The sequence below is a fragment of the Parambassis ranga genome, chromosome 19 (assembly GCF_900634625.1).
Source record: "Parambassis ranga chromosome 19, fParRan2.1, whole genome shotgun sequence".
Taxonomy (NCBI): Eukaryota; Metazoa; Chordata; class Actinopteri; family Ambassidae; genus Parambassis; species Parambassis ranga.
Window position 1 is genome coordinate 13,302,998 of NC_041039.1, and position 58,923 is coordinate 13,361,920.

At 41.3% G+C, this 58,923-nt stretch overlaps 3 protein-coding genes across 4 annotated transcripts; all 3 read right to left on the minus strand.

Moving 5' to 3' along the window:
- Nucleotides 1-16,104: 16,104 nt before the first annotated feature.
- morf4l1 (mortality factor 4 like 1) lies at nt 16,105-19,980 on the minus strand. The gene is made up of 12 exons (XM_028430957.1): nt 19,848-19,980; nt 18,999-19,045; nt 18,854-18,921; nt 18,674-18,760; nt 18,472-18,549; nt 18,363-18,388; nt 18,178-18,269; nt 17,898-17,999; nt 17,714-17,802; nt 17,440-17,612; nt 16,689-16,773; nt 16,105-16,600 (listed from the first exon to the last, which is right to left on the minus strand). The coding sequence occupies exons 1-12, from the start codon at nt 19,885-19,887 to the stop codon at nt 16,516-16,518; spliced, it is 972 nt and encodes a 323-aa protein (XP_028286758.1). The 5' UTR covers nt 19,888-19,980; the 3' UTR covers nt 16,105-16,515.
- Nucleotides 19,981-20,242: 262 nt separating this feature from the next.
- On the minus strand, nt 20,243-29,484 carry pias1b (protein inhibitor of activated STAT, 1b). 2 transcript variants are annotated; one of them, XM_028431762.1, is made up of 14 exons: nt 29,445-29,484; nt 27,228-27,660; nt 26,988-27,072; nt 26,723-26,770; nt 26,033-26,123; nt 25,732-25,866; nt 25,525-25,630; nt 25,023-25,096; nt 24,738-24,898; nt 24,222-24,355; nt 23,964-24,129; nt 23,722-23,861; nt 23,176-23,213; nt 20,243-22,631 (listed from the first exon to the last, which is right to left on the minus strand). In XM_028431762.1, exons 1-14 carry the CDS (start codon nt 29,466-29,468, stop codon nt 22,284-22,286), a joined length of 1,983 nt encoding a protein of 660 aa, XP_028287563.1. In that variant the 5' UTR covers nt 29,469-29,484; the 3' UTR covers nt 20,243-22,283. The 2 variants fall into 2 exon arrangements, with proteins under 2 accessions (XP_028287563.1, XP_028287562.1); XM_028431761.1 differs by having other exon boundaries at nt 20,244-22,631; nt 23,964-24,144.
- An 804-nt stretch (nt 29,485-30,288) lies between these two features.
- On the minus strand, nt 30,289-35,855 carry skor1b (SKI family transcriptional corepressor 1b). The gene is made up of 8 exons (XM_028431345.1): nt 35,698-35,855; nt 33,637-35,372; nt 33,251-33,344; nt 33,054-33,161; nt 32,870-32,929; nt 32,317-32,391; nt 31,088-31,162; nt 30,289-30,767 (listed from the first exon to the last, which is right to left on the minus strand). The coding sequence occupies exons 2-8, from the start codon at nt 35,353-35,355 to the stop codon at nt 30,670-30,672; spliced, it is 2,229 nt and encodes a 742-aa protein (XP_028287146.1). The 5' UTR covers nt 35,356-35,372; nt 35,698-35,855; the 3' UTR covers nt 30,289-30,669.
- Between the last annotated feature and the right edge of the window lie 23,068 nt (nt 35,856-58,923).

Sequence of the window (58,923 nt, forward strand, 5' to 3'; positions counted from 1 at the left end):
TAATTTCAATCCTATTTTCATATCAATGGCTGAGTCAAGCCAGGCAATTATCTTTTATCCGTATACTTTGCTGTCAGTGGAGAGAATAATAAAGTTTTCCCTTGTGAGGAGCTAGAGAAGGGAGAAAAGAGAGAGAGCCAAAAAAGGAAGAGCAAGATGCTGGAGATGCTATCTAAAGACATTAATGCAGCGATGAATTATTCAGTAATGACTACAAGATCCGTCATAAAGAAAAGCTCTGCTAACATCTGCACTGTGTTCTGAGGGGGCTGAGCAGAGCCGGGCACTGACGCCAGAACGCCTCTGAAGATAAACATGACAAATTGGCAGATCATCTGTTCAATTAGGATAGCAGAGCAGGTGTGCCGGTGAGGTGCCTGTGCCACAAGATGACACAGTTACCAAGCCAAACCAGAGGCATGATGGGAAATACCTTGTTTGTGTGACAGTGATTTAGAGCGATGCAGCAGAAGGATACCCCACGAAAAAAAAATAGGATATTCCCCTTGGTACTCATTAAAATTCGACTGCAGACGGCACCCTGCCCCTTTCCCCCAACATTTCATCGCTTCATCCTTCTGCTTTTGGCTCCTCAGCTGCCTGACCTTCCAGGATCATTTCTTATTAATCCATAAAACATACTGCACTGGTGATTGGATTGAAGAGGGCAGTGGAGCAGCAAAACATGAGATATGGAAAAATATCACACATTTTGGCGAGCAAGCAGGCAGGTTGGAGTGGGGGTGGGGGTGGGATGGGTGGGGGCGATGTAGAGAGGAGAATAAGTGGTGAACAGGGAATGGGCTGCATGTGTGAGAGATGATGCTGGGAGGAGGTGGGAGGATCATGGGGGCAAAGGAGGGAGGGGTGCGAGCTAGAAACATGTTTTGAAATATTAATCCGTGGTTCTGGCCGTGGGCTGGTGCACAGAGATGAAAAAAAAAACGCAGGGGAACCTTTGAAGCGAGGGAATGCTTTCTGAATTTGTGAAGCAGGCGCTGCACAGACGGCCATGTTGGTGGAGAACAACTGGGGCAGGTGCAACATTTCTAAGATCCCCCCGTCTCTACACTGTATCCAGTTTGGCTTATTGGAGTGTGTATTTAGAGTGCTCCCTTTTCCCAGCCCTGACACAAATGAGATGAGTGTGGTACAGTCTCTTAATCCCCTGTGCCTTGTAAAGCCTTTGAAAGGAATACTTACTGTGGTATGAACTATCGTTCAGAGTCTTAAAGCTAACACAGGCCCTGTGCTCTGAAAAGACGACTTCCTGCACTCAGCATCCACCGACTGGAGCGTCATCAGATTTAGATGCAGAAGAAAAGTGTATAACAGGATATCACAGGATCTTATTGAACCTTAATGACCCAGTGAAACCCTACGGAGGGACTAAATAGATTCTGCACTCTGCTGTGACCGCCCTATGTGCTGGTTATAACCACGGCTCACTTATTCACAGCTCTGTGTAGCTGAGCGGCTAGCCGCATCACCTCTCAGCCATCTCTCAGTGGTATCACACATGTCACTGTACAAGAGCCACAATACCCAAGAAGCAGCATGAAGATGTGCAAAGTGGCAAAAAAAGTGAAGGCTCATTAAACATGAAAGAAAAAACTCATTTACGTGGATAACTTAATATGCAGTCCTCGAATTTACCACAGCAAACACATCCGCTATGAAGACAATACATTAAAACACTTTGAAAAATCACATTGGGAAAAGTCATCATCATTAAAGCACACTCAGGCTAAGTATCTTAGATGAATTATGCTCCCTGCATCAAAAGACAGCAGGAATAACATTGAGAGTGTGTCCTTTCCTCTTCTGTTCTCTGGCAGCACCCTGCTGGGAAACTTGAAATTACCCTCTGTCTGGCTATTCTCTACTAATAATAATGATAAAGTTTTTTCTCCCTAATTATGCAAAGAACTCTCAATTAGCATAACTCGTCCTCTGTGTCAGTACAAACAGTAGAACACCCCGCGGGCCCATGATGGGTTCATTCACAGCCTGTTTCTTTCTTTCTTTTTTTTTTTATTTCTGCCTTTTGTGTCTTCCTCTAGTGAGCTAATGAAGATGTACGTTAATGAAGAAGCTGCTAAGGTGGAGGTGGTGGTGGTGCAGGTGTAAAGTAGCTGCTGGAGAGGCTGAGGCTGTATTTAGTATGCCGCCCTCTGCAGGCCTCCCAGAGGGAAAGCAGCCTGCAGCCTGAGTAGAGAGACAAATGTGACACACACACAGACACACACTGCCTCTCACACAGCCGCCAGCGAAGATTAAAGATGTATGTTTAGGGCAGATCAAATAGAATGCAGAATCCACGGGCCTACAGAGAGAAAACAAAACATTAAAAAAGGTTTTAAATAAAACCATACATACTGTATGCTCCAGGCTTCGTCTGAGCCCGGAGTCATGGCAGCTGATAACGTCCATCATCATGCTCGCTACCAACAAAAGAAAGCGCGCTGTCCTGAAAACCAAAGCTGCTGGTTGGGATTTTAAGGACAATGTCGTCCTGAGGGGAAACCATGAAAGAAACTGGGAACAAACGACAACGGGTGTGTGATCCTCCTCATGTGAATGTATAAAGGGAGTGGGTTGCTGCTTAGAGATGGCAATCAGACACATAAAAGTGACCCCTGGGATTTGAAGGTGTCATAGTTTTTTAAAATGCACAGGAGTGTGAATAAGACAGAATAAGACATTAAAAGCAGAGCAGGGAAATGTGTATTATATTCTGCTGAGTGCTGATGAAAGTGCCTGTAAGTCCTTAAGGGTTTCGCAGTAAACACTACAAACAGACAATCCCCAGAGAGCCCCATCACCACCTCCTCCTCCTCCTCTACCCCCCCCCCCCCCCCCCCCCTTTCTCCTTCAGTCTCTGATGAAGTGCTCTTCTTTTTCAGAAAGAACCACATTAAGGCCACACAGAGACTGGAGACACAGCATTTCCCTAAAAACCAGATGCCAGTAACCCTCGAATAGATCTCTGCTGACTCTGGCTCTATCAAGTATCGTCTACACTGAAAAAAGTCACAGCTGAAGGTGTGAAGTGGACACCCAGCCATCCACATGACGCAGTGATATCCAATCAGCGAACATTGTTTCGACACATCAGCAGCTCTCCAGAGGGCCTGTGTCGACTCAAGTGTCCACATTTCTGCTCAGTGGGCGTGCAGCCCGGACTGGATCACACACACACGCACACACACTTGGGCGTGCACAATGCACAACGTGAAGAACTGTGTTCTGTGAGAAGTTGGAGACGTAAGGTCACATTATGGTGTCAGATTAGATGTGGCTTTCTGAGGTCCGGGATTCTCTGGGATCGGTCAGACACATTAGAGGGACATGTTTTTCCGTCGCCTCATTTGAGGTGTGCTTGTGAGCCTTGTGAAATCCTCTCCCCTTCTTATACTTCCACTGCCTCAGGCACTCACAGAGAGAGACAGAGGGAGAGAGAGGCAGGCGAGAAAGAGAAAGAGTGTGTGAAAGAGAGAGAGAGAGAGAGAGAGAGAGGATTTCACAAATGCCTTCATCATTTAAACGGCTGTGCTGTCACTGGAGCGCAGCATGAATAATTCAGCGAGACTGCTCCTTCTTCAAACAGACAAATAGAACAGGATTACGCCTCCACAAAACAAACGGTAAACACCACAATCAAAACAACAGAATTAATTAGGTAATTAGGGAGACAAAATAAATGTGAAATAATGATAAACTCTTCTGAGACCACAGCTGCAACTCTGTTACAGTATGCAAATATGCAGATTCAAGAGTTCAGAATATATTACAGGCACAGAGAGGATTGTTTGGAATGAATGGCACTCAACACAAACCATTTTCAAAATGATGAGATTCAACACATAATCCACCGCCAAGCACACAGCTGAGGAGGAATTTAAAAAGTGTATTTGCAAGACAAGCTTTGCTCAAATCTATATGAAGCCAATCAATCAGTGTTGATGAATATTCAAAGCTGTTTTCAGTAGATCATCAGCAGACTGTATTGCTTACTTAATGTTTGTTGAGCTTTAAAAAAACCCCAAGAAATACTGACTCATGCTCTTATTAAAGGCCTGTGCTCGAAGGTTAGAAGAGATTATAAGTTGCGGCTGTCAAGAACATATTTGTATACACACAGTGACACAGATGAGTGGGAAAAAGCAGATGTGGGGCTTACATAATTGAAGAATGAACAGCAATCCAGCTCAAGGATTTGTAGTTCATTTGCAGTCTAGAGTTAAGAAGGCCTTTATCTGCTCCTCATTCCAGCTGAGTATTTCAGCCGATTAAAAGTGTAAGCAAAGAGAATCCCACTCATCTCTGAGAAATCCAGCCATGAAGAAGAAGTGATAAAAGCGTACGCAAGAAGCAGGCCTGCAGAGAATTTTGTTTGCCTTGTGATCTGGAAAGGTCAAGGCTAAACTTCCAGCTAGCAGCAATTAATGTCTTGGACTCATGCATATACGAAGTACAGTTGACATCCTCAGCTTTCATCGCATGACATGAGTCTGTGCCGAGCGGGAAGGGCGGGGCTTAGGTAAATATGAGCTGTCTATTTCAGGCAATATTTAAATCACATTTTCAAATTGCAGCCCTTGAAGAGAAGTTTAGCGCGGGATGAGGAGGTTGAGGGATAATGACAGCTTCTCTGGGGTTTATTGAAAGTGATGAATGCTCAGAAGAGGGGATTGCTCAATGTGAATTCATGAATTTGAAAGAGATTATTTAAGCAGAGATCAATTTAAAGTCCTACAGCAGCTTAGCGCTGATGCAGTGTTTCAAGGGCAAAAAAAATTACTGACGTGAAAAAAAAAGGCATCCCTTTAACAGCCTGAGAAGCCCATTTACCGCTGGAGAAAAATTAGCTCTCTAAATCTGATAATGCTTCCATCCAAGGCAGTTTCATCAGCAATATCAGGGCAAGGGGGACACTACATGACACACTACACTGGAGAGACACTGTGCAGATTCTGTGCGGCCTAATCTATCTACAGCATGTGTATGTATGTGGCAGCAGTGATGGATAAGGATAAAAACATAAGGACCAAAGCAGCAAGGTTTACAAAAATAAGGAACAATCAGTAGCTGTTATGCCTTAGAGTGACTTCAAATTTACTACTGAGCTGCCTCTAAACTGCTGGGACTAACTATATTAGCCACTGCAGAATACAAACCCCTTAAGACGGCATTAAAGGGTCTACAAGACAGGCTCGAACATAGTGGTGCCATCAAAAGACTGCAGAAACAGATCCCCTGTGTGACAGGAGAGAAAAGAAAAAAAAACATCACTAATAAATGAAGATGAGATACAAAGCAAAAGGAAAATCTGGGACAAAAAGAATGTGCTGCACATATTTCGTGCGAGTCAAATGGAATAGTGAATGAGGAGACGCTGCTGCTGTCCTGCAGGGGCAGGGCGGCTGTTTTTTTTTTATACAGCAGCACATCCCCATCTATGCCAGCACTCATTTACTGATCTCATTAATATCCCTACTCTGAGGAGGAGAGAGACAGCAGCCGTGAAACAGCCTCCCCCGTCTCCTCCTCCTCCTCCCTGCATCCTCCATGTGCCTGTTCCACTGGGCTCCCCCCCCCCTCCTCCTCCAGATCCTCTCATCTCCGCCTCTCTGTAGTTCAGTAATTGGGCTCAGCTCATTGTTATTCAAAACCCTGTAGAACCAATTAGCAGCAGACCTCCTGACCCTGGGTTGCTATGTAATGGTGAAAGCTAAAGACTCTAAGTGAGGAAGCCAAGAGCAAAGGTTTTAAATTCCTTTAGTTCCTGATTAATAATCCTGTCAGGGCGATCAGAGACATTAAAGAGAAACTCTGGTTCAGCTCCTGCTTTTATGGCTTCTCCCTCATTTCTAGGCTGTCCATTAAAGCTTAATGATGCCGGGGGTCGCTCTCTCTCCTCTGTCTTGTCAGATAAATGTACAGTTAACAGGATAATGAGGGATCCTGATCCTCCAGCAATCTGGGACAAAGCAGCCCTGTGACCCCTCTGAGAGGAAGTATAGCAGGGGAGCGGGGAGGATGAACAGAGAGCGGTGAGTACAGCATGGGCAGCGATGGCGTGGATGGTGGACCGAGATGTCCAGCTGCCCAGGAGGATAGAGATGAAAGAGCCAGAGCGGATAAAACCTGGGGTGGAAGGCAGAGATGAGAGAGATGCAGATAACACCCTCATGCAACATTGATGAGGAGAGTGAAGGTAAAGGAAGAGTACTGGTGGAGGCTGCCTACTGCTACAACTGATTTGTTTAGCTGGGTTACTGGAGTACAGTTGTTGCAGTGCAGCCACAGAGGAAATAATAAGCAGTCATCTACCCAGGGAAATTGCTTGTTTATACCTGATTATGTAATATGATATTATAGGAGTATGCATCCATCAATTGATTAGTGTATGCCTATCAGATCAAACTACTAAACACCCTTTAATGGGGAACACTCACTGTTATCATAAGCTCACCAAAAAGTGCACCAGACACACACAGGTATAGCTACAAGCTAGTGAACATAGCCTAGCATCGCAGCAAGATACAAATGTTTCCCTTGAGAGATGGTAGAAATTAAAACCAGGCATAATAACAAAGAGGTAGTTAATATACCCAGCATGGGTTGGATATGCACAAATCAACTGCCTGCTAACCAGTCGACCATATGACAGCTCACCCACACCCACTTTCACAACATTAAACACATGTTGCAAAGTAAACCTCCTTTTCACACACTTTCACACATTTCATACATTCACACAACCGCACAAGAGAAGGGTGCAGGCTGTGTGATCAGTCATCACATGTACCTTCAAAATTTGCTTTCCTGGTGAAAGCTTAGCTTAGCTTAGCATAAAAACAGTATAAAAGAGAAACAACTGTCTCTGTCTGACGACAAAGCTGTGATGTTGTAAGTATTCGGGGTGAGGGTTTCTGGGAGGTTTAACTTGTGTTACAAAGGTTTTGTATGAAAGGTGCTATATAAATAAAGCTTGATTGATTGATTGACTGATTCTTGGTCATCTGACCCATGACAGGAAAGGACATTGATCATAAAAGACCACTCAGATTCAGAACTTTTCCTTACCCCAGAATGTTTGTATTAAATGTCAGTCTTTCTAGCCTTATGTTTATAGGGCGAATAATTGTATCAAATCCTCACAAGGCACACAAAGTCCATAAAAGGCCTTGACTTGACTTGTTTGTGAGTCATCCCTGCAGGTGATTACAATTTTCAAACCAAGACGATGCCGAGCTCACACCTGTTTTCTGAAAGCTATTTGGAGCAGTGGTGGTGTTTGCATTCCTGATGCTGACATGCTTATTTAGTTCAGTTCTCAAGGCTTGGCTGGGAGTTTTGGGAGGATTCACGTTCGATGCTGTAAACACTGGCTGCTTCAAGCACTCTGACACTGATGCATCGCCTCCCAGGCTGCTATAAATCCTTTTACAACAAACTCCATAAAGCTCTTTGGTGCCTAAATATTTATGGTTGCCTGAGTTTCCCTTGAGGGTTGTTTTCTGTCAAAGTACCAAGAGCACTAAGTCATGTGGAGCGACTCCAGACATCTTATCTGGGAGTCAGGGTAAAGGGCCTGGTGGTCTGGCCATCTCCACCAGAAGACGAACACACAGGGAGGAAGGGGGCACTAATGAGTGCTTCTCCCTCTATCACTTCTCCTCACTGGCCTCCACACTGTTAGTGGACTCAATTGACCCACCAAACAAACATTGCGCTGCGTGACCTCTGCTGACCAGACAGACAAACAAACAAACTTTTCCGTGTCAAAACTACCAAGCACGCTTCTGCCAGGAACCACAAGGCAGTCAATGTAGGACAAACATTCTGGAAATATCAATGGACACAAGACAATAACGGACACGACAGGCTGTAACCTGACCTACCAGCCGCATGACTCATGGATCAGGAGGTCAAATTGTGTTTTTGCAGTACACACAGTCAGCGTGTGTGTGTGTGGACATGATACGCGGGGGAGTAAATACAGGTGTGCTGACGGAAGATCTCATAGGTGAATGCCTTCCTGAAATGTGTAATTTTGCCCATTGCAGTGTTGCTGTCAGCTGCTAAACACTGTGGCTCCTTCAAACAAGTGTCTCTAAAAAAGCAGCAGCGGGGCCTTGATGAGTTCTCAAGCATCCTCCCAGTGCTGTGATTACTGACGTTTACCCTCTTTAATATGTGTAATTCCCATTTTCTCTGATTCGTGAGTAAGGGCCCTCAGGGGGACCACAGTAAGTGGCAGTCTGCCAAAGCCCTCCTGTTGGAAAGCCTCTAAGTCAATTCTCCCTCAGCAGTTAGATGCAGCGTGACAGTTATAGGTTCTACCTTTATTATTGTTGTTTGCATCTTAGAGCACTAACAACAGCCTCATTATACAATGTCTAATGTTTGCAGGTGTGACACCATTTTGGTTCATGACTACATACCTATAAAAGGCTCTGGAAAATAGCAACATGTTCTTTTGCAAACACTAGAGCAGTGTCATGAAGTGCTACTTTGGTCTAAATGCACATTAGAGCTGATATAATGACCACTGCTTAGTATGGCTAGAATAACTGCCCACAGAGGACACTTCAACATGTATTTTCCTGATCCATTTTCCAATTGTCAGAGATTTTAGGTCATAAACACATCTCAACGGTCCTGCATGACTATTATATGTGTGAAGCTTGTTTACTGACACTGTGTCAGAAATCTGTCACTGCACTAACTGAAATACTACATTGCAGTTGTGTAGATATTACTTGTAGTTTTTACACTACATCATTTTTTATCTGCTGCACAAACTGTGGTCAAAGGTCACTAACTCAACACTCCCCACTTAAAAAACAACCAATGGATGATTTACCAGTGACACCTCAGTATTAAATCTTCCGAAGGACCCCAGAAAAACAAACCTAATTCTAGTGCCATAAACTGCAGTTCCTCGAGTGGCCACTTGAGGCTGGTGGATCTTTTTTTTTAGCAACTATGAGTGACTTCTCTGAAGGATTGTCTGTCTTCATTCAGCAGCTGATTCTAATCTGATGCTGTGTGGATGGTCATTACTGCCAAGGTTACATAGTTTTGGATGCTAAGTATACTAACTGTTGGCTGTCCATTGTGGTTATGTAAACAACTGAACACTCAAAGTCAAGGCTTCAGTTGATTAATTACCAGCCGCTTGCTTGGTTAGCATTAGCTCTGTTTTCAGGTTACTGTGCCAATGACTACAAAACTGTCATCAAGCAAGCTGCCGTCTGAATTTCACTACACACGAAGTAGCCCCGTGTCATGATGGCCAGTATAACTTAGCATTGCTAAGATACATTAAGTCATAAGGCTCAGGTTAAAGGGGTGAGTATGGAGGATGGTTTGGACCAATAGAATGGTCCAAATTGGCCTGATCAAATAAAATTACATGAACATTACAAATAAAAAGACATATAAAATTGATTTGAAGTGAATACCCCTTTCTGTATTCATGTATTGTGATTGGCAGCTATGACCTGCTTTTCTCAGCAGCACATCGCTGCAAACATACAACAACCTGCTGTCAAAATCATATTTCCAGGCTGAGTTAAACTAAACTCAGCGGCTCGTCAATATAATATTGAATTTCTCCTGCTTCCTGGCAGGAGGTACTCTTCATCTTCACCAACAGAGAGAATGTGAGAGGTAGTGGTTTCATTTAATGTCTAGTTAGTATATTCTTTTCATCTCCAGGCCACAGAGAGAGCTACAGGCCAAACACAGAAGGCTCTCTGTTGGAGAACTGCTACATGATGACAGACCCACCAAGAATGTTACCCTGACCACCATATGTAATACAGCACCAGAGTTCCCTTATTAAGGAGCGAAATAATTTCCACCAAAGTGGTTGGTGGTGCTGACAGCTCAGATTAATGCTCTCTGTAAAACAGCCAGAATAACAACTGCTCCTGCACGCATCGTGAAAATCAGTACGTTTGGCTGAGGGAAGCCTGCCAGCTCTACAAATTCATGCATATTTGGGTCTGTGAACATCTGCCAGCGCAAATAATTTATGCTGTTCTCTCAGCTAAGGGGCAATGAATCCCTTCTGAAAAGTTTTCTCCAACTTCTACAGTAAGTCTGCACACCCCCACCCACCTCTTCTCCCTCCCTCCCTCCCTCCCTCTTCTCCCTGGTGTGAAGTGGTGCAGACACACGCTCCTACCACAGACCAGGCTGAATGAGGAGCATCCTGAGGCGTGTGGGAAAGTCCCAGGCACCACTTCAGTCGACCAAGAGCCAACTGTTTCCTGTCCCTCTTCGGGCCTCAGGGTTAGAACACGCTGTCAAGGCCATATCCACAACATCCAGCACACTGCAGTATGAATGGAGCCTTGCCTTGGGCGAGATCTCTACAGCAGCCCCAGACACACAGCAGATATATGCATGCACGCCTCACTGTTGGGGCCCTGTAGACATGTTTCTCCACTGGAGCGATGAATATCTTATGATATCGTGGAGGTGGATCAAAACATTTGAGCTCGCTGACACTACCGCACTTCCAACAGCTCTGTTGTTGTGTTCCAACACAATAGAATCAGGTGATTAAACATCCGAAGGGAGTCGTATTGATATTCAAAACGCCACCACCAACAGATGGCATATTAATCATTAATTGATTCTCTGCCATTTCTGTTTGATGTACAGCACAAAATTCTGGGCTAATTTAGCTCCTCTATGTGCTGCTCCATGATGATAGCTACACTATTTATGAGCAGAGGAAACCTAACATTTTCCTCTGAAATGATAATAATACACTGCTCTCTGTTCTCACAGTCAACAAACCAGCTTGTTCCATGATATCCATTATATCAGCTTGCAAATTAAATCACAACCTTCCAAATATTTGTGTCATCTTACACCTGACAAGTAATTATAAGATGTAAAAAAAATACCTGGAAGCAAAAAGTAAGTAGTAATTTAATAAATTATCATGTTGCCCTTTGACTCACACTGAGAAATGCGTAGGAGGAAAGAACCTCACATCAACTCTGCCAAATATGTCTGTGTGTATGTGTCAGCCACTCCTCTCCCTTCATTACTCCTCTCATCTTCACCCTCTCCTTCCAGTCCAAACCTCGCTCCTCACTCTCCTCCAGCAGACTGGCAGGAGGTCAGCGGAGGGCCGATCCCCGCAGCCCCAGAAGGGAGCTGCTGTCAGCAAGCAACATGGATAGTTTGAGCACTGAGGGCAACACTGTGGCATGCCGAGGTCAGGAGAAATCACTCAGCCTAGAACTGACCAACAGCACAGTTGGGGGAGACGTAACTGTCAAGGTTCAGGCCTCTTAATGAGATATCACCCTTACATTCCTACAAATCCAAACCACAGCGTGTGCTGCTTAGACAAAACACACTGTATATAGACCAGCTGTTACTACATGATTGTCCAGTTTTAACCCAGCATTCTGCAAGAGTTAAATCAAAAGCTGATTATTACACCAACATAACATGAGAGGAAGGTACCAATAAGGCAGAACTGCTATATTAAAGTAATAGATTTTAGCTGGATGTACCAAATAAACTGTGTTGGTTAAACAGCTTATTTTGCAGCCAAGTCTGCCCTCTGCAGGCCACATCATTAACTCCACATGCATCCTGGTTAAGTAGGGAAATAATTTAGCTTTTTCTCCTGAGTTGCAGCTCTGTTTATGATCTATAAAGCCAGAGCACACACACTTCTACTTTTTATGCAAACTATTGCAATGTTACATGTGGATCCTGTGAACGCATCCCGGTCTAGAGAGGTGTCAGAGGTTAAATGACACCTCTGAACTGCATTTATAGTGTGAAGGGCTTTTCAGATATCTAAATTAACATAGAGACAAATCTACAGTGAAGAGGTACAATCGTCCCCAGACACTCAGGCGTGGATCAAAGCTGTGGGGGAGACACTGGGGGAGCAGCAGATGAAAGAGCTGCACATTAAGCTGTTTACTAAGGTGACTTGAAAAGGTGTTTTAACACAGTGTTCAGCCTAATGAGGCAGAGAGATGGAGGGTTGTCAGCTCTCAGCATTTTACATCGCTGCTCAACATCAAACGAAAAACTCCATTTTCTGGCAATGTGATGTCTGATATAGTGAATTCCCTGTAGATTAAATTAGCATTTAACTATTTCAATGAAGGCCTCATTTGCACCTGGATACTAAGAAACAGAGATGAGGTCTTCACACTGGGGCTTCGTGTTGTAACAGGGGCAGAGCGGTTTCCCACTTAGGACCTCAGGCACCATAAGACATGTCACGCACAAACAGACAACAAACACAAGCACATAATTACAAAAATTCACCTCAAAGTTCCAAATCCCAGCGATTTATTGAGCTCTAAATAAATACCAAGGAGAAAACCTAACATGCAGCTTTCAGCTGCTGTCATAAAGGCTGCCCTCTGGGTTAAAAGACACCTTTATCAAGAAAAAATAATTTGCTCTGACATCTCCAGGAATCCTGAAATTAAAGGTGCAGCCAGCCTCACTTGTAACCCTGCTTGTAAAGTAATATGGCAGTTCACTATATGTGTGCTTTTTGTATGATCATCACACATGCTATAAACCCAGAGTGCAAATTGAGTAAAGGCCTCAACAGGCTCTGAAGAATCCACAATTTCTTAGACTCCCACTGAGCGGAGATACTGCACACAAAAACCACTACTACGCCACATTGAAAACAGATGGATCAAATAGTCCTTCCCCTTCATTTGGACCGCTCTCTGTTATTGGAAAGAATCTCAGCAAGAATTACCGAATCTGGCCGCCTTTCAGGAAAACAAATGGACACAGATGTAGTTTTCCATTTTACAGGCTGTTTATGTCTTGCAAATTCCTTCTCCAGAAGAGCGGGATAGCTTCTTTCATGTTTTAATGGCTCGGAGTGACCGCAGCCCTTTGTGGCAAACGTTCTTTTCCAATACTAATGACATACAGTCACACAAGAGCCTGGCAGCAGTGTGCTACTGAGGCTGCCTGCCCATTGTGTAATTAGTCTACCACTAAGTCCTAGTCTGGGGAAACATTCACAACCACATTAAACACTGACAGTCTTTCACCTCTGAGAGCTTAAAACAGATGGATACGCTCTGGAGGAGTAATGCGGGGCGCAAATGGCTTTCATCAGTCAGTTAAACTGATAACATTTGTTGTGTAGAAGGGGGTGTCCTTCCATTCTGCTGTCCCTGCAGGAGTTTGTCTTGAGTTTACAGTCTGGAAGGATGGGATGATAATCTTTTTATTGGCATTACATCTCCACAGTAAGCTAATCGTTGTCTGTGACTAGTTCCTGTCAGAAGAAAAATGGCTTTGGAAAAAATATCAAAGATGTCAGCAGGGTTAGTAACAACACCCCACAAAAACACCACAGCATCCTGCTGGCCAGGATGGCCAGATGCAAAACAGTACAGCTTCATACACAGTTTAATGTAATCCTGCCACCTGGTGGCTCTCATGCAACATTACAGCATATCAAAGTGGTGGCAAAAGTAGTGAAGCAAAACATCGAGCATTATTATCATGTTAATGACCTTAGCAAATGATCAAATTATCAATAAATGATTTTATCACACACCACATCTTACCTGTAAGAGATGCTGTGAGGGAACAACCTCTAAAAAAACACACAAAAACGATGGACACAACTAAAACCTGCAGCTACATTCAGACATTCACTATAGTAGAGGTAGTGGAGGAGAAAAACAGAGCTAAAATAATTTAACATCATAAATAAAACTCACACTTTCTCACCTTGTAAATTGTCAAGCATGGCTGGGTCTGATCATGGGTGGTTCTGACATCACATCACATTGCGCATTATACATTTGAAATCAAAGTACTATATTTAAAAAAGAAGTATAATGTACTGTACTTTCCCTAACTTGTCCTGATAGGTAAAACACACACCACACCACACATAGCTGTTAAAGTATTCTTTTAAATCCTCCCTGTGATGATCCCTTCAGGGCAATGAACTCAGAACATTTCTGATCCAAGCAGACCTGTCTGAAGTGTCTCCTTTGGTCATGAACAGACACATGAGAAGGAAAACCTGCTGAAACCATCACCCAGAGGTGAGCCAAGCCTCATTAGTGGTGGCCAGATCCAGCATGTGCACCTCTCATCTATCAGGTAATGACAGCAGTCAAGCCGCTGGCCACCTCGGTCACATGAAAGCCCTCACACTAGACCAAACCTCCAGGTGACCCGGTCTCTAACACGGACTGTAAAGTGTTAATCTCAGCAATGTGAGTGAAGCCAAGCGAAGGAGCACTGAAGTGTCTCCCTGAGCGGATCTGCAGAGAAGTCCTGTGTGCGTGTCAGTCTTTCTGAAGGGCTGTTAAAAGCCATCAGGGCGCTGTGATCCGAGAGCTCACTGCAGTGAAAACACATATGGTCCTGTTTAAGGCTGGGGGAAATTGGATTAAAGAAATTCTTCTTGAAACTGCTCTGAATTGTTCTTGCCATAATAACCACAAGCAGTTGACAGATGAGACCACAAATCAGCCTGAAACTAATATTTAGCTTCTCTTTTTCTTGTCAAGTCAGTCACAACAGTGGAAAAGAAGCTGTCTGGAGGGGATTGTGCTGCTGAACACATTCTAGCATTGGGAGGTGGAAGTAAGAAGGCGCTCTGGCCTGGCTTCAAAAGAATATTATGTTTCTTTCTTCAGAAAAACTGCAGCACATGCTTTCCATCACCAGGAGACTCAGATCTGAAGAGCTCACCTTGTTTTTAACCATCGGAGCAATAAAATGAAGACAGGTGTCTGTGTTACCCCACTTAGTCTGAAATGATTTTTTAAGTGGAGTATTATGAGCTTTACAGCTCAGGGCCCAGACTGCTGCTTTAAGTGTTTAAATTAAACCCATCTGTCCAATTCAGGCTAAGTAAGTCATAACTTTAAATTCATTTAAATAAGGAAAGAATCTTGGCTGCAGTTGCTAAGCGGTGATTATCTGAAATAAAGCAGGTGGTATGCTAACACTCAAACACCCCTGATTAACTGAACACAGTGGACAGAGACGGCACACAGGCAGATCATTTAGAAGACTAATCAAAAACTCATTAATCCCAGCAAAGGAAAAAAAGTGTTTTTATAGTACAGGTGTTGCTAACAATTTGGTTATATGCAATACGTCATGACATTTTTCAAACATGCACAAAACCATGACCCTGAAACTGCAGCCGCTAACTGGAATTCAACCAACAATAACTGGACCATTTACACCTGTGATTTGTCTGCTGTGACATGTCAAAATATATTCTGTCCTCCAGCACAGCAGAGCAACTCTTTTCCCTCAGGTTAGTCTTTTCCTCTCATTAATTATCTTAATTACCTTAATTACCTTTAAGAAGCAGCAGCAAAACAGGACCGCAACACAGTCACTCTCTCTGGGTTCACATTAGTCCTGCCCACCAGCCTCACAGCTGGTCCTCATACAGCACACCTGAGATTCAACAACACGAATAAACAAGCTAAATGTGACATGAAAAGAATACTATCATAGATTTAAATTGACTTAATCACAGAAAAGAATGTGATTTTTTTTTCTCAAATATATATATATAAAAATCTGAAATAGATATATAAAATAATATTAAATAAAATAAAATATATACTATATACTTTTTAGGCATTTGAGGCATTCATCCATCCATCTTCTATTAACCTGCTTAATAGAAGAGCCTATCCCATCTATCTATGGGTGAGAGGCAGGGTAAACCCTGGACAGGTCACCAGTCCATCCCAGGGCAACATACACATACAAACAAACTTAGATCATTCTTTGTTCAAATCACAAGCTGTTGTTTCTGCATGAACACAATTCATTCAAAAATTGGACCTTTAAATAAATACTCAGTTCTTGCAAGATTAAATTACAATAAATTATTCGGCCCTGGAATGTGTGACCTGTGTAACCCAGTAATCTGGGACTCACACTAATAATGTTTTTCTAGGATGTTTATGAAAAGGAAATCCCAAAAGGCTACACCAGCATGTAACCAGCAACAACAGCGAAAAGGAATTCTGGTCTCCTTTACCATTGCCTGCAAAACAAAGATGGATGAACCGCTGAAGAGTGAAAGACTTTTATTAGAAAATGATGACAGCCTACAAGACAAATTTAGCCAGCATCTGAATCAAAACAAAACAATCATGATGAAATCCTTTTTCTAAGATCTTGGTGGATATCGGACAAAAAAAAAAGTAAAAAAAAATAAAAAGTGGTACTTAAAAACATACCAATACAGGAAGAGCGTAGTCAGCAGCTTTCCACATGAAAGAAAATGAACTAGTCCTGGGATTTGTGTGACATCTTGCTTTGATTCTTCCTCAAAAAAAAAACAAAAAAAAAACCCCCAACAGATCTTGCACAATCCGATCTCCAAAGGCGTCTCGTGAAATCACATCCTTTCAACTGGTAAGAAGGTTGTCTCCGAACCTCCTCACACTAAAGCTACAGATCCTGGAATAAAAGAAAACCTTAAACGGCCTTGCGGTGGTACTCTGGAGGGGCAACTTCATAGTCGCTTGCATTGAAGAGCGATGCAGAGTTCTTTACAAGATACCTGAAATAAAGCAACACGTATTTTTTATTTATCTTTTCTGCCGTGTGATTAAACCCTGAGAGCCTTACTGAATGACATGAATACTCACTTGAGAAAGTCTTGTAGATAACTGAGCAGCAAAGCAAGGCTCTTCTCATCCAGGGGAGTATACGCCAACATGGCTCCGATTCTCACTTTCAAAAGCAAACAATAACAAGAATTTAATGGATCAAATGATCACTGGTGTCCTTTTCACTTATAAAAGGCTTTTTAAACACTTCAGCATTTCCACGTCACTGATCTCCCATTACAGGTATTTCAAGAGTGTAAAGCGAAGACAAAGATGGACGCTGCTAAGAGGCTCTCTTATTTCTATGAGCACCTTGGCTTGATAATGGCAGGAAGATTTTCTTTTTATGCACAAGAAGATAATTTAACAAGGAGTTAAAGGGTCATTGAAACCTAACATCACCATTTTAAAGTCATGTTACTAGCTAAAAAACATTCGCCTGGTGTCTGAGGAAACTTAATGTGCCAGATGCGTCTAAGGGTGTCATCCTTGGAAACTGTTTGGAAAAGGTAGATACTAATAACAAAATATTTGGACAAAAGTGTTTGTCAAGTCAAAAATAAAGTTCTCAGTCATATAGCTTCTCTACCTCACACCTACAAACGTTTTAGAGAGACACGTGGTTCATGGTTCCTGCAGTCACCTGCCAACCTGTTTCCTTCCAAAACAATGTAAATTCAAATAGTATCTCAGTCAGAATGAAAATCACATCTGTCTGCCTGCGTTTGTTTCTTTTCCAACACTCATCAACATAAGCCTTTACAGCACAGTGTTATTGTGTGAAATTTACCGAAGAGTCTGAGTAGGTGAGGGGCACCGTAGATCTGAGACATAGAGGTGTCTGGATGGTTGGCCAGGATGTCTGCGTACTGAGGCCTTTCAAATTTATAGAGAAGTTGCGTCCCCAGCATAACATTGAAATATTCCCGGATACCGGCGACCACCTCGTTTACAGCAAACTCCCTGAGCAGAGAAGAGGAAAACTTATCTCTCGTGTGAAATAAATATTTATTTGAAACTGCACAATGCCTTCATAAGAGAAAATAAAAAGCAGGAATCTTTACTTGCTGTCAGAGTTTCCTCTTGATTTTTTGTAGTTTGCATAATCATCAAGAACTGCGTCAACATTCTTTTTGGCTGGTAGGTGGAAAAGCTGCAGACAGAACAGAAGAAACAGAAATAAACAACTTTGGAAAAGTGAGAATGTTAATGTACCAGTATGTTAAAATATTAATGAAACTTCCTAACCTGTTTTTGCCTTGTAATCAGGTCCCAGTCATCCACAAGCCAAGGTTTCAGCTCCTCTGGGATTTTCACTTTAACCTCCACTCTATTTATAAAGGTCTCCTCCTGAGCAGCCAGAGACAGTTAGGAAATTTTTCACTTTCACTGTAATGTTGACACAATTAATGCAAACACTAAACCATCTCTCAGCTACTTTCAGTGGAGCTGAGTATTGTCTGAATTGTCAACGCATGCGAATCTCTACTAAAAGTGACTCAGCAGATATGGACTGTATTGGACTCACACTCTCCACAGTTGGATCCACTCGTGCCCTCTTCTTTCGTGGAGGGTGGGTTGGGTCTCCTCCTGAACTCGTCCCTTCTCCTGCTCCAGGAGCTACACAGACACAAAATGTTTGCATGAGCTTTAAGGACTGACAGTTTGAAAAGACAGTAACAGTTATGTAATCACACAACATGAAATACTTACTTTTCTGTTTGTTCTTTTTGTTTTTTCTACAAAAGAAAAAAAATGTTTTAATGAGTTTGACAGATTATACGAAAGCTGGTGGGAAGAAAATCATGCGTCACACACTTACACATCGTTTTTCTGCGGTGCAGCAGGTATTTTCTTATTTGGCGCGGCACCCCTCATTCTTCCTTCTACATAATGGTCTCTACATTCAGCAAACAACTTCAGTTAATAAAAGCACATAATGTCGACTAAAGACAGTCGACCTTGTTCACCACACTGAATTTTTAACATACTAGTAAAATGTAAATAAAAAAGACTGGACTTACTGATTAGCCCTCTGAAGCTCTTTCTGTTTTTGCAGATTACTGTCCACATACTTAAGTACTCTGCTTTCAGGAACCCATTCGTCCCAGCTAGAAGATAAAGCACCAAAAGAATTGAAGCATTTGTGAAACCTTAGCTGTACAGATCATTCTGCTCTTGACGGAGCTGAGTCCAAAACTTACTTCTTATTCCACCCACTGTAATGAATAAAGTATTTGATCTGTTTATCCTTGATGTTTATTTTAACACACTGCAAAGAGAGACGGGTGTTACAAAACATATAACACAGCAGAGGGTCACACGGTCAGAAAGACAGGCAGAGCCTACCTTAGCTTCGTAGAGCAACGGCCCATGAAAACACAGCACTCTTTCACCTGAACAGAGTTTTGGTCAGTTAAAATCAGCATGCAAGTAGGCCGTGTACATTACAACAAAACTATGTGGGCAACTAATCTATTTAGAGAAAATAATAATACATAGGCTTGTTATTTTTACTTTTAACATATAAATGTCTAAATGCTACACAAATTAAGAGACAGAAAGCTCAGGTTAAAGAAGAGCTTTACACAGGTCAGACTCTTGTAACAAGAAAACGAACTAAATTACCTCAAGGCTTGTTCACTACATTTTTTTTGCTTCCTTTTCCCTTTAAGTTGTATTTTTCGACAACATCTTGGATCATGTTTGACTTGGATTTCTGAGCACTTCACACATTTTTAACCAAAGTGTACAGAAATCAGTGTATTGAAAAATCAGCATGTAGTCAAAGAATACTGATTAGTATACTGATACTGATTAGCGTTACAGTGAAGCTAGTACTAAGCTAACAGTTAGCTCAGTGAGGTGAGCGGTAAGATCCAGCGCTAACGCTGCATGAATGGAGATGCTGATGTTAGACAGCTGGAACATCTCTAAACTTTATTTTAAACAATTATGTTGCCGACATGGTATTTTGCTGTAGACACAAAACTGAACATGTGCCCAATAGGCTAATAAATCTGACCAAGACCCGTTATATATTCACAGCAACAACAATGAAAGCTAGTACCGCTAGCTGTTTGGCGGTGGCGGGTTTGTTTCGCTCAATAGCTAGCTGGCATTTTGGACATTTACGACGGCTTCTGCAGTTTGCGCCACATCCTCATCAGTTAGAAGTGGGAACAGACAACTTGTTACCTTCTTGAAATTTAGGTTTCGGGTCCTGTTTCGGCGCCATTCACAGATTAAACTATCAAAATATGGGAAAAATCGCCAGCTCCCATTCCAGTCTGCAACGGCGCCGCTCTCTAAAAACGTCATGACCGACGCGATGACGCAAAATGAGCGCGACTAGACAAGATTCACCGGAATCACCTGTCAACAAACCAACACAAGAGGGGAAGGCTAAAAAAGATCTCTTCTGTTTGTAGTGATTATATTTCTGTTTCTGTAAATGAACAACGTGATTAAGTAAAAGCAGCCTAGATTGACAAACTGTTGGGTTTATTGTCATTATTAGAAACTGTTGTAAGAAAATAATACATTATACATTGGCAGGTCAGTATTGGGGTCTCCTATAGGTTCATAAGCTGATGCTGTGAATCTTTCAACACTTCTGATGTATGTTATGATGGTTTTAACAGAATTGGATAAAACTAACAAAATATTGCAATGCAACCTAAAAAGCTTTTGCGTGTTAAAATAGTATGTTTTATATGAGGGTGTCCACACACAAAACAAGGTTAGTCATCATACTGTTAATAATTTAGTACCCTAATTCTAGGGCAGGCAGACCTCCCCTAGCATTGCTGGATGATGACAGAGAAGATGATTTTCACCTGGGGGAACTGTGGCGGACACTCCTACCACGTCAAGCTTCACCCTTGATGTTTCCAGGATCATTTCCAGTGTATCAAAGGGTCACCTGGAGTTGACTCAGGACTATCTTCAGACCAACTACAATGAAGCACTTTCTTGTATGGGTTTAATTCTTACAAATATCAACCAGCACAGTAGACCTTGTAGCCGTTCAAAATGATCAAAGCTTCTATGGAGTTACTGACATCATCTGATAGCAAAACAGACAGAAACATAAAATGTTACAATGCATGTCAAGCAACAATGACATCTTTAAATAGCATTAATTATATAATTACAAAAGAAATATCACATACAGTGACAGCAATGCATATTCACGAATCAAACAAATGCTGAAAATATATATGATAATAAATAATCCTAATTGTAAGCACAAGTCATAAGAAATAAGGGGAGGGGAGGCATCCATGATAACTTCAATGGTTTTCAACTTCTGGGCCAAAATGCATGTTGTGATTCACTCAAAGACTAAGCTATCACAGTTATCTTAAAGGCTGTGGCAAATACACTAAACACCAAAAAAGGCTATGCTTCCTGTGGACTCACAGAGCAGTGTAGCACTCATACAGGTGAGCTTTTAGGTAATTTGCAGACGTGTAAAGCTGAGAACAACTCCGAAGTTTGAACCTAAGCGCTCCACATAGACTTTTTATGTGAAAAAGTTGCTTAAATCAAACAAATGCATCAATTGTAATTAATCTGCTTTCACTTAAGTGAATAGTTTTGTCTTAGACTTCTCATGGACCAGAAACTAGCCTTGTCTTAAAAATAGAGTCGAAATTTCTCTACATCGTCACTTCTCTGTAGTTTTCTGCCTGTTTTTCTAAAGAGTAATGCAAAATAAGAACAGCTACGCTTTCAAAGAAAAATACACAGTATTGCAATTCTTAGATGTATATAAAGGTCCAACTGTAGGTGCTTGCTGGACCAGTGCCCTTCATTCACACACTGAAAAAGCCTCATCTTACAATACTGACTTACTCCCAAATTGTATTTTAGGTACAGTCTGAACAATAAAATACTGTTCATATTTGATTTGACTGAAGGAAGCGAGGAGGAATATAGTGCAGTTATGACAACAGAAGGATCTAGCATCTGCCTTTGCATTTCTAGTGGCAACAGTTCTAGAGGCATGAGGAATGCTTCTTTTAAAAAACAGCACACATCCAACATAACTTACATTATAAATAATTCCTTAAAAATAACAACCACAGCATGAATATCTTAAAGAAAAACAAAATCTACAGTGATGGCAAACATGGCCAGATCGTTCTGCTGTCAAAACATTTTGACAGAAATGGTGCTATTTAGAAAATAAAGAAAGTGTTACACATTTTCCTGTTTTGCTGTGACTCGCCTTTTGTACATCTATAACAATGCCCATTTTCTTTATATTCTAAATCTCATGATCCATAAGGTGTCACCTCATTGGGTTCTGTGCATGTACTGTATACTGAAATAATGCCATTGACATAAAACATTGAAACAAAACTGTAAAAACCAGGTACAAAAGGTACAATATAATCAAAGGACCACATGAGGAGGTGTGAAAAAGTCTTCAGTATTCACAGAAAAATATTAACTGAAGTAACTCACCGGACAAGAAGCGTCCTAAGTTTATATACATATGATAAGTAAAATTGAAAATAGATTTTCCTCTCTGTACATAGCACTGTATTCTTTCATTTTCTGCTTCCTTATTTACAAAGAACTCCCATCCTCGAGGTCTCCCTTGTCTTTCAGTTCTGTGTGCATCTAGTCAAGAGAGATTACATCAGATATGGAGCCATAAATGGCAGCTGCTGCTGCTGCAGCTTCCACCGACGACCTTGACAATCCTGAAATGGCATGGCTGTCCCGATCTCTGTCTCGTTCTCTGTCTTTGTCGCGGTCCCGCAGACTGCTGGAAGACACCAAACTGCTGGTGCTGCCACTGTTGCTGCCTCCATTGGTGGCTACCAGTGTGCTGCTCCCAGGTGTGCCTGGCTGCTCCCGTAACAACTGAGAGGAGCCATACGGCAGGAAACGGTTGAGGAGCAGGTCGTGGTCCTCTGTGGTAGAAGCTGAGGCAGCTGCTGCTGCAGCCATCACCATGTTATAATGCTAACAGGAAGGAGGATACAAACTGTTATTGCACAGCAATATGAAGCAGCCCATTAGCCATAGCATGAATGATAAGATGAAACATCATAATACTAATAATAACCAGTAACTGAGCCAGGAAAATAGGACACTTTTACACATTTACAATTTTAACACAGTATTAGAGGGGTAGTAGAACAGTGGAGAGTTGTGGATAATAGTATAATATAATAGCATAAATTGATCAATTTGAAGCGTATTTTCTATTATTAGTCTAGTAAAGGTGCTTTGGCTGTGTCTTATAACCTTTTTGAGCCCCTAAAAACATATATGCAGAAAAAAACACAGACGGCTGTTTGATTGTTTCTGATAAGAAATAACAAATATCAAATACCAATCACCAACAATAATTAATCCAACCAAACAAAAATTAATAACTTAAGCAACCTTTGGCCTATCACTATATGACTCAGTAATCTCAGAGGCACATGTAACAGGTACAACCAGGCCAAGTTAATGTTTACACATTTTCTACAGAAACTCTGTAAAACTCATGACAAAGTACCTGATTGTCACCTTGGAGGAAGGAGAAGAAATTCAGGTCTGCAAGAAAAACAAGAAAACTCAAGTTATGTCACAGTTGATACTGAAACATCTGTGTTCAATGTAGGTTTGGGCGAAGGAACAAAGTGCATGTTGATTTTTTTTTACTTGACTTCTTTCCCTCCTTAAACATTCTACTTAGTAATAAAAACATAAAGAGTAATTAAACCAGCATTAAGAGGCTACATTATGCACAGTCTGTGCAGTAATTTCACATGTGATTATTAAAAATGAAGCTGTATTTCCAATGGTCATGGTCAGATTGACTTGTGCAGGTTCATTATTTACATAATTTTCATTCAGAGGATGAATGTGTAGGTGTCCATGATCTGACTTTTCAAATAGTGTGTACAAACTCTTCACTCAGTTTCATACGTGCAGGCATGAATGTGTTGCAGTTGTCAATGAGTGGAATGGCAATTAAAACAACATATCGTTCAACCCTGCAGAGGAAATTCATAATGCCTCTTTGCATACATACTGGCAGGTCGTCATTTATCAGTTATACCTGGCAGGTCACTAGTTGTGTGATAATAGTGGCGGTAGTCCTGGATAAGAGGTGGTGGAGGAGGAATGTAACTGGTCTCAACAGGTGGCATGCTGGGAGCTCTGCTCACAGGTGAGACCTGGGTGTGCAGGTTCAGTACTCTGAGAGGAAGCAACACCACATGAATTAAAAAAAAACAACCAGATATAGACATGACAACCTTCTAGTCATCACACTTTGTGACTTGTGGTTTTGAGACTTACCCTTTGTTTGGTGGTGGAGAGACAGGTGACAGAGAGGGACACGCCCTTTTAAGAGGCGGCTCATCATCATCTACTTCATCCTCTGAGGAGCTATCCAGTGTCAGATCAATCACATCGACCTTCTTGCAGTTGTCGTTAGATGATCCCCGTTTTTGCTCATGCGATTCTGTATGAGACAAATCTATAAGGAAACCACAAAAATCACACATCACACTGGAAATGAAGGTTTACCAATCTGAATTTGACAGCCACACACACCGTTTTCTACACCATTGTAGGATGCAGACACCTCCTGCACCTCTTTCTTTGACCTCATAGGGGCCCAGTTCCCATCTTCTTTAAACTGGATTTCATCACAGTCAGAACAGCTATTTAAGATTTCCATGAACAACCTGTGAAAACATAATTTTACAACACTGAAGAATCACATTCAGAAATAATGCTAATATGGTGTAAGTATCTTAAACAACTGATACAAAGAAATCTTAGTCCCTTTCAAGGCATTCAGATGATAATCACCACTTTATAAAATAATAAAACAAAACACAAATTTCAAAGGTCTCCAAACATGTTTTAAATATTTGATTTTTAAGGAACCCCAAAGGTTTTTCAGCATTTTATTTTTAAACCGGGAGTTTGGTTACATAAAAATATTAAATATTTCTGTTTATGAAATGGTCAGAAACAACAGGAAACTGCACAGATTCCTCTCAAAGAAGGACCAAAAGGATCACCATGTTAACCGGGTTATATTGAGAAATCACTCGTGCTTACCCATCAATAATAAGGTGTTCATACGGTGCCTTCTTGTCACAGACTGGACACACCCAGGTCGGCTTCTTCTCATTCATTTGGATATAAAGCGTAGCATCGAAGCACTGCAGGTGTGAGCATGTGATTGCTCGACAAGGGATTGTCAGCCTCATCTTCCCAAGCTTTAACACAAAGGCCAAGGAACGCACATGTCACTACACTGTAAATTCATTTACTGTTACTTAATTAGCTGATGAATTCACTACCAACTGTAAATTAAGCAGGATAGTGGCAGATGCTACTTACAGGACACAGGAGAGACACTCGTAGACTGGTGGTAGCGATCTCACTTTCTGGATCAGCTGTTAATTTTTCTTTAACTGTGAAGGGGAAAAAAGAAAAACACATTTTATATATGTATTACATGTAAATTATGTTACTGTTAAAATATGTTACAGTTTGTAGCCTGTTCCTTTGATTACACATTAATAGTAACCTTTGGTGAAACACAAGAAATTCAACTTATACAGAGAGAAACATTAGTCCAGCGTTACTGTGGATCTCCAAATACAATAAACAATCCAAGCGTAGTAAGAAAGGTATGCTTGGTTGAACAGCTGCTGGCCTTATTGAAAAGAGGGAACAAAGCAGGTTTTCCAGCTGAGGACGTTTCAGTTCATTTTTAGGCCCTATGCTTAGAACTTCCATTCTGCTGTCACCATGTGGTTACAATAATGCACAGGATGAGGTACTACATGAAAGAAGTTGTTCCGTGTGATGATTCTATGTATTCACAGTAGTGACTTACTCAGGGCTCTTGAGTGGTCAGGGTTCCTAATTCCTTTGGCCCGTAGTCTTTGCAACAACACTGCAGACGACTGCTGTCTTACCAGGTACACAGCCATGGAAAAACTCTACAAAAAGAACAAGTAATGAGCAATATCACACTGATGGCTTTATGTTCCGCTAACAGCTTCAGAGACAGATGTGTGATATTTTGAGAAAACCTTCGTACCCTCCCGATTTCTGAAGTCCACGATACCACAATTGTGTTGGGAACTGTGGTGGACAGTCGGACAAGAGATGTTATGTTAATGGGGCGGCTGGGCCTTTTTGGTTCTACTCCATTTTTGGTGGGAGGAAGATATCCCTGCAGGAAAAACACAAAAGAAATCAGAAATGACAGCAGGTGACAGTCAGTTCAGACAACTGAGGGACTGTCACTGTGACCGATATAAAAGTAAAAATGTTTAAGTGGATCTGTTCAGAGTTCACTGATGACATGACAGCACAAACTAAAGACTGTTTGGACTCACCGGGAGATTACAGGGCTTGCCATTCACTTTCACACACAGATTGGGGGGGAAATGATCCTCCTGAGGACAGCTTGTCTCTGACAAACAAAATCTGAAAAGGAATTACATAGATGATAAGATAAAATGCTGAAGGACAAATGACAGAAGCTATTTGTTACTGGTAAGTTACCACAGTCAGAATAGGTTGGCTTGCTTGCTTATTTTACCATTTCAGTTGTGTCAAGTACATCCATCTCCATCTAAGATATAGGAGAGCACTTCTTTAAGGATGTCATTTGTCACTTTTATGTCATTTAGGTTTTTGTTTTCAAGTTTTCCATAATCCCAAGAACAAAAAGGGGAAACATAGCCCCCACATCTTTCATTTTCCGGAACTTGTCCTTATAGTAACTCATATAATGTCCTAACTTTGTAACATTGCCCCTGTCATGTTTCATATCTGAAAGCTAGGAGATATGTATTATTAAAGTTAAGCTTTATTTATTTAACTTCTTAACTCTGAAAGACTCAAAGAACATTTCTAAAAAAAATGCAGTTTTTAGATAATTGACAATTGACCAGAATTCGGGTGGCGCTGCTATTTCTGATGCTGCGTATAGGAAAGCAGCTAAAAACCAACCAACTACTCACTCATATACCTGGTGCTTTCGTTTAAAACAGATGCTTAAAAGAAATGTATGTTACACATACCGTAACTGAACTTGAACGGCAAAGTCACATTTGGTCCCGGATATGTCCCTGAGGAATACAAGGAGACACCAGATCAGGCTGGTTAGACCAGTACAGTGTAATAACAAGTCAATTTACTCTGATTTCTGTGTCAGATAACAGCAGCCTTTTAAATCCTGCAGGCAGTAGAGAGTAAAGGGTGTAACAGTGACAACGCTTTCACCGTTTTAGTTTTTCTCATCTGTTTGGCAGCTAAAGACACGCACCAGAGAGCTTCCTTACTTACATGGAGCTGCTGATCTGTTGAACTTGCTGTGGTGTTAATGCAAAGGCATAACATGCTTCCTGGAACCGCTGACTGTTGTCTGAAGCTATGCAAAAGAAACAAGAGAGTCAGACAGGAAACCAACAGTTATTCAACTCAATTGAGTGTGGCTCTAACAAGGTGCAGATACTTCTGGTCACAATGCTGCCAGCACAAGGAGAGGCAGTCACTGCACTCATAGCTGGGCAGCTGGGGACTTACCAAGGCTTGTTGGCTTAATGAGCTCATCCAGCACATCATAGAATGGTAATCTCTGGAGCTTGACATCTGGGTGTACAGGGTGCAGGACAGAGGGGAGGTGAGGCAGACTCAGCTCATGCTTAGGCCCAAGTAAAGAAACAGGCAGCAGCGGCGATGGGGAACCATGGCTGTCAAATCCCAGCTGTGCAAGGCCAGTGGGCAAGCTGGATGCAGAATGAACACCAGGAAGAGCTAGGTCCACAGGCGAAACCATTTTAGTTGGGAAGCGCCGTCTGTAGAGCTCTTTGATCTTCATCTGCACAGCAGGACTGCAACCAGCCTTGAGTAGGTGGAGAGCTTTGGTCAAAAGTTCATGTTTCCGTCCATGCTTATTCCGTCCTGCATACCCCAACAACACTTGGAGCTCAGAAACTCGAAGGCTCATTACCATTTGCTGGTGGAAGATGAAAAGTGGGAAAATGGTCTATTACCACAGGAAAAACACATCTTCCTAGCCCAATATAAAAGAAACAACTTTTCTAACTTTTTACATCAGACATGAAGAGACAGGTATGTGTTTAAACTTTAAATCCCTCACAAACTTGCAGACCATCTACAACTTTTACATTTCTGAAATGCTTGGAACATGAATATCCACGTCATGTGTTAAGAATTTATCTTGCTGAAATTATCCTGTTCTATGTGAACATTAAAGACTTGATTATACAGTATATTTAATAAAAACCACCCACTCTGAAATAACTTTGGCAAGCATAGTCTGTTTGTCAGAAGTAGAACCGCACATTTCTTTTTCTCTTCAGAGCCATCATAAAGTGTCAGCACATGCTGCAAATGAGAAAACAGGGTGTGGACACTATAATAATGTTATCTATTAAAAATAATGAAATCCAATTCACCAAACACATTTCTTGACACGGCATCCGTTGTCTTGGCGATTTTAAAAATATCAGAAACATCTTACGACAAAATACTCTCACAATCTCAGGACACACAGGTTTATTTTATGATCTCAGCTGGATAAATATGCTATAGTGTATTGAAAATAAAGAAATCCCACATTCCTTTGACACTCAGAGAGCATGAGAACATAACATTTTGGTGCCCATGAGGACACCGTTATAACTTTAAATCATTAGGGCCATTATTGTAATATTCTGATTAGGTTACATTTTACAGACCCTCATGATCTCTCTTTGTGATCTGTTGTGTCTACATATGAATAACTGTGGTTATATCAGAAACATGGTATGGTACACAAATTAAGCTGTGTCTACATTTAGGATAAATTCTGAAACTAATTTTAAATCAATGAACTGCAAATGCTTTCAGTAGCAAAACTCATGCTGGGAATAAAAGGGCCTCTGATATCCATAGTAGATAATCCATAATAGGACTAAGTTAAATGTCATTATTACCATACACAACTACAAAGTTTATTGTTCAGAAACAATACAGTTTCTCTCACTGACAGTGGCAAAGCAGAGGTGTCACCACTGCAGATATTGATTCAGCATTTGTGCAGATCATTAGGAAAATGTAAACTGTAATGTTCACAACTGAGTGTATTATTATTGACTAATTACCGACATTAAAAAGAAGAACTTGGAAGGACACAGCACAGATTTAGCTGGCACAAACAAGCTAATACCGCCTGTGGGATGCTGGTTTAGTTTGTTGTTTATTGTTATTACTTAATGTTGACTGCCTGGACCTAAATTACGATCGTGTGTAACGTTACAACTAACGTAAATGGTGAATACATTTCGCGTACAACCATCATATGTCAGAAGAAAGGCAAAATCAAGTTAACCTGTGCTTGGATTCCAGGGAATAGACACATCCCATTTTTGACAGACACAACAGTCCACACAGTGAGTTACTAATAACGTAAAGTGGCTAATACCACACTAGCGCTAGGCATAACACGCTGGCAGGATTGTGGTTTTCGTTTCTATCTGATATCTGGCCTTAACTGCAGGTGAGCCGCAGAGACAGCCTAACGGAACGTCGGCAACAATAACAAAGCTAATGCTATCGAGTTAGCCAGTCGGCTAACAGTTTGTCTGGTCTGTTTTGCGCTGCCATTTTGTCATTAAATGCTTTTATAACTGCACTCTTCGGTCTCTACTGTCAAGTATCATCAGTGCTACAACTTGAAATTTAAATCGTAATGTGTGAGACGTCTATTTGTCAAGCTAATGTTAGGTCTCGCTTTACCTTCAGTTCCGCACTCTCCGCCATCTTGTTACATTGGATGCCCATGCGCAAAGGCCATCCTCAAGGGACAGCAGATTCAAAATTATGTGGTCCTTCATTCTTCGCAGAACAACAGCAGGGGGCGCTGCTGCAGCACAGAAAACGGCAGGCCGAATATAAATAAATACAGACCTGAAGTCCCATTGCAACTGTTGGACGCATTTTATTCTGCGGTTGTAAAAGTACACAATAGGCTATAAATAAGACTGAAAAGTGGAGTAGGACTGAGAATTGATTTCTTCAATTTGATTTAGCCCATATCTAAAAGATGACACTTTTTATGATTGTTATTTAATCATTAAAATCATCAGTTATTTATCTTTCTAAGCGCAAATTCAAACATTTGTAGATGAGAATTTTGAAGTTTTTAATATTTTTTATCATTTAAGAATGAAACATTTGAACATTGTCTAATTAATTAATTTGAATATGCTTATAAATGTGACTGGCTGTTTACGTGTAGTCCAGGCGAATGTGTAACATGTCTGATGAGCGCAGTGAGCGTAAGAATCCAGACCTCTTTTAATAAAATGATTTATTCATTAACGATGAAAACAAATATTACATGGACAAATAGGCTACTCTTAATAGAATATGTCGCTACTTACAGGGTCTCAGATGCACTACATTTTCAGCCAACTATCTTGTGTATTTGTCAGGGCTTCAGGAACAAATATGCATGGTCTGAGCGCTACAAACAGGCCTATCCCAATGCAGGGTTTTACGGTAATTCCCCATCACTCGTTTAAAGTGCATAGCATCCAAAATAAGCTGTACATGGCCCGCAGAGAAGACACAGCAAAAAGAAGAGGGAGTGGGCTTATTTACATTACTGGGAGGATAAGGAGCAATGAACTGGCTATAGTCAAAGCTGCTACTGTTGACAACGGAAATAAAGGAGATTAACCCACCGTTACAAGATACAAACATCGTCATTGCACTTTGCCACAAATTATAATATAATTAATGGTTTAATTTAAGCAAAACAATTTCACCAAGATGGCTACATAAAAGAGATGAGAGTGGAGATCACTTTTTAAAACATATTACAAGTAATTACAGTTCGTTCTACTTTCAGTTGATCCCCCGCGGAGGGTTTTTGTTCCCCCCCTCCACTGTCCCACATGTTTTTGGTGTTTGACAGAAGCTGCAGATGTGTCCTTTGTTTCTGTCCAATAAATATGATTCATGGTGGCAGCAGAGGGGATTTGAAGGAGCAGGATCCGGTGCAGTGGCGAGGAGTTAACATCTTACAGGAGAAATGGTGTAAAGCGTCGTGAGCTTCTGAGGAAAAGGAGATGGAACAATCAATAGTGTACGAGATTAAACTGTCTGTTTACTTTGGTGCGTCAAGCGTGTAACACAAGTATGAATTAATCCTGCAAGACGTTTTAACAATCGTTCTCTTTGCTGCTTAAAGTGCAAAAGAAGAAGAAGAGTTGAGGCCCAACCAGCTCTCTTAAACCTTGATAAGGAATGTCTTTATCATTTTCAGCAATTATCATTAACAGACACACACTGTACATATTTACTTAAGCAAATACTTCCTAAAAGAAATCCAAACTTTGGCCTGCATGTCTGCTCCTCTGCTTTATGTCTCTCACCTCTGACGATGTGAAGCTGCTGAACCATCTCCTCCCTGTAAGAAAGTTCCCTTTTCATCTGATCCTGAAAATTGTCTGAGGGGGAAAAGGAGCTTTAAATCAGTGATGTGGCAGATTAGTTCCTGTTAAAAACAAAGCACCACTTCCATCAGTGAGACTTTATACTTCTAATGACAATACAGTGTAGCTAATGCAGGCTGACACTGTGCTAAATCACATGGACCTCAACAAACAAAAGACACAGTGTACTAGACTTAAACCTCACTCTCCCCTGTAAACCTTGACGTTTATGTGCCGTGATGACACCTCTTTGTAGGACACAGGTCGGACGGTTGACCGGCCTATAGAGGGCGCACTTCTCAAAGAAGACTTACATAAAAGACTCAAACATGTCGTCCTGGGGAAATATAATTAAATGAAGGTTTTATTGTGGATATATAGAATTGGTATTTTACAATTATTTGTAAATACTTATAAAAGTATAAAGATTAAATAAAGAGTAGCTTTTTATATCATTTAAGTTCTATAAGATCTATAAGGGGCATTTACAAGCACTGCTTTGTATTTAACCAACACCCAGCATCATGGATGCTTTACAGTGACTTTATAGTTCTGAATCATTTTTCTTTGACATGACTGAAAAGGTTAAAATGTTAGACAATGTGCAACACCTCGTGCTGAGATGTTTTATTATACAAGTATAGGGCTGTGTTCAAACACTGATGAAAACAATCTGATTTATATGTTCTTCAGGTGTTTTGAAATTTAGATTCACAGCACAAACTACATTTTAACACATATCAAGTGATTCTGAACCTGTAATCTAATAAGAGATACCCAAAGCAGAGATGAGACAGAAGTTTTCTTCCTTCCATGGATGCAGTTTCATTTCCAGAATTTTGTTCTTTAAAAATCCAAATTTGGAGTTTAGTGTCCTAGTTGTAAGGCATGCAGTGCAGATGGAAATGTTCAGTAAGATTTTTCATTAAATTACAAATATTATATATAAAAATATGTTTTTTAATGATCATTATTTTCCTGTTTTAAATTAATTGGCAGCATATTCGACTCGAGCACATACTGAAGGGGATTTGGTCATTTTATGAAAGTTCTGATCTGACCTGAACAGGAAGAACTCTACGTTTGAAGCCTGTCTTTATATGAAATCACTGCATGTCAATAAAAAGCCAGATTAGTGGGAAAAGCACTGCTGTAGAAATGTACCTTACCTTTCAAGTTTTGGAATTCACGTTCCAGTTTTTTCCTCAGCTCAACTTGCTCCAACAGCTGCTTCTGGAGCTCCTCTGAAAACAGACAGAATGAAGGATGTTGGAGAAGTAAAAAAAGATATAAAGAAAGATATATATATATATATATATATATATATATATATATATATATATATATATATACACATACAGAGCTTTTCATTAGCTTCCATCTACGACACTTTGCTTTTTAATGACATTTACAGTCAGAATTAAGAGCAGGTCTTCCTGGGCCTGTAATTAATAATCTTTTCTTTTGTAGTAAGGGAAAAAGGAGCAAAAAAAAAGGGAAAGCAAATAGATTGTTATGTATTATAAAGAAATAGTTTCAGCCTTTGACTGTAAATGTGAGGCTAATTGAAGGTTAGTTTACGATGTTTTTTAAATTTTTTTAAACATAATAATAATAATAATAATAATAATAATAATAATAATAATAATAATAATAATAATAATAATAATAATAATAACAACAATAATAATAATACTTTCTGACAGTGGGGCGCCGTCTTACCTTTTTCAAGACTTCCAGCGTCTCTTTGTGCTGGCGGAGCTCTGACCTGCGCGTCCTCGCCTGAATACACACAAAATAAATTTTAATTTTTCTGTCTGCATGAACAGTAGACCCGCATGTCATGTAACAGAGTTTATATCACAGAAACAGACTGTTTTTTCCTGCTGACCTCGCACTGACTCACCTTCGTCCGGCTCCCGCGGCTGGCTCTCGTCGCTGCTTTGTTCATTAAAAGATTTCGTTTCGATCTCCTCCACTGTAGAGGAAGGCTCTTCCTTACTTGCACTCTCATCTTAAGAGAAAATAAATCGATGTAATATTTGTCTCCCTCTTTTTTGCCGCTATACGTTTTAAACAAAAGCAGAAAAAAAGAAGTCTAACCATGTCTTGTAAGTATTCCAGTCTGGTAATTGGCGGGTCTGAACTGATAGGGACTGCTCCTTTGTTGCAGATCACTCCTCTCCGGTGTGTAAACCTACAGAAGGAAGAATCACCACCTCTTTGAGCTTTGGTCAAAAATAATTACGACAAAATAGACTATAATAATTACTCTATGTTCAAATGCAATATTTTATTTCAGTGATTGGTGTATGGTTTTTCTGGATGATGTCATTTTAGATGTGGACATTGTTTGCTGTTACATTGTTCTTTTAAAACACATTTATCTGCTTTAAAGTACACACTGGCCATCAAAAGAAATCCATAACTTCAGGAGGATATTAGAAGCTTGTACTGTCGCCAGTGTTTCTCAGTTATAAGTCACTCACTTCGGTAAAAGACGCAGCTATGTGGGTCTCTGATAACTGCTTGCTCTGCAGTTCCCTGTCAGAGGACTGGGCCATGTGCAGGCTCATTTTCTGGGACTCCACCACACTGCTCTCCTGCGTGCCTTTGGAGTCTGAGTCGTTTGGTGAAACGGTGTGTGTCAAACCGGGGGGAGTCCGACGACACACCGAGGACACAGGCCGGGAGTCCTCTTCCTCCGGTGTTTTGTTTGTCTCCACGTCTACGTCCGGGTCGCCCTCGCTGTCCACACATGGGGACATGGAGCGGTAGCTTGAGCTTTCACTTAGAAAATCAGGGGATAAATAACCGGTGCGACACCCATTATAAGCGGCCCTGTTGCCATACAGCTTAGCGATGCAGTCAGCGTCTTTAATAACGGGCCTGAATGCAGAGACGTAGCTGATTTTCCGGGGCGCCAGGGACAAGCCCTCCGCAGGCCTCCCCTCGTCCCCTGACTTGTCATCTTCGTTACGCATAGACTGAGTGCTGGAGCATCGGTCGTTATCAACCATGCTGTCTTTTGAGGTGTTGGTGCTCCGGTCACTGTTCTCAGAGATGTCCATGTCAGTCTGCCTGGGAGGACACAGCAGCTCTGTTGGGGGCTTGTGAGGAGTCTGTGGGTACGGGGGCGTGGGCAGCGCGCCTGCCGCAGGCCAGAACATGGGGAAGGAGTGATAGGCGCTGTCCTTGGTACCAGGCCACAGGACGCCAGGGAGGGCGGCTTTGCTTTGCTCGCCCATCATGCCGTCATCTTTCTTCTGGCACAGGCCGAAAGCTGGAAACCCGTACGGATGAGGAAAAAGCGGCGGTGGGATCTTTTGCAGCATCCCAAATCCTTTACTGGGCACCGGGATGACTGGATAGCTGCGGGTGCTCGTCATGGCACCCCGGTTGTCCTCGCAGCTGAGGATCTTTGCAGGTATCTCGGGTGAGTCTCGGGGACGGCTGGGACCTTGTGACTTTAAGGGAGAGCTGGACTGTGACCCACAACCTGGCAGCGTCCTTTTTCTACTGCCTCCGTTGAACATGGCCTTCACATCTTCCCACGCGTGTAATACATCTGTCTGAGGGGATTTTTCTGTTAATTTCAGATGTCTCCTCCATGAGTTAAAATTAGCTGCATCTGGCTGGGTGTACTTGGACTCTGGCGTGCGATGTGAGTGAAATATGAATTTATTTGGAGAGAAATACATGTTACAGTAGGAGCACTTGATACACTTGGCCCTGGAGCTGTTGTATCTGGCCGGGATGAAACTGCCTCGGCTCCCCCAGGCGCATTCGTGGGACACATCGAAGGCAAAATTTTCTGGAAGTTTGGGTGGCGCGTGAGCTCCAAGAAACGATTTACAAAGTCTCTCGGCCTCTCGTTTAGTGATCATCCCGCAGCGCCTGGAGGAGATTGGCATAGCCCCGGCTCTCCGCAGAATCTCCAGCTGGACAGGGGTGCACTGGACGCAGGTGATCCCCAGCGCTACACGCCGGTTGTGTATCTCGTTGTAGCTGTAATTCTTCAATAAGGTGTTGGATATCTGTGCAAGGCAAAGTCTCTCCTGGCCATCTATCACCAAAGACACGATGGGTATTCCGTATAGCACCGTCTCCCCGACTTGGTTGGGTTTTAAGTCGGAGCTCGGGTAGGAAAGTTCTTGTTTGGAGCTTGGCGAGGATCTTGAGTCTCGCCCCGCAGGTATGGAGTCCATTCTTGGAGGCCTGTAAGCTGTGAGTGAAAGAACAAGTAAGTCAAAGGAATATAGTCTCAATATAAGCTTTTATAATGAGCCTGTTTGGTTTGGTAACAAATTAGCTGCAGACCTTTGTTTTGTACTTGTTTTACGAGGTCAAAAGAAAATTCACAGTTTTGGCTCACACTCCATGCACAACCTCCTCTTAATTATTCATTTTATTTGCGTAAAAGCTTGAACCCATGTATAAACAGAATTATCCGAAGGTTCTACCTGAATGTCCTGATAATTGTAAGAACCTCTGCGCACAAAGCGTTAAAATACTGCTTTAAACTGCGGAAATCTGTTTCCATTACTCACCTTTTACGTCCGTGCAGCTCCCCTCCGTCGTGACTGACAAAGCTGTGATGAAGTGAATCTCGGCGCGATCAGAAGTCACTGTGTTGGAGGACGTAACAGTGTTTGCTTTAGGAGTGGGACGCAGTTGTCCGTGCAGCACCACCTCCCTCCCGCTCGCTGTCCTCCTGTCTCTCTGCTGCGCTCTGGCTGTGCGCGGATGGTTTGTGTTGCGCCACCAGCAGCAGCAGTGTCCACATGGCAGGCAGACTGAAGCACGGCCCCCCTCTCCACGACGACGACGACGACGACAGCAATCAAGTGACGGCAAAACTTAGAGCAAGGCACTCCCACTCACACAGGCAGTCTGCATTAAGTATGGATCCATGACCAATGGAGATGGTTTGATCTGAGTGTTTGGTCTTATAGCAGCCTGAAGGTCTGTGAGGGTGTGGTGACTACAAAACGAGTGAACATTGTAATATAATGTATGTAATGTAATATAATGTAATGTAAAGGAGTTCGAATTTGTATTTTTTTAATATTCTAAAAGAAAAAAAAATTCATTATTCTTTACCATATCGTAATGAATTTAATTAATTCTTTTGCACTTTCCTGTTGAAAACGCGCTGTTATTGACATTATGCATGCAGGAGGCTGCAGAGGGATTTGGCATTCCGCTAAAAAAACAGCAGGAACCCATTGACACATTGTTGTGCGCGTGGAGTCCGCAAATGAAAACGGCGCGCAGGCCTTCGTCATGTGCTGGGTTCCCACGGATTCACCAAGCTTTCTGGCCTATACACGCGCTGTGACAATAAGCAGCTGCTCCAAAGGTCACTGTCTATGATCTTTTTTTGTTTTTATTAAGACGGCGACGGACACTTAACTCTTAGTCAGTAAACGGTGTGGGTTAATCATTTTCATCTGGCACACGCGCAGCGACAGGCGCTGATGTAATATTGATGAAGGTAACAGGACACGTTCCTGTTGGCTCTATTGACTTGAGCAGGACAGAGCTGCAGAGCATTAATGACAACTTGTCCCTAATTATTCCGTCATTTTAAACTAAGCTGCGTCCAAAAAAACAAAACAAAAACATACGTACGCGTAAAAATGCAACCAAAAATGCAAATATTTGATATATAATTTAGGAATAAATTTTGTTGTTTCACAGTTAAAGATGAAAATAATAATAAAAAAAACATAAATATCAGTTGATTGAGGCCTATTTGTTTTTCATTTTACACGGGCTAGGGTTGGACAGCTGGAAATTTACACCTTTAATAGAAAGTAAATTTTGTTTTTGCCAGAAAATAATGAAACTCACATTAAAAGAGCATCTAAATTCAGCATTCTCCACCATCTGCTGGCTCCTCAATCTATCGATTACGGAATGGACCATCAACATGAACATCTTAATTACCAATCGTTGTTGCCACCTGATAAATTGTATGTTTTGTAGTTTCAATGCAGTGAAAGCAACCAAAATGCTTCTTTTAGATGCTACAAATAAACTCTTAAAATTGCCATAGCTCACTATTAGACTACTATAGATTTATTTGGAGTCTATAATTCTATTAAACCACACACATAAGACACATTCCCTGCAGAAATGGATGAATATCTTAACAAAAACCTTTAGCAGCAAAAATGAGGAAAGTAACCAAAAAGTCAATGAGGTCATCGTCAGTCTCATGCTTAATCTACCTTTTTTTTTGTGCACAGCTCATTGAAAAGTGTGTCTGCATTAATCACAGTGCTGCATCAAAGTATGATAATCACCTGAACACTCTATTAAAATAAAAGTGCCAGCCCAGGGGAAATCTTACCTTACTCTTTAATTGTTTTGAGGCTTTGATAGGCTTTTTAATCTAAGATTAATTTATGCATTCTTAAATAACTCTACATATGATTAATAAGCTTGAAAATTAAAAGGAGACTGAAGCAATTATAACAAGTGGTTGGTCATCACCTCATTAGATGGTATTAGAAAGATGCAGTTTGTGGTGTGTGTGTGTGTGCATGTGTTTGCCTGATTGGGTATCACAAAAATTAACAGTGCAAGGGTAAGAGACTGGAAAGACTGTGTGATGACTATCGCTGGAAAAATGTGCTGCGGGCTAATTATTCTGGATCTTTCCAGTTTTCTTTGTATGAGTGAGTCGCAGTCATTGAGTGAGAGGATGCAGGTTAAATCAGTTACAACAACACAGCTCAGCATAAGACTGTTGAGATGATCCCACAGTGTTGATCTTGAACTGAAAGGACAACAGAAAAGAAAGATCAGCTGTGTGAGAGGCCACCGGAGAGACACACTGAAAACAGTGAGACTTGCTAAATGGTTGCTAATGTGTAAACAAGACATCACCCCTCTCCTGCTCTGATGTTTATTTGTCTCCTAAAAGCCCACCCCTGGGTCCTGACCCCCACATCCTCCACCGCTAAACGGAACATTTCTTCTCGCAGGAGGTGGTGTGTATGTGTGTGTGTGTGAGGGAGGGAGTTCATCACTGCATCAAATGAGGCTGAGCGCAGGGACCCTTTTGTCACAGACAGGGACTCATCTGCCAATGGTGAGCTGTGAGGTCCAAGGGGAAAGGAGGAACAAAGGTGCTAAAAGGCTGTGTGACAATGAGGGTGCTCTGAGGAGAGCCTTCAAGTGTGGGACACAGGCTGCATGGGACAAGCTGTGCCAATCACTCCGCAATTACTTTTTTGTGCTATCCAAAGGCCTTGTGTGGGCATTCATAGAGAAATGCAAGGACACGAGCAGCCATGTCTCTCTGAGCTTTCCTTGTAATATAGAGCTGACCTGCAGCCTGTCATGGAATAAATGTATAGTACAGAAAGAAAGGAAGAAAGGAAGAAGAAAATCAGCTGCTTCGTTGTATAGTGATCTTCTATAAAACTCAGAAAAAAAAATCTTTCCTTTTTCTGGATGTGCTCCACATCAGAAAAGAAATTAACATTTATAAGTTTTTGTCATATTGTGTGGTTTTGTGGGACATGCTTCAAAAGCCTTCAAAAACAATAGAGAGTTAATGATCTTAAAAAAACAAAACAAAATCAAACAGTGGCTGGAAGCTTCATTACATTATTGCAGTATTTTCATTCTTTGCATTAAAAACAATAAATAAATCCATCTCTGATAAAAAAAAAATCTATGACAAAATGATCAAATAATTGTGATGCAATCATATCATCTGTTTATTCTGCTCTCTTTATAACCAAAAGTTTAGATGAGCACAACTATGCAGCACACAGACTTCTCTATCCTATTTCATAATGACAACTCTAATTGTCATTATAGTGACTGCTTTAGTGTACATAGTGTACTACCACTGTATGCATGCTACAGTGTAATAAAGGAAGATGCAGGAATCTGTCTATATCCAACCCAGAGCAGTTTCAATAGTGTAATGAGGAGTCAAGTGAGAATGGGAATTATCGTAATGATAACAAAGGTCTTTGCACCATAGCTTGGGGCTGTATTGTAGGGCATTACCATAAAGATGCGATGTGCTTGTATTGCAGGGTTTTTGTGAGGGAGCAGGCCAAAACGATAATAACTATTAGTAGATGACAGTGCTTTGTAGGATTCCAGCTGTGGAGCCCAAATTTCCATACAGATAGAATAGCTCTGGGTGGATGATATGCGTATGTGGGGGAAGGGCTGGGTGACTGTGTGGACTTCTCTCTCTCTCACACACACACACACACAAGCAGTGTCTGCAAGTGACAAATCTCAGTGCTTGACTCAAGTCTTGGTGTCCCCCAGTCAGACATTGGTTGGGGGGGAGCTGGAACACCCAGCAGGTCTCTGTGGAGGAACTGTCCAGAGTACTGAAACAGCCCACTGTTGCTTTGATGACAGCTTTCAAAGTCAGGCAGTGCAAAGTGTGTGTTTGTGTGTGTGTGTGTGTGAACAGAGTACCAGAGATTTCCATCAAGATCACATGCAGGTGAAAGGGTGTGCAACAAACTTGTCAGCAGCGTGTCTTACAAAAATAAAAGCCTGCGTTCCAAAAAAAAGAAGATGGATTTTCAAGGTTGCAAACTTTCAAACACCCATGCACACATTCCAGAAAAACAAGACGTGAGGGAGTAAAGAGGGACTGTTTAAAGGGACAGACAACGAGTTTTAGCTTAGCTGAAAAACAAGACCCTTACCAGACAGGTAGTGTCACATGACCTGTACCTGAGCTATGAGTAAACATATTCAGTACCTGATTGAAATACAAACATATAATGTTTCGCAACAAGTGTTCAAGTTGGTGAGTTAGTTTAACAAGTATATTTTCCTTGCTGCAAAGAAAAAAACTCATAATGCTAAGGGTGTTTTTTAGCTAGTTGTTATGGTGAAAATAAAAAAATAAAAAATAAAAAAAGATGTGGGTATTTCCCAAAATGTCAAACTATTCCTTCAAGAGTTAAAACTGGAAATGGTGTTACAAAGTAATTAATTCAACTTCAGCAGCAGCTTGTGAGAGTATGTCATTATGACCCAGAAAGGACATGCAGATGTGAGGAATCAGTGAGACAGAGGAAGCCTGTGATTGGAAGGTAACTGTGATGATTCCTCAGTGGGGGGAGGTTAGGTTAATAATAGCATTAGCTGTGGTGGTGGAGGATTCAAGTCTGCTGTCTCTTGTGTTCTACCAAATGTGCTGGTGTAAATAAGTACACAAACATCTGTAAACACTGCTGCACATGTTTTCTTTTTATTAAGGAAACACAGCTGTTTAACACCGGGCCCCAGAGAAGGAGCAGGTAAGAGGGCCTGGATCCTGGGGACTTAGCAGTGATTTTGGTTGACTTCCAGACATGCTGTGTGCGTTTATGTAAGGGCGAGGCTTGCAGGGAGGAGACAAAGATAGTGAGAGCAGAGAGCGTGAGGACACCAATCACCCTGTAATTATCCCCCTGGTGTGTGAACTGCCCAACTCTCTGTCCTTGATAGATTCTCCTGACCCAATAACACAACGCACAGCCACAATGGACTGGAGGCAGGATAAAGACAACACCATAGATCAGCCAGGGATCAGCAATGAGACAAAGACCTAACATCTGGGAGCTGTGGTGAAATTAAAGAACTGAAAGACTGAACCAATCCTGTTACATCTCTCCACTAATAGCCCGGGAGCTGCTTGAGAAACGGCAAAAGTAAGGTTACACCGGATTCAATTTCATTTGATATTAAAGAAACACCCCTTGGCACCTCTCTGCAGCTCTGTGCAGCTCTCTCCCTCGCATCACTCTGTTACCTTAGAGTGATGTATTAAGCCATTTAAATTAACAATGGAATGACTTATTCTAATGCGGCCATACTGAGAGGAGCCCGGGATGCTTGCTGGAGTGGGACATCAATACCACCTCTTAACCCCAGGCTGGGCGGTGATGCATGTCGCTTCTTCCAGATAGCCCAAACAATCTGGCCACTTCTCCATCCAAAAAAAGGAAAACAATCACATAATGATGTTGAGAGTGGTTAAACAACACCACTGAGCCTGTCGTTACTGGACACAGAATATCACCTCAGTCAGAGAAAAAGAGTCTGTGAACACACCAAAGTCCTAGAAAATGAAGGCAGCGAACCAGACAATGTAGTCTTTACGAACTAAGTAGCAGCTTGTAAAATCTCATCATACGGCCGCTCATCCTACCATACAGGCATCTAAATCTTTCATACTAAGGCCATGGTCATCTGAATACAAATGAGGATACAGTGGGTGCCTCGTCTGTCCCTGAGGGGGTGTACAGAAATAGATCTGAGAAAAGCACAGTTTGATTGATGCTGCTACACACTGAATAATGATCGGTTCAGAGGTCAAACTACTTCAGTGGCATGCATTATATCATTAATTACAGACATCAATAAACAATAGGACACTGTCCATATGTTTTAAGTGTGCTTATGCCTCTTCTTTTTCCCCACTGGATCATTTCACAATTAGTAACTGTTACACAGTGACCTTAAAAATTGCAGGGAAAAAAACGACACACATCATTTATCGATCGCATCCTCAGAATATCACACCAGAAAGAGAAAAAAAGTGTCGTAGTAATTACACGTGTTGAGAGAAGCACATTCTGATCTCACAGTTACATATGCAATTAAAATATTATTCATTACCTCTTAAATAAAAGCCTGCGTCTGAAATCCCATTAAATTTGGGATAATTGTGTGTGTTTAATTATAAGCTGCAGCGGGAAGGAAGGAAGTTTCGGAGAAAGTAACAGAATGTGCTGTGACCTACATAGCAGAGGAGACATTTTGTTTTAAAAGTGACCTTGCTGTGAAACCTCAGCTCAGAATAGCTCAGGTTTTCCACATAGTCTGAGTGCAGAGACCTATCACTTCTGCAGTTCAGGTTAAACAGTGTTTTAAAGCAGTGAAAAGGGCCACCGCATGGGCTGCTCAACACGAATGGATGAATCTGCACTTTACTACTGTGATTAACAGGTGACAACTTGATGGGCTGCTGACAATTTAGAGATAATTGTACTTATCTTAACTTTTGCTCTTAAAGGAGCAGTTCACATACTATAAGAAATATATTTGCACACATGCTGAGTTAAGGGAGAAAGATGGCAGCTATAAGGCAAATGTGTCCTTTGTACAAATTAAATAAGGTAAAAATTAAAGGTAATTTTGCAGAGATATACATATGTTGCCAAGTTAAGCTAACTGACTGCTGAAACTATTATTGTGAAAAGAAAAATGTGTCTGAGGGAGAGACAAAAGCTTTTTGATCTAGAAACCTTGAAAAGCAATTTTTAATGCAGCAACTCTTGGTAAGTCAGTCTCAACAGATAAGTGATGCAAATAAACATTCTATTCTATCCTCATGTCTCTTCTATAAAAGCTGGTTGACTTGGGAAGAGGTGTACTGTGCGTTCTCACAGACTCATGTTTTTAGGGACATCACAATAAAGGTGACAGAGGTGAAGAGGTGAGGAAGGTGAGCTGCTTGTCTTGCTATTGACTGATTTGATATTTCATGTTGCACTTCCTAAATGTTTAAATGTTGCTCCATCCTTTAGCCAAGTTAGCTTAGCTTCAGCCATAGATGGTATGACAGTGGTATGACAGTGAACTTCACTGTCACCAAAAAATAGCCCTATACTTTTTTTATTTACATTAAAAAACATCAGTTGCTCAGTTTTAAATTGATTGTGGTATTCCTACAGAACTTACTACCGTTTCCCATCACTGGATTTTCTAAATGTTCCTTTCATTTATTTTTGTAGATTTTTGTCTACATAGACTCTCTGAGGCCTCTGTATATATATGTTCATGCATAAGCTGTCTACTGCTCCGGCCCAACATCCCCTGCTGGCTCCCTCAGAGCAGCTTGGCTCGGGCCGGTGGCTTCAACCTGCAGGCAGCCATAGGACAGCCCAAGCGGAGCTGTCTGCCACTCCTGTGCTTCATTAGGAAACAAAATATAAGGTTTCCACTCCATTAGGAATGACTTTAGGAGTGAAAGCACATAAGACGCCGACTCACCTCATCAACAATGCATTGCAATAACGGCTGAGGATGAATGAGAGTGAGCAGAGAGGGGGGGAGAGAGAAAACAGCATTAGCCTGTATACAATGTCTTTACAGCAGAGTGGAAAGGGAAAAAAATCATTAATGCAATAAAATGTGGTCAGATTAATCAAACGCCTCAAACTCTTATGAAAATATTACAGGGAGAGAATTTTCTATTACATCTAATGGTATCTAATCTAATACTGGCAGTTAAGGGCTTGGGCATCTATTTATTGTGAAACACAATTTAGGAAGTTTAAAGGGAAGCAGTGAAGCATGTGTGCAACATAGCCGTCAGGAACATCGGCACAAATCTTTTCCTGCTATTTTCTTTTGCTCCAACTCATAAAAGCTTATCATTAAAGACTGCAGGTTGCTCTGAGTTTGGCGGGAAAAACATACACAGAAGGGGAAGAGGGAAGGTAATATGTAATTAGCGTGTCATAATCAAAATGACCCACTCGGACACTTTATGATCAGCAATGCAAAATTACTGCGCCACTGGTGGCAATCTGTGGGCATGTGTTAACACCATTAACATGATGAAAATACACAAATGTTAATAGCTCTTCATACAGACGAGGAGCTGAAGCAAAGTGTTCATTTCATTGTCTTCTCACTAACCTGCAGGTTGTGAAGGAACGTAGAGAAACATGCAATGTTTTTTGGTAAATAGCTTTTTAAAAGAGGAGGGGGGAAAGTATTCTTGTCACTTAAAACAGTCTGTGAAAAGTATCATTCCCCTGCCGCACATCTCCTCTTTGGAAGATCTCATTTTCAATTAAAATCTCATTTGCTTGGAAGTTGAAATGAAATCATGTTGTGAATTAGCACAAGAATTTACATACTGGGATAGCTGCCAGTGTGCAGGGAGACTAATTTACCTTAAAGATTGATTTTTTCAAAAAAAAGGAAAAAAAAAGAATTTCAATGATGGTGTGAAAGCAATGATGCATACGTGAGATCTGAGAAAACATTTACCAACATCAAGCAGCAACAGAAAAACTGGATTGTAAGACGTAACTACAGAAGAAAAACAAATTTAGTCTCTTCTGATACGAGCTGCACTCAAAGAGTAACAAAAAAAGTTAATGTATTACTTTACAAACTTTTTTAAAACTCCGTTAGGACAGACTGCAAATACCTGTGTCGAAATACAGCCCTTTAACTATTTAAACCTATTCTTAATTATAAATTCAAGCATGATAAGTGATGAAGCAAAAAAACAAAAACAAACTGCTTCTACTCATCCACAGTAAAAACATCCATGTGAGAGTCTGTTCTTGTAATTTGTCAAGTTCTTAAGATGCCCATCAGTATCTAGCTACACTTGATGGTCTCCCACCCACAGAACACGCTCCTTCAATCAGCTACCCACCCGGCCACGGATTGTCCACATTAAATTACTTGCTCATTTTGCAAAGGCCTTCTCTGACATGGCGCTGCAGCTGTTATTGATTCATTCTTTCAATTAAATAAAGCTTTGCTCTCTCCACTCCTTGTAAATACCCAGAGACCCCCTATCCAACACAATATCCATTCTTCTTACACTGCTAACATTATCAGTCTGCACGCAAAATTAATTCCCCCACTATTGCTGAAATAACTATAATTGCAAACTACACAGAGAGAGAAATTGGAAAGAGGGGTTTTAATATACATTTCAAGGTGTATCCTCCATTTGTTCAAGTCAATAACATTTTTCATTAACATTTGTAATAATAATAAAAAAAACCTCAAGTTCTGTCCCCTGCTCATTTCCTTTTTAATTCAGATGAATTCACGACGCTCCTTCCAAACTGCCACAGCCACACTTTCTCATTTAATTTGGTTTAAGACATCCAAATGAGATTAATGTTGGCCATCAACTATAAAACATTTTAATTTACATATTTATCAGCTGAATGAGCCATGACTCACAATAGGTAAGATGTATTAACATGATTGCATGTTGATGCAACACTTTAATAGAGAATCGATATGAGGATGAAAATAGATAGCAGCTGCATGTCATCTTAGATATTTATCGAGTTATCTCTTTGATGGACTCAGTATCTGTTTAAGGATTCCTTGAAAATCCCATTTGTCACTTCATACGTAGCACACTGTTATGTGAACATCTGTATTGAAGAGCAATAAAGGAAAAGAGCAGATACAGTCTGTGTGCAAGGACACAGACAGGCCAAGAAGAAAGGAAGAGAGAGAGAGAGAGACCCAGTGTCCCTCCCTTTGCCTTCATTGTTATCCTACTGACTATCCAGCAGGTGGGTGAAATCAGCGTGGCTCGGCCTCAGCTGTACTGGGGTCAGCTCTCTGCTCATCTGCGCTGGAATTATGGGCTAGCCTTTTGCCCGTGGCACACAGATTTAGCCGTGACCCTGAACACGGCCTCCCCCAGAGGCTGACAAATTTTATCACCACATTTCCCAACTTTGCTCAGAAAACCAACCTGTCTCAACAACACACAAGCCAATCCAGCCCCAGCAGTAGCTTCCCCTAACCGCATTTCTCATCTCACACATAATGGGAAAATCAGACCTCTGTGAACAGGAACCCCTTTAAGATTCATGGAAAATGAGGGCATGTGCTGGAATGAGGAGGGACAGTGAGAGCTCACAGCCTTCACTGCAGTAAATTAGAACAAAGAATTATCACATAGTGAATGCCATAATTTTAATAATCAAAATACACTTTGCATGGGTCTAATGCTACTACTGCTGCAGAGCTCTATTACAAAAACATGTCTGAGTTTTGGGTGCAAATATAATCTATGAAGTAATAATGATGTCAATTACATTGGGAGTCTGTACAGTGTACTTTTCTCCAAAGTGTCAGAGAGGCGTACAGTCCTTAAAGATATGGAAGAAGGAAAAAATGGCCAAATAAAAAGGCCTAATAAATCAGAAAGATCTTTGCTAGCGGCTGCATGCACATTAGACCACATCTTTAAGATTTTCAGAGCAAACCGTGGAGCAAAACTCCATTACCTCCCAACACAAAATGCAAATGAATCACAACATGGGGTGGGAAGAAATTAAAGACCCTTCTCTAATCAATGACAAACCAGGATGAAACCCTCTCTTCCATGGCTCTGCCATAGGCAAGCTTCAAGTCCCCTGAAAACACACACACACAGTCATGGGTACCACATGCATGCACATGCACAAAGACAGACTGACAGACACACACACACACACACACACACACACACGCCTGGCATGATCACCCTGGCCAATTTCCAGATTTTCCAAACTGGTAGTGAGGACATGAACGGAAGTATCATCTTAACCTGACACAGCTTTCACATGATTTTTCACTGTATCTCAGAAATAGCATCATGATTTTATCAGGTGGATGGTGCCGAATTCAGGCTGTGAGGTGAAAGGAGGAGCTGTCTCTGTTCTGTTCTGCTCAGACAGATGTACAGGCCTGTGTAAATGACAGCCTGAGCCCGAGGATGTCTGCTGGCTGCCGCACGGCCTGCTACAGCCTGCAGGTGAAGTGTCTGTGGCGCCATATGGAGCAGGGAAAATTAACAACGAGAGGAAATTCTCCACAACAGCGGGAGGTCTTGCTAGTCTCTCCTCCAAACAAAATTTAGAGACGTAGAGAAACAAGAGAGGGGGAGTGATAAAATTAATGGGGTTCAACATTTTAACACAACACCGTCGGCAATGTTTGCACAGAAAAACAAGAATTCCCTTTACAGTTTAGTCACATTGCACTCCTGCATTATAAATCAGTGCCTGGCTTAAGTAGTTTGACCTGTTCTATAAATGTACATTAACCCTGCTGGTGCTCCCTCCCAGGTTCTCGTGTGCTCCACAAGCCCAGCACAGTGGCTGTTAGTGCAGGTGAGCTGCCTCCATCCCTGGTGGCTCCTTATGCTTGCTGCCATCATGGTGGAGGTGCCCCCCGTGGAGCCTCTCTTGGTTTGGGTCATTGATTACAAAGAGCCTCCTGGTTTTGTCTGACAGATGTGAATCCATGCTATTTAATTTGGAGAGTTACCCTCAAAGGGACCACCATTAGCTATCCAATCTGACCACAAATAGTGTTCCATTAAGCAGAGATTTTGAGAAGCTCTGGTGGTGTGTCTCCTGACAGCATGGAGGGAAGCTTCGGCATATTACACTGAATGTTAAATGCTCGGTTGTTTAAACAAAAGGGAGATCTTACTTTAAAGAACGTCTTTGTTTTAGAGATACATAAAGAGTCCCCTCAGCGGGATTCTTCAGGCATATTAGAGCTGAAACTGTCCTTGTTTAGTGTCTAAAGAGGGTGGGGTTGGTAGTTAAAATGTTAATAAGTGCAATTCAGTTTTAATTTAACAGCCTTCTGCATTCCTAATTACTCCACTAGCTGTGAATAAATGAGGAAGAGAGCTCATCTCTTGCCCTCTGCTTTCAACACAAAACACACTGTTACCATTTCCGATATGGAGCTTAAGAGGACTGTGAGGAAAGTGATCTCAACTCGTTCCCTCCTCATGAACAAAGCAGCATGGCTCAGTTAGACACTTTAGCTATTATTTTCTCAGTGGGCAGAGGCCTTCAAACCTTTGTGAGAGCTTCCACTGATAGTGTTGATAAAGTAGTGTAGAAGTGCACCAAAGTAGTAAAACACACGAAGAAGAAGAAAACAGAGGATAGTAAGATGAAACATTCAACAATAGGAGCACGCCTCTCTGTGCATCCATGAAATAGAAAGTGTGCATAAATTACTTTATGTAATCATACAATGTAGATTAGCATGATAATGGTGGGTGTTAATAGATGCCAGGAAGCAGGGAGTGACAGCACTTTGAAATGAGACATGCTTGGGGCAGTGGGCTCACACACACTCATGCATACACGCAGCATTGGGGAATAGCCAGTGAGGCTCTTGTGCCATTACGACAAATGTGAGTGACGGGGACCAAAGCCACATCTAGCTAGCTGCCTGAAGGCTGCTACAGTATTTCCACAAGTCTATAGGCTGCTGGTCTCCCGGGAAGCCCTTTTAATTGTGTGGTCCACCATAAGATGTAAGGCTTTTAGAGACCATGAGGACATCTTAGAGACCCACCAGGGCCAGACTCAAAAAGTTTGCTGAAATAATGCCATGCCAGATCAGCCAAAAAATCTTAACTTTTTTCACAAATGGGATCAAACCTGTTTATTGTGAAGAAAGAAAACTGAATATAATCAAAACACTTCATGTATAGGCATCAGTGAGATCTAAGTGAGCAGATCAGGTGCAGTACGAGCCTAATCTCCTCATGGAAAGCCAAAGAGCAACCTGTGTGATGACAGCGCTTTGAAGAAAGCTCTGTACTCACCCTCAAAACCTTCATTTCTCACAACATTGCAGCTATTAGTTAATCAGACTATATTTACCCCCTGCAGAGACAAAAGAGGGGTAACAAGGAGGCCGAGATAAACCGGAGTATTGGTCAAGGGCAATTATTTAAAAAGCCCCCTTGAACACAGTTGGCAGGTTCAACAAAAAATAACAAGTCCTACTTCGTTTCATCCTCAAAAGCCCATGGCAGATCACAAAGCCTGGCGGGGGGTGCAAAGTGGAAACCTAAGAACCTTTTAGATTTACAGACCAAGAGGGTGTGACAACTTCTTTGTAGTAATCCAAATCAGAATGGCTTTAAGACAACAGCAATTTGATTAACTCTGATCCAGCTTATCCACGGGCCGGACAGATTTGTACTCATGCGTTAAGCCCTTCTTAATTCAACATGAAGATGCAACACATTACGTCCTCCTAAAGGTTAACACACTTTGATGCATGATAAAGACAGTTACCATGGCAACTACCAAAATAAGGCTGGCAAAAATGCCATGATGACATGTGAGTCGATGCTGTTTATTATGTTTAGGATCCTCTTATACAAGCCCCAACTGTGCTGCCATTTTCCTCACTGACCCCTCACAAGTCCTGGTTGGGACAATGGTTGCAGCCTCCAGAGTCTATTTCTATAGAAAACAGGGCTCCTGCTCAGGGGAGTCTGCACTGCTGACCTTCTGACAGTCGGGGCGCAAGGAGAACGCTACATTCAGATCTACATTCAAAAATGGGGGGTCAGCATCACCACATATGCACTCTGAGGAGAGCTGTGTGAAAATTAATTAAAAACGCATGCAGTGAATGACGGGCTGCTTTTGTTGGTTGCCTGCATTGACGGAATAGGCAGGATGGTCCCATGTCCCTGGTGCTGGTGAGCCCCTGGTGGCCTCAACCATTGTCTCGCTGCCAAGCTCTTGTCTTATCAGCGGCAGCATATCAATGAAGCCGCTGTCTTGTTTGTGCAAATGGTAATTACAACATCCATATTTCTGTGCATTAAAACAATCACATCTTAGTCAGGAGTCAGAAGGACCTGAGGAGAATGGCAGACATTTAAACAGGCTTTTGGGAAATGGGCCAACATAAACAAAGAAATCTCATCTTGGTCTCATGCATTTGATAAAAAAATAAATAGACACACATGGACCACACGTACAGTTCAAATGACAATCCAGCAATCTCCTGGATAAATTTTCTGTGCTCTTCCCTCAGTGATACAGCAGGAAAGATTTAGAGTGCAAAAGCATTTAAGCAGGATGAAGCTCAAAGTTTAATGTGGTCCATCAATCCCATTCACACAGGGTTGCAGCCTCTACATCTGTCCTGTGAGACCATCAGAGTAGTTTAGTGGCATGTTGCAGTTTAAAGGTGCAACAGAAGAGTCAGGTAACAAGGGACAAAATAGTCTCGCCAACTCTCAGTTTTAACTACCCAGGTTCCCTTTGGCCCACACTCATTAAATGCAGAATGCATTTGTCCTTGTAGCTTTTCACACACATTCGCATGCACTCTCACTTGCACTTACACTCTCTCTCTCTCTCTCCCTCTCTCTCAAACACACACACACACACGGTTGTTCACAACTCAACACATCCAAAGGCAATGGCCATTAGGTGTAAATGGATGGTGTTCTGCCCAAGTCTCAGCTGAGCGCATGTTTCAGGAGCAAAGCAAATGCAAAGGCCAACAGATCCATTAAACTCCATCCAGTAATACAAAAGCCTGTCTCCACCACAAAGACTACAACTGTGGCAAAATAACACAGCGGCAAAGGCTCAGGCTAAATATCTCAGCAGAAGCAGCTAAAAATGGTTTGCACAAAATGCAACATTCAAGCAGCTATAAACACACCCAGAGATGGACGACAAGGAAACTGAAAGACAGAGTGATTAGAGCTGAAAATGACATTTTATTGTAAAACTCTTATTTAGTCAATAACCAAATATCAGTTTTTTTCTGATTAATAAAAAAAATGACACGAAAAACATCCCTCTATAATTACAGACAAGGGAATGCATGGGATTCATGTATTATTATATATAAGATACTAAAAGCTTAGTGCTAGGACTACATAACATACAACATACAATATTGTTCAAGCTGCAATCTTTTTGTATTCTTTCTATTAAGTGCTTGAAAACTAGTGAAAACAGCACAGCACTTAGAGTCCTATAAACCATCTCAAACAACTGAAGGTGTGTGAAAAAGGACTAATAAATGAGACAATAATATGTTTTGAATGGCACAATAAAAAAGAGTTAATAAAAGAGAGTGCTCTGTGGCAGGCTCTGGGGTTGGCTGCAGGGTCAGAGGAGCTGTGGTAAGCTCAATAGCCACAGCCAAGTGACTCAATTACCACATTTGCTCTTTGTGTTGACCCCTCAATTAGTGTGGAACTGTAACAATCTGCCCACCAAACACAGTCATTCATCACCAACTGCCCAAACCACAAGCCTGCATCTCCGAGCCACCTCACTAGAGAAGAGGGCAGGCAGAGGTCAAATTAAAGTCTGGCCTTTGTAACTGCCCTCTTTAATATCCTCTGTTCAACAGGATGCACTCGGATATGTCCACAGTCATTACACCTGACATGCAACATGCCATTAGGCATTAAGGTAACACAGAGCAGGCGCAGCCCTGTTTGTCAAAGGTTGGGGATTTCAGGTCACCCACTGTCGTTTTGACTTGGCAATTCTGAAAATGTTGAGACCAACAACTACATCAATAATACCCAAACAATATGAACCATAACCATACATCATCTCCAGACTGGGGAGGTGAGATTCATGTCCTCTGTTGGACCTTTGCTTTTTTTCCAGTTACTCTCTGGTTCAGGTCAGGTGCTATTTGTTTAGAGAAAAGACATCAGTCTGGGCCAAATTAGCCATTTTTGCAATGTTACACAAGCAACAGGGAAACTGCCACTATCTGCAATAAGCTTGCTGCCCTTTTCTTCACTGTATGGTCTGTACTTTGTATCTCTTATCTCGATTCATCTCAAGTTCATCTGACATGCATCTACCCTGCCAGGCTTCAGGCCGTGCACAGCCCAATCAGAATCCTGGGAAACACTGATGGCAAATTTGTTGGTCCAAGTGGTGCATCAGGTTAGATATATACTGCCGCAATCAGGAGATTTTCTTACAGGACTTGTCACCTTTTTTTTAATCCGATATTTTTTGGTACTTTCTTTAGTTATAAATTGGAATGTGTGTGTTGTGTGTGTTTTACAGTTTTGAAGAAAATGTAAAACACTTTAAAAACTGTAAAAAATGTGCAGGCAATCTGCAGGTTAAGTTAACATTCACCTTCCCTCTCAAAGGTAATGAGCAATGTTTAAAAAGGAGTTACGGTAAGTAAGGCTAATGTAGGAGTAACTAAGGGAGTGATAGCACAGATATCCAGATAAGGTCTAAGTGGGTGTTAGGTGGGTGGATGTCGCCCCACCTGCCATGCTAGACCATTCAGTGAAGCTTTGAGCGCTTGGTTACACTGTCATCACTGAACGGGCACAGGTTGTTCCTCTTACCTGCCTCCTGCTGTGGTTAGGGTTGCAGGCACAGAAAAAGCGAAGCAGTGATGATTTAATTATGATACTGGTTCATTCAGTCACTGAGGTCAGGTTTCCAGTCAAGGGTGAACTGATATGAGCTAAGTTTACGTTTACAGGAGCACATGTTGAATCCTGAGCAGAAAACATTTAATCTCTCCCAGTAAGGCCGGCCAGAGGGTGCAGAGTCTCCAGGGGGAAATTGTCTCATCCTGGTGTCCCAGTCCACTCTGTCCTCAGAGGTCTTGTTTTTTCATGATAGATAACAAGCTGCCTGCATCACTTCATCTCCTGCTCGGCAAAGTGAGTGACAACTACGAGAGGTCCTTCACAGGTCCTTTCAGGTTTTGATTAATGGCTGAAGTCTTCACCTAACTATTAATAATCATAAGTGACTCTCGTCTCATTTTGTGTCAGACGGTTATCCAGAATGTCTGGCTTTTGTTTCACAAATAAGATCATTCCTCACACCACTGTTCAGTCTGCTGTAACTTCAGGTTCATCTCTTCTTTTTTTGTGTGATGGCTTACTCTTCCTCTACACCACGATCAATACCTTTTAAACAAAATTTGCATTTCATAATTAAAGCTAGAGGGAGATATCAATTTGGAGCCATTATGCACCAGGCCTTATGGTGTCTGACATTTAGTTGTGATTACACCAGTGCCTGTATACTGTCATGGAAGTCATTAGACTGCTGTCATCTCAACATGTTTTCCTGGCCTCATTAACACTGTTTTCATACTGCAAAGTGACTGGCTCCTATAAGCTATAAGAATATTTCACTTTTCCTATTGTTCATAAAGGAATATATCACTAATTGAAGCAGGACTCTATGGGAACTGCTTATATTGCTAATCTTGCTGCTGAGAGTGACATTATAAATGACGACATTATAGAAAGGATCCCTACAGAGGCAGGTGTGCGTCTAATATAGAAGGATTTCTTGCTGAAGGTAAAGTCATTGAGTCATAGTAGGACAAGAAGTCAAGGAAAGAGTACAATAACATAGTTGTAGCTCAGATAAAAAACACTACATAGAGTGCTCTTACTTGAAGAAAACGTCTGTTACAATAGTGGAGTGACCTTCTATAGCAGACTGGAGGTATAGGGCAATGGTAGCTTTTTAGTTGACAAAAACAAAGTGAAATAAGAGCAAAACAATCAGAGGTAACCCAAAGTTACCCAAGTATGAACAATTAAACCATTTATTATAAATAATTAAGACTACACCACATAATTAGTATTCCTGTTTAATTGATCAAAGATTTACACCAATTAAGGCCAATTAAGGTTAGAAAACAATATACTGTATATTACATAATTCTGTGAAATAACACAATAATCATCTGATCCTTAGCTCTCTGATCCCAGCCAACTGCATCTTATTTATATCCAATCCTGTGCTGCAGCGGCATCAACTACTCTTGTTGGTTTATAAAGCAACCAACAAATAGTGTCAAGTACTAACATGCCAGTTCAACAGCATCAAGAAAAGAAACTACAGTAATTCTAATTTGAACTTTTCCTCTTCAGGTCACCATCTTTTTCTTTTTAAGGATCCCTTTGAGGCATGATGCGGCATATTGGGTTATAAATAAATAAAACTGGGCATAGCTTTACTGGAGAGGAACACCGTCTGCAGAGCTTTCATTCACCTTAATACACTATTGCTAAACACTAAAGAGCAAGATGAATAGTTACATCAAGATCCTGCCAGAATGGGAAGTATTTTTTTAAGTAGCAGTGAGGCTCCTGAATGACACTGATGAAATGTCCACTTGAAACTACCTTTTAAAATATAGCAACATTATGTCATCATCTAGGCTGAAACCCTATAAAATAACATGATATTGTGGAAGCACTAGAGCTCCCTTAGCTGTTTTTTTATTGTTGTTGCTTTAATTAAAAAGACAGATGGGTGAGTGTGGAAGAAAAACAAGGTGTGTTATTGTGTATTCAAACAGTTTCCATTCTCAGTGTAACTGCACACAAACCTGCCTGACAGATACACAGAGAAAAGCCCAAAAGACCACCTGGCAGAATTATTTTCCTGGAAAACAATCTACAATAATATCCCACATGACCCTGCTCTACACAAATAACCCATGCACGGCGGTCAGCCTGGTTGTGTTTTATTTTTTTTTTCTTTTACATGAGCACAAAACAAATTATAAAGCAGGTAAATGGCCACAAAGCTCAGACTCCGTCGAACATCCCACGCAACATCTATTCTGCGGAGGCTGCTGGAAGCTAAATGATATTGTTGGTGTTAATAATCAATTCTGTGGGATTAGTTAAAAGTGGAGGACAAAACGCTAACAAATCAGATGGCTTCTTCTAGAACAGCACCATAAAGACATAGAGCAGCAGAGTATATAGATTTTCCACAGGGCTCAATTGTGTGAGAAGTTGTTGGGCTTGCATTATTGACTTTCTCAGTATGGTGGAACCGTGGTAGTTAGGTGCCTTTCCTCAACTCTAATTATGGTGTCATAAACAGGAGAGACCATTAATGAAAACCACTCATGGTTTTAAAACCCACAGATAGGATTTGGAGGGTAAAGAGGAGGGGTGAGGTGGGGGCTGAGAGAGAGGCCTTAGAGTAGTCATGGTATCAATCTCAGCAAACTACTCCTCTGTTGAGTAACGAGCATGAGAGCTCGTCAATAAGTCAGCTACGGAATCAACAGACTGTAATAGAGACAGAGCAGAGGATGGGAAACAGAGGTATTTGACCTGAGACTGCCTGTCATGTTGACGGAGCTGTGGCCGTGCATCACTGAGGAGAAAAAGTCACTCCGCCACATGTATGTCTGCAAAAAAATCAATATCATACAATATTAGCCCAACAATAATATGATCAGGAAACAGCTCCTCTGAATAATCTTCTTTTCTTTTGACTGGCAAAGAACAAAACTGAGGACATTTACCCTGATTCCAAAATAATTTTTTACTGAAACAAACAAACTGCATGTAAGAAATTTCGTCAAAGGTCAAGCTACATGATTGAAAGATGCACCTCCCCACCTGAGCAGCAAAGCAGGTCAACTCAAGTTCAGGTGGAAGATCAATACAACATTTGGAGCACAATAAAAATATGATACAAGCGAGACAAGGCTGATGGACAACCTGTGACAAATTTGTCAGGGTGCGATCGTTTCATCAGATTTAGACAAAGGCTGAATAAAGTCCCTTCAGTTTTACTTTACATCAATTTTAACACATGAAGAGACGAGAGGCAAGTTTTAACCCTTTGGATAGAAGCTGAGAGATGCACTTTGTCACATTTTAAATAAAATAATAAACGATACAAAACAAGACAACATTTTGCAGCATTTCACCGAGTTCAGTTCCATCACATTCCATCGATCAGGGAATACTGATCACAGATTTATGTTAAGTTTTATAAGCAGGTTGGAACAATCAACGACAAGTGTGCCTTGAAAACTCTTAGACTAAAACACACTGTAAGAATTGTTACTGTTCTCAGAATCAAACGGAAAATGTTAGATTTAGTGCGACACAGTCTCATTGTTTTTCACTCAGGTTTTGGGGTCGGCCATTAAAACACAACAGCTTCAGGTTAGTGGTTAAAAACAGGGTAAGGTTGTGGGTTGTTGTGCAGTCATGTCAATGATTGTGCAGATCAGTATTTCACTGGAAACAAAACAAAAAAAATGTACATAATTCCAACTCAAATACATTAGTTTCAATTGGAACAAGAAAAAAAAATGAACATTTAATTCAAAATGTGTATTTAATATTATGGGATGAGACTGGGTTATAAAGCAGCAATGCATTGTAAGCTGAAAGTCTAGCATGCACCTCAAGACCATACATTTGGAGGACGGGATGTTTTATTATATTATGCAGCAATAACTGCTGCAGGGTTGGTGAAAGTTAAAAATACATTTTTCCAGACTATGAAGACAAAACAGAATTGATATTTGGATGAAAACTAGTGACTGTTTATTCACTGGAGTAACATTCCATTATGTTATTTCTACTTTTACCTGAGTGTGGCTTGTAGCACGTCTACATGCATTTACAATATGATGGCCGCAGTAAAGCCATTTTGATTTTCCAAAGAGAGAGGCAATAAAATGTAATTACAACATGTTTTACTATTAACTTCAAGAGTCGCTACGGCCGAAGCAATTTCATGCTGCCTGTAAAAACTGTATCCAACAAGGAGGAAAGGCAGAGTCATGGTTGAGTGGCAGAGAGCGTGAGCGAGGCATTGATAGCCCTCTCTGGTCTAACCACACGCCAGACCACACACACGTGCACACACATGCAGGCGCCGTACACCTAAACTAGACAAATCTATTTCAGACACATATTAGATAAATATTTATATGCAATAAACTGTATCAATAAATCCCCCGGGGAAGGGAAGCTATTCCACAGTATGTCAATAACTGATTTTACCAGCAGATAATAATTTTTCTCTCAATGGTGGGGCTTGATATGACATCGATACATGCTGTCAGAGTTCATTTTGGCTGTAGCAGTTAGAAAAAGCATCACTGAGAGGGTATGGCACGCTTCTATTCAGCTCCATTGATTGGGAGGCAGTGTGTTAGTGGGGGGAGTGGCACAGGCTGTCATGTCTCATGTCTTATGTTGTGTGCTGTATTAAGCTGCTGGCAGACTACGAGCTGTGTGGAAGGTCTGCAGCTCCATTTGACCGCAATGCTACGAGGGGGGGGGACACAGGGGAGACAGGTCTTTAATTGTCTCACTGAGACCTGGCTCCATACAAGTAGCCATGATACACAGGAGGAGGAGAGGAGGAGAGGGTTACTGGGTCTGAAATGGCAATTGCACAACGGTACTACTCTGATACGATGAACATATACAATCAGTCAGGATAAAGATCTCACCCTCGGCGGCACGAAAGGGGGAAGTGAGCAGCGCTCAGGAAAAATCAATACGGAACCGCTCATTTTGGAGGGACATGTGTGTCACAGTCAATAGGAGTTAATAGGCTGGGTTGTTCAGTGAAGACAGGCGGCTTGGGAGAGCAGCCCACTCTGACAGCTTAATACATACTGAATGGCAAGCTGGCTGCATGTAACAGTCACTATGGACACATCAAGTGAGGAATGGAACCTGATGGGTGCAGGCAAAAGTTAATTATAGAATAGAGCTGAAGGTCTTACACACAGAAGTACAGAATTAACCATCCAGTAATCAGAACAGACAGATGCAGCTGACCCACAGTGCAGACTGCACACCTCTGCTGCTTATTATTCACAATGACTATAACACACACTGTGGAGGGAACTGAAGACACTCAACCATCCGTTTATAGCTATTAAAGTAAAGAACTTTTCAAAACATTTTATAAGAGCATATTTTTACAACTACACTGCTATATTATATTTTGATGCAACTCAACACCAGTTTGTATGAAAAAGCAACATTAAAACAAAGGCTATATGATGATTTTTTGATGTTTGGCATTTTTTAACTCATTTAAGGCTTCAAAATCTGGCCTAAAATAATTAAGTAACCATAATACACAAGGTATTAAATAGCTTAAATCATGGATTTGTGTTAACTCTACAGACATTTCCCTGTTTAGGTCCTTGTTTGTGTTTTGGTGCTCATTTATCCACTGCTTCAAATGTACGTCTTCGCTGCTCTAATTAAGCAGCGTTCACCAATATCCCATCACAGGTTAATTGGCTGGAAACATAGATGAGGGACCTTGTGGCTAAACAAACATTTGCCAGACTTTTGTCATGTCACTTTCCTTCAGTTGAATGAGATCTAGACAAGTTGGGGGGAAAAGCTTATAATAACTCAATTAATTGGGGTCTTGAGGTCATGCTGTTTGGTTCCATAAAGAAGGATTCTTTTCTTAATTAGTGCCCATCAAGACCTAATTTGGAATCATATCATCTCTTAATTTTATCCAGCTAATTAATAATTAATTACAATTTCCATATACTAGAGGTAAAAATGTCCAGTGACAGTCAAGTGACAGGGAAAGTGCAAGTCATGAATTCAGAGAAACACTGAGTCTGAGTCTGTTCTGCTATTCACAATAACAACATGAAGGGTTTTACCATAAAGATCAGACGATCAAACTGGGTTTCTGTGAGTCTGCAGTGGCTGGGACTGAGAGAAGGAAAAGCAGTCATACTACGAAAGAGTGAGAGGAGAAGTAAAAGGGTTTCAGCTCCAATTGACATTTCAATAAGTGGAACAGAGCGTTAGCAATCCATTCCCAACTTTTCTGAAACAATTATTGAGATGGTACCTCCAGGCGATGTATGTTCTCGGTCCCCGGAGTCCTGCTGGCTGAAACAGTAATTGACTAAATTGTAGAACACATCGGGGCCATTTACAAATTTGCCAAAAATGAATCGTTTAAAACGAAATGAGGGTGACTCTCAAATTAGCAAGGAGTATGATTGAGATGTGGCTCTGGGAATTAAGGAGCATGATTTAGAGCTCTGAAGAAAGGAGCATCTGTGAATAGTCCAGTGTTATTCACCAGCCCGCTCTGACTCGTATTTAAATATCACTGTGGTTTAACAGATGCTCACTAAAACATGACAATTCATACTGAAACTATATAGATAGAAAGATTTACACTTCTCCTGTTCTTCCTTTCTCATGTCTGTTTTTTAGCTTTTTAATGTAATGTATTTTATACACAAGCATCACTGTGTGATTGACTAGGCATTACCGTGAAAAACAAAGCAAAACAAATAATAAAAACCGCTGAGCCAAAACACTGTGAAGGAACCTAACATTCAACCACGTAGCACACTGGGAGGAAGTGACTTCAGGCTTGACTGTA

What these genes read in the sequence shown, in the direction of transcription:
- morf4l1 (XM_028430957.1), bottom strand. Translation starts at nt 19,887, where the DNA reads ATGGCGCCGAAACAGGACCCGAAACCTAAATTTCAAGAAG. An exon ending in TACAGTGGGTGGAATAAGAA is followed by an intron (nt 18,761 to 18,853) that starts GTAAGTTTTGGA and finishes TTTATCTTCTAG; the next exon opens with CTGGGACGAATGGGTTCCTG. An exon ending in TATCTACAAGACTTTCTCAA is followed by an intron (nt 16,601 to 16,688) that starts GTGAGTATTCAT and finishes GCTTTATTTCAG; the next exon opens with GTATCTTGTAAAGAACTCTG.
- pias1b (XM_028431761.1), bottom strand. Translation starts at nt 29,468, where the DNA reads ATGGCGGAGAGTGCGGAACTGAAG. An exon ending in GAACACCTTATTATTGATGG is followed by an intron (nt 24,356 to 24,737) that starts GTAAGCACGAGT and finishes ATGTTTTCACAG; the next exon opens with GTTGTTCATGGAAATCTTAA. An exon ending in CTACAATGGTGTAGAAAACG is followed by an intron (nt 24,145 to 24,221) that starts GTGTGTGTGGCT and finishes GTTTCCTTATAG; the next exon opens with ATTTGTCTCATACAGAATCG.
- skor1b (XM_028431345.1), bottom strand. Translation starts at nt 35,355, where the DNA reads ATGGACTCCATACCTGCGGGGCGAGACTCAAGATCCTCGCCAAGCTCC. An exon ending in GCCGCGGGAGCCGGACGAAG is followed by an intron (nt 32,930 to 33,053) that starts GTGAGTCAGTGC and finishes GTGTGTATTCAG; the next exon opens with GCGAGGACGCGCAGGTCAGA. An exon ending in CGCTGGAAGTCTTGAAAAAG is followed by an intron (nt 32,392 to 32,869) that starts GTAAGACGGCGC and finishes GTCTGTTTTCAG; the next exon opens with AGGAGCTCCAGAAGCAGCTG.